General features: G+C 31.4%; 6 protein-coding genes and 1 non-coding gene across 8 annotated transcripts; 5 read left to right on the top strand and 2 right to left on the bottom strand.

The window, feature by feature from the left end:
- The first annotated feature begins 7,588 nt into the window (after nucleotides 1-7,588).
- Nucleotides 7,589-11,975, top strand: LOC101214807 (uncharacterized membrane protein At3g27390). The gene is made up of 10 exons (XM_004142793.3): nucleotides 7,589-7,897; nucleotides 8,711-8,819; nucleotides 8,914-9,109; nucleotides 9,213-9,349; nucleotides 9,643-9,931; nucleotides 10,554-10,660; nucleotides 10,742-10,865; nucleotides 10,956-11,151; nucleotides 11,230-11,473; nucleotides 11,566-11,975. Exons 1-10 carry the CDS (start codon nucleotides 7,741-7,743, stop codon nucleotides 11,822-11,824), a joined length of 1,818 nt encoding a protein of 605 aa, XP_004142841.1. The 5' UTR covers nucleotides 7,589-7,740; the 3' UTR covers nucleotides 11,825-11,975.
- A 534-nt stretch (nucleotides 11,976-12,509) lies between these two features.
- LOC101214562 (early nodulin-like protein 1) lies at nucleotides 12,510-13,427 on the top strand. The gene is made up of 2 exons (XM_004142792.3): nucleotides 12,510-12,941; nucleotides 13,024-13,427. The coding sequence occupies exons 1-2, from the start codon at nucleotides 12,752-12,754 to the stop codon at nucleotides 13,323-13,325; spliced, it is 492 nt and encodes a 163-aa protein (XP_004142840.2). The 5' UTR covers nucleotides 12,510-12,751; the 3' UTR covers nucleotides 13,326-13,427.
- Nucleotides 13,428-14,822: 1,395 nt separating this feature from the next.
- On the top strand, nucleotides 14,823-18,465 carry LOC101217125 (cystinosin homolog). The gene is made up of 9 exons (XM_031886118.1): nucleotides 14,823-14,980; nucleotides 15,088-15,219; nucleotides 15,300-15,432; nucleotides 15,916-16,005; nucleotides 16,109-16,233; nucleotides 17,130-17,172; nucleotides 17,495-17,612; nucleotides 17,700-17,749; nucleotides 17,965-18,465. Exons 2-9 carry the CDS (start codon nucleotides 15,101-15,103, stop codon nucleotides 18,109-18,111), a joined length of 825 nt encoding a protein of 274 aa, XP_031741978.1. The 5' UTR covers nucleotides 14,823-14,980; nucleotides 15,088-15,100; the 3' UTR covers nucleotides 18,112-18,465.
- A 1,946-nt stretch (nucleotides 18,466-20,411) lies between these two features.
- Nucleotides 20,412-23,082, top strand: LOC101216887. 2 transcript variants are annotated; one of them, XM_011657075.2, is made up of 5 exons: nucleotides 20,412-20,886; nucleotides 20,988-21,102; nucleotides 21,184-21,265; nucleotides 21,374-21,425; nucleotides 22,807-23,082. In XM_011657075.2, the coding sequence occupies exons 1-5, from the start codon at nucleotides 20,542-20,544 to the stop codon at nucleotides 22,819-22,821; spliced, it is 609 nt and encodes a 202-aa protein (XP_011655377.1). In that variant the 5' UTR covers nucleotides 20,412-20,541; the 3' UTR covers nucleotides 22,822-23,082. The 2 variants fall into 2 exon arrangements, with proteins under 2 accessions (XP_011655377.1, XP_004142769.1); XM_004142721.3 differs by having other exon boundaries at nucleotides 20,414-20,886; nucleotides 22,803-23,079.
- A 754-nt stretch (nucleotides 23,083-23,836) lies between these two features.
- LOC105435520 lies at nucleotides 23,837-24,919 on the top strand. The gene has a single exon (XM_011657074.2). The coding sequence runs from the start codon at nucleotides 24,090-24,092 to the stop codon at nucleotides 24,657-24,659; it is 570 nt and encodes a 189-aa protein (XP_011655376.1). The 5' UTR covers nucleotides 23,837-24,089; the 3' UTR covers nucleotides 24,660-24,919.
- Nucleotides 24,920-27,938, bottom strand: LOC101216656 (protein WVD2-like 7). The gene is made up of 8 exons (XM_004142720.3): nucleotides 27,603-27,938; nucleotides 26,929-27,495; nucleotides 26,215-26,781; nucleotides 26,066-26,124; nucleotides 25,855-25,930; nucleotides 25,684-25,749; nucleotides 25,495-25,596; nucleotides 24,920-25,378 (listed from the first exon to the last, which is right to left on the bottom strand). The coding sequence occupies exons 1-8, from the start codon at nucleotides 27,672-27,674 to the stop codon at nucleotides 25,169-25,171; spliced, it is 1,719 nt and encodes a 572-aa protein (XP_004142768.1). The 5' UTR covers nucleotides 27,675-27,938; the 3' UTR covers nucleotides 24,920-25,168.
- Nucleotides 27,939-35,863: 7,925 nt separating this feature from the next.
- On the bottom strand, nucleotides 35,864-38,014 carry LOC105435519. The gene is made up of 2 exons (XR_004217059.1): nucleotides 36,347-38,014; nucleotides 35,864-36,257 (listed from the first exon to the last, which is right to left on the bottom strand). It is a non-coding gene; the product is annotated as an uncharacterized LOC105435519 (transcript).
- Between the last annotated feature and the right edge of the window lie 13,447 nt (nucleotides 38,015-51,461).

The raw sequence follows: 51,461 nt of genomic DNA, 5'->3' as shown, positions 1-51,461 counted from the left end.
CCTTCATCATCACTGTACTAATTATATAATTGCTCTTCATATTGCTTCTTCCTCAATTTTTAAGCTTAAAAACAATCAAACAAAATTTGGTGGAAAAGGTAGGAATCTTGTCCCAACTGCCTAACCCTCAACACCCCCTTCTACATCACAAACACCCCAACACACCAATTTAAACAAAAAAAAAAAAAAAAAAAAAAAAAAACTACTGTTTATATATAATAATTATAACTCTAATTAATTTATACTCATACGTTACCCTAGTGTTCATCACGTCATTATATTATATATATATATATATATATTTAACCAATAAACTTAGTAGGCGTTGGTCGTGAGGGTAAAGATCACCAAATGAAAAGACAAACGAAAGTCTCATTAAAGAAAGAGGTGTAACACTTAAAATGCAATTATGGAAAGGATGATTAAATAGCGCGTTTGATGAATAAAAAAACGAGAAAAAATCGAAATGGGTTTTTGTTGGTAAGAGAGGGGGAAAGTAGAGTGGAAGGAGAAGTAAATAATTGATGGAGAAAAATGTTGATGAGATACCTAAGAATATATGGAAGAACAAAATATTTGAGAAGATTATTCAATTGTGTGTGAAGAAAACAATAATAATGAAAGATTCTAAAACATGAACATAATTGAAATTTGGAAAGAGAGAGAGAGAGCACGTGGATGTAATATAAATCCAAAGAAAGTAAATAAAGAAAAGAGAGAAATGAAATAATGAGAAGAAGGATCCCATCCATTTTACGTATCCCATAAGATTTGGTTTACTACAAGATTTTATGCTTTCATGAATCAATGCCTATGCCCTATGCCCTATGCCCCTATTATTATTATTATTTATTATTATTATCATTACTTTTACTATTATTATTGTTCCTCTCAACTCATTTCTGGTTATTGATTTTTATTTTTCAAGTGAAATACTCAAAAATTAAAACACATGTTTTCTAACCTTATTTTTCTTATTAAGTATTTGTTTGGTAATTATATATTTAAATTTTAGCTTGTAACTTGGAGTTTTTTAAAAATAATAACATTAAAAAAAAAACACACACAAAAATCTATTACATTCCGTAATATTTTGTCTCTTGTTTTTGCTATTTTTGACAATTTTATGTGAAATTTAAAAAAAAAAATCTTCCACTTTTAATTTTATTATATTGTTATTTATTTATTTTAAAAAAATTTAAATCAAAATTTGAAAAAGAAAAAAAGAGTGGTTTTTTAAATGGATTTTTTTTTTTTTGAATTTAACTAAAAAGGGAATGTACAAATCATGGTAAAAGATAGATAGAAAATAAGCTATAGATTTACCAAATTGAGTTTAACTTTTCAAAACTTGACTTATTTTTTAAAATAAGTCAAACTTTTTGAAAATAGATGCTTGATGTTTTACATGCAAATTATTCTTATTTAAAAAATAAAAAAATGTTCAAAAAATGGAATTTAATTAACTAATTAATCAATCAATTAATATATTATTATTATTATTATTTGAAATATTTGATTGATGGTGTATCTTTCTTGGAATCTATGGTTGGATGCATTGTTAGTTTTGATGATCACAGATCTTTGATTCATTTTGTACTAAATCTATTTTGAATTTATGCTTTGGAATCTATATTGTGATCATGATGATATATTATGTTAATTTCCCTATAAAAGATTATTATGTGCTCCACATTCTAATATATATATGTTGGGACTATAAAAAAAAAAAAAGAAAGTTTTTGCATTTCCATAGCATTGGGTTAGTGTGCAAACTTATTTACACACTCCACCTTTAATTTTTCTTTTATTCAATGAATGTAAAATTTAACAACGTTCTATTAGATACTATTTAACTTTTTAGTTTTTTTCACTACAATGAGTCAGAGTTTTTTCGATGTCGGCATGCGTTGGCAGAGTTTCGATCTGAAGTCGACACAAGCTCTTGTCCATCATTGAAGACTTAATATATATGTTTGATTAATCGTATATTCATCCTCTCAATCCCTGAAGTTACTCTTTGGATTGGCTATGTCTAATCTTCCAAACTTTTCATTAAAGGTAAGTTTAAACTATAAAGGCTATCATAACTGCAGAATAACCAAAATCAAATTAACCACGAACAACTTAAATATTTATAGTTCTACCTACCACTTCGAACATACTTTACAAGCTACCTAACACTCTTCAAACCTTCAAAACTATTAACAAAATGAAAACTAAGTTTGCACTGAATAGGCTACCATAACTGCACAAGAAATTCAAAACAAATTACTTCAATCTTTACAAGCTAACTAATAGTTCCAACAAACAAAACTAGAGAAAATTTGAACTAAAGACCACCGTAACTACATAATAGCCAAAATAATGATGATAATAATAACATTCCTCACAAAAAATAATATTGAAATCGTTACACCCCTTTTCCTCAAATTCAATACTACTACCCCTTTAATTTTCAATTCAAACCCCTCCCCCAATCAAATTTTCTATACACAATACATTAACCCCTCAAAATTTCAATACACAACTCCCTCAAAACACATAAAATTAAAATTAAATCCTAAAACTAATTCAAACACTAAATCCTTAAACTAATTTGTGTTGGCTTTTTGGCCCTTAATCTCAAATTAATTTATTTTAATTATTCAATTAATTTATGTTTTGATGATAACAAATCTGATTTTTTTTTTATTGACAATTTTATTAATTTGAATAGACCATATCGTAGAGCTTGGAAAAATGATTCTAACGCCCCTTGAATCACCCAAATCAAAGTTCAAATGAAGAAAATATTGCTAAAAGAAGCTTAACGAAAAAATATCCGAGATGGTGACGTGGCGACCAAGCATTCAATTTGAACCAATTAGAGAAAGCCACTTGGAGCAATGAAGAAGTAACAAATGTGGCTTTTTGTTATGTTTTATTGGCTTTTATAAAGAAAATGAATTTAAAAGAAAAATGATTTTAATATTATTATTTTTTCTTGTGTCTAACGGCTAGTTTTTTTTTAAAAGAGGGTGAAGTTGCTTTATTGATTTCTTTTTAAACAAAAAATTTTGAAAAGGCATATTATTATATTATTATTTGTATTGTGTCTAACGGCTAATTAAGTTTATATCTCAACCATTCATTTTTTTTTTACTTATATCTAATGACCCAAATGATTTTGAATTTATCTTTCCTCTCTTTTTAAATACTTCACATTTACACAAGATCACTACATCTTTACAATCCCCAAGCAAAAAGCCAACATTGTTATTCTCTCTAAAGCTTCCAATTTTTATTCTTTTCATCTTATTCTTGAGAGCTTCTTATTGTATTGTGAGGATTAAATTTGTGAGCTTCAAATTGTATATCCACTCTTTTAGAGAGTTTTCTTTTGTGTGATTTAAAAATTTCAACATATTGTAACGGTTGGATCCTAACCCGTGGAAAGGATCGGGTTTGCTCTTGAACCCGAAAAAGGAGCAAGAATCGGTTCGGCTCAAATCCGTGGAAAGAGTTCAAAGAAGATTTTCAATCAAAATCCCAAGGGGTGCTTGGGAAAGTGGATGTAGGTTGAGTTTAACCGAACCACTATAAAATTACGGTGTCTTCTTCTCTAACTCTTTTCTAATTATTTTTTAATTTAATTTTAGTTACATATTCTTATTGGTTGAGTTTGATTGCATACTTCCATTCATATCTTTTTATCAATCTTGTTATTTAACAAAGTTTAAAAAGTTCTTTATTTAAATTTTAGAAAATATCTAATTAGTTGATTTTACTTTTTATTTGTCAAAAAGTTTATTTAAACCCTATTCACCCCCCTCTAGGGTTGCCATACCGATCCAACAATTTGAAACAAAAATTAAACTAATTCTAAAATCAAAACTAAAACAAAACAAAAGCTAAACTAGTTAGCGGAGTTAGGAGCAACGACAGCAGGCGGCAGACGACGAACGACAACAAGAGAACGACAAAGAACAACGGCAACACGACAGACGAACTACACTTTTCTTCTTCTTAATCTCTCTTGTTTTCTTTCTTCCTCTTTCAGTTCTATGATTTACATAAATGAAAGAGTGCTATTTAAAAGAGCACTTTCGACGCATTTCGAAGACGTCGGGAGAAGACGTCTACTTCTGATGCCATTAATTAGTAATGCATTGATATTGTGTGGAATTAACACCAACACATTACTAATGGTGTCAGAAATAATTAGCCACTAATATATCTCGACGTCTTTGAACGCACATCAGGGGAAATGATATTATTTAATTGTTTTCTTTCCCTCGATGTTGTTGCTAAACACGTTGAAAATATCAGCCACATTTCTAACTTTGGATGCATGGCATCGGGGAAGGTGTTTCAATTAAATAATAGATTCCTTTTCCCTGACGCCCTTTCCGACGTTCTTAATACTTCGTTGGGAAAAAGGAAATATATTTTTAATTGTTACGCGTTCTCTAACATTTATATAAATTGTGTCAGAACCGGTCAACCTTTACTTGATGTCGTATTTACAATGTCAAGAGAGATAAATTCCACCAACGAAGAGAAGACTAGGTCTGTGGAACACCTATCTCTCGACGCTCCTTTTTTCGACGTTCTTTTATACATCAAAAGAATTCTGATTTCTTGTAGTGTTTTTTTGTTCTTTTTATATACCTATAGTACAAATATTCTCTAATGAGTGTGAGATTTACCTATCTATAAATTTTATCTTGATTTCTTTCTTGAAATTTTATTGTCAATGACATCCTGCATTTGCGTTTTCATTATATATGAGTCTTTATAAGAATAAGTGAACATATAGGTTCATTGAAAATGTTTTTATAATAAACTTTTTGATAAATATATAATTCTCTAATATTTGAATTACATCACTTCCATACCTTTAATCCTAATATTTCTTAATGATTTTCATAAAGAAACATCCTATTTAAAAAATTTGATGTTTGGAATATATCTTCTTATAACCAATATATAGTGGTTTTCTTTGGAACAATTATGGTAAAACCTATTTCTATTTATATTTAATAAAATTATTCACCTTTAAACTACATGTTTGACATTTTTTTTAATGTTTAGGCTACTAATTAATCATCATGATTTGAAACTCATTCTATTGGATTGTTTATTTCCATGCATTTGAGATTCTAAAGGATATTTTAGAATGATCAAAATGTGAGATGATGTGCAAAGCAACCACTTTGACCATAAATGTATGAACAAATTTTGTGTGTGATATGCTTCCAAACCAAACCCTTAAATTGGCCCATTTTTTCCATTTAAATTGGATGAATAAAAATAAAGTCCAATTTACAAAGTACTCTACACATAAACAAAAGCCCATAAAGAAAGATATTAAACCTCCTTGGCCCATCATCATGAATTTGCACATATAACACATAACCAAAGGCCTTCACTGCCATCGAAAATAGGGTTAAATTTAGTATCAATAAACAACCCTATCATAACTCGAATTTGTTGAATTTAGAAAATACTTGTTAGCAATCAGGGTGAATTGTGAGGGTGCCTAAGTATTCACTAGCATTTTTTTTAAAGTATTCAAAATAATGATAATATATTATAATATATTTAAATTGTAAGTCATTTTAAATGTGTCACTGTATATAAACAAATAGTGTACTTGAAATATACCATACTTGAAGATAACAATTTTCATAAATGTAACTATGCTTACATATAACACAAAATTAATCTTGTTCCTAAATGAGAGCATAAGTCATCAAATTCGGATTATCAAAACATATATGAATTTAATTGTGAATTAAAGAGGGTTAAGTTTTCAATAAACTACAATAGCGTAACTCACAAAATAGTTTTACTTACATAGTTCCTGGATATATAAAATACATTATAATTGAATGACTTCGAGACAAAACAACGTATGGCAAATTTTTTTTTGAAAAGGATGACAAGATCTTCAATTATAAAAGTGAGAAAAAATAAAAACTTTAACAAAAGTTCAAATTTTATTTAAGAAATATGAAGTTTTATTAGCCTTATTTATTTAAAAAAAAAATAAAAATAAACTTATTTGTTGTAGATAAATGAAAGTGAATATATTATAACAACCAAACATTTATTGTTTTATAAAATTTATTAATAAAATATTTTTAAAATAAAAGTAATTTATGTATTTTGAAAAAAAATCAAATAGTCCAAATGTTTCTTCCACTATTGGTTTGCTGCTTCCAAATATAGTATAAATTTATTAAATGTATATTTGTTAGAATTTGAGTAATGTCATAAATATTTAAAAATAAAGAACAAAATTTGTATGTATTTTTGTCAAAAGTAAAACTAATAAATTCTATTCAAATATACATTTAAAAATAATAATAACAAAAAAGAAAGAAACATATTTTCCAAACTTATCAGAAATGCATATTGGAAAATTCATATTTTTAGAATCTAATAAAAACATATACTATTTATTAATTAATTATATAATTATGAAATCTTACTAAAATTATATATTCGGTAGTATTTAACTATATAATCTCATAATGTTAGTAAATGATTTATGATATAATGAGATAACTAACTTAGAATTTGAAATGATAGATATTAGATCAATATAGGGGAAAATTGAGATTTACTTAGGATTTAACCAAATAAGATAAGACTAAGAAGAAGTGGTGGCTGTGAAGGCTCGAGTTTTGGATGAAGAAGTGAGGACGTGGAGGTTGTGTAGGAGAGTAACCTTTATTTTTTATTTTTTTCCACGAAGAAAAAGATGATTATTGTTTATAACCAAAACCATTTATTTAAATGGTTAAAAATTGAAATGAGTATATATATTTTTTGACGTATTTAAAATAATACCAACTTTGATCTGCCCCTTACAATGACATGGATGGTTGGACAACCAAAACTAATTTTAAAAGTTAGTATTTCTCGGGCTTTAAAAATAATTAAAAAACAATTTTCTTTGAAAAGGTGGCTAATCATAATATTAAAAATTAGTAAAATTGAAGACAACAAAACTTAACAAAAATGGGTAGCTATACTTAATTCACAGCTTCCTAGACTTCACAATTTTTCTCTTGGTTCAAACGCTTAAGCTTGTTCGAGAAAACTCGAATGAACATCCAAACTTGAAAGATCTTAATGTGATAACACCTTACTTTGTTAGATATAACTGTAAACATTGATCATAAAAGAAAAATAGAGATTTTACAGTTTAATTCATGTTAGTCTCTCTTTGGTATGTTTAATAAAGAAAAAAGGAAAGCATTCAATGGCTTCCAATATTGTTGTAATACTTGTTGCCTTAGTTGTTTCAACTATTCAAGAAGATGGGTATGCTTCTTCTTATTTATGTTTTGTTTATTTGAATTCAAATCCTTACTTGTTCAATAAACAAACAGCTAGCTCATTGGGTGAGCAACCAAGCATTGAATTGATTGATCAAATCTACTGTAGCTACGTGCTTATGGTAATCGTGATCTTGAATAGTTTCTTTCATGGGGTTTGTCCAATTCGATCCTTCCCATCGTTCTGGGTATTTCTGAAGATCTGTTCTTAAAACCCATGTCTAATCGCCATCGCTAATGAATGAATCTACTTTTTTTTGTAATGGGGGGTTTCACGTGATTTGGTTTCTTAATCAAACCATGCAACTTCTGTTCATTTGTGTGCTGCAGATTTTTCTGTTTAAATGCTTGCAATGGCTGAAGGTTTATTTAGTTTGAGTTTGTGGGAAGGTTTTTGGGTAATTCTTCAATGGAGGGCAGAGATTTGGAGACACCTGAAGGGATTATTAAGGATTTGGCGAAAAGGGTGGAGATGAAAGCTCCAAATGAAGCTTTTCCTTCTATGTGGAGCTTCATTCGTAATCTACCTTCATTCACTCTGCTTTTTCTTCTCGGCATTACCAAAGGTCAAACTTTGCCTTTCTTTTCAACTCTTCCACATTTTATATGTATTTTGGTTTTATTCATTTCGGGTCAAACAAGAACAAGAACAAAAACCAAACCAAACCAATCAATTTTATAAAGAAAAAAAAAACCAATGGGTTGGTTTTATTTGGATCGGTTATTGTTTGGTTCTCGGTTTTTTACATTCTTTTCCAAAATTTTATTTTTGTTTGGTAGTTTTTTGCCACTTTTCTAAATAAATAGCATTCACACTCCATAACAAATGCTTCTTTTTTTTTTTTTCTAAAGAAATTACATAGACCACAATGATTAAAATACTAATCTGTAATGATAATGAGTTAACTTTCAAGGGTTGATAAATATATATACCGTTGGTTTGATTCGGTTTGTTCATAAAAGCCTAACCCGAATCAATATTTTCTTTGGTTTTCTTCAAATACAAACCAATACGTCCAATTTCGATTTGGTTTTCAGTTTTTCGGTTTTTTGTTGTTTGCCTTATTGTATAAGTAAAAGTATCTTAATTGTAATGGTATTGGGTAGTGGGTCTCACGTGATTTTCAAACACAATAGAGTCTAATTGATCACTCTTTTGCTCATCAATCATACTACATTCTTTGATTACAGATTTGGAAGTGAAGTCCACAGTTCATTAGGATTACGAAACACGAGTAAACAACAATAAACATAGTCAAATAGGGTTCAATTGTCATATTACCATTGATTTATTACGTTTCTCCTAGAATAAACATGTTCAAACCCTTTAACCTTGTCGGTTGTCACTCTGATCGGTAATGCCTCAATAATAATTTCAGGAATGATTTTCAGTCCATTGACAAGCCTAATCATGACAATGGCAAATTCTACTTTGATAGCCTTTCTTTGGCCTATCCAAACTTTTTGGACATATTACTGCATTCTAAGGTGTTGTCTATAAACCTTTGCTTTCCATTTCCGTTGTCCAAATGGATTGTGTGAAGTAGTCATCTTTCTTATATTACATGCCCCTTATTTGCAGATCAGAAGTTCTTGGTTGGGGTCTTAAACTCGTTTTATGTCTTTGTGTACTGCCTGTTCTACTGCTTTTATGGCCTGAATTTGCCGCTCTCGGAAGCACTATAGGTGGAGCTATTTATGGCTTTCTTTCTCCAATAATGGCTACGTTTGATGCTGCTCGAGAAGACAAGCCAGATAAAGTATTCCACTGTATGTATGTATGTATTTCCAATTCGAACTCGATTATATTTACGGTATTCCTTCGTGTTTTCTCTGTTACCTTTGGGTATAATTTGATTTCTCATGTATGATGAATTTCAGGATGGAACTTGGGATACCATAAAAGGATCCTTTTTGGTTATTGGGGATTTTCGTGATGTTTGTTTACATTCTTACTTCTCTACTATGGAGGAACTACTACAAAAGGGAAACTTGGATGGAGGATACTATGATATCAGGTTTATTATTGTCATTTTGTAACTGATTAAGCTTATTGATTCATCAGGAACAAAGCAATATAGATTTGATTTGAATATCAAATGAACCGTTTTGGTTACAAAATACTTGTCATAAAGCTAGTATATACTTTTGATTATCTCAGCTAGTTCCAAAAGATTGACGCAAACAGTACTGCTTATTCAGTGTTAAGGCTTTCCAAAAGACAGTTCATTACTTCTTGGATTAAATGCCATATTCTTCTCAAAAAAGTGACAAGCATCCATCACTTAACTTTTTTGTTAGTTTCTTGCAGATTACTTGACTTCCTTGGTGGTTCTATAATTGGAATCCTTGGATCTGTTGTTGATACACCAGTCATCTTACTCATTGCTCTGTATAAATGCCCTTTTATGCTGTTCAAGGGTTGGTGTCGTTTATTCCACGATCTTGTCGGTCGAAAAGGCCCATTCTCCGAGACGATATGTGTTCCATTTGCTGGGCTTGCTATTTTACTCTGGCCATTAGCTGTTGTGGGTGCACTTGTTGGCTCTATTATATCTAGCATTTTTCTTGGTGCTTATGCAGGAGTCATCGTTTATCAGGTTGGCTACATTTTCTCTTATTTTCAAGTCGATCGTTCCTTCTTTCAAATTCAACATATCTCTATCTAATATCCATTTCTAAACACTGTTATTCAATCGGGTAATCTTAGTTTGGTATTAACTGATAAGCTCAAAAGTTTCCTTTTACAGTGAAGTTGGTTCTAAGAATCTTCCCTCTTCAGCTCTTGTGTGATATACTGAACAAACATGATTTGTTCATAATAACATATGATTCAATCAACTTGGCTAGATCTCAAATATACATCTTTGGATGTTACGAAACCAACAAATAAAGAAAAGTGTAAACAGTAAAGAATCAATTCTTCCGTGGCTTACTAATAGTATGTTAACAACCTTCAGATTGAAGTTGAACTGTTTTATTAGAGGGAATCTTCAGCATGTAAAATGGTGGTACCTCTAGGAAGGGTTAATATAACTCACTTCTGTAAACCCTAGGCAAAATCGTAAACAATATATATATTTTAAATACGTGACTAACTTCATTTTCGTCTCTTAATTTTAATATAACCCTTAATCTTAGTTGTTAAAAGACTTGATAACAGATTTAGGACATTCTAACACTAGATATACCAATCATAAAACTTTTGAATGTGGATTGCAGGAATCCTCTTTTTGGTTGGGGCTTTGCTATATTTTGGCATCCATTTCCATTTATGATGACTACAGCAATGATGTCTTAGACATGGCCAATGGCTCCTGTTTTCCTAGGTATTTTCCCTACCCTCAGAAAACCTCTCTTTTAACTGCATAAGTGAGCCTTGACATAACACTTTTTCCCTCATATTTCAGACCCATTTATCGAAAGAAGGATATGCAGTCACAAGCTAAACCAGAAGAATCTCAATCTGTTAGAAGTTGTCCTTCTCTTACAGATTTGGTCAAGACTCTCATTCTTGAGCTAAAACCTCTGGAGGTAATTTGTGTTCATAATGAACAATGTATTCCTTTACTTCAAGTTTCAAAGTTGAATGAAAATTTTGGAATCTGCTCTTTTTCGGTATAGCTTCTCGATCGTCTTTTTAAGGAGTGTAAACGGCAAGGGGAAATTGTTGTGTCCAATGGATTAATAACACTTGAAGATATTGAGCATGCCAAATCCAATAATGATATCACAGTCATTAGCATTGGCTTGCCTGCTTACTGCATTCTTCAAACGATCCTTCGTTCGGCAAAAGCTGATTCAGCTGGATTACTTCTGAGTAAGTTTCATTTCCTTCTGGTTGGTGACTTTGAGCATATAAGAACTTTCAAATTCATTCAGATTTCAATTGATATAGATGACAATGTTACGGAGATTACTACCGCAAACCGACCACAAGATGTATTCTTTGATTGGTTTCTAAGTCCTCTTCTGATCATCAAGGAGCAAATCAAAGCAATAAATCTCTCAGAGGAAGAAGAGGACTACCTCTCTAGGCTAGTCTTGTTGGGTGATGATCCCGTTAGAATGAAGAATTCAAATATAAACTTGCCACCAGAATCTAAATGCAAGTGTGCCGAACTCGAGGCATTGGCTCGAAGGTAAGTACTTAGAAAAACTTAGTTTATCCTTTAACGAATTCTGGTAATTTTCCAACACATCCATAAATGGTTTTCTTGTGTCTACCATGAAGGCTTCGAGGGATCACCAGATCAATATCAAAGTTCCCAACGTTCAAACGACGGTTTGGCAGTCTTGTGGAGGCAGTGTTTGAAGATATCATGAAGAAAAATGATGGAAGCAGAACAAGTAGACATAAAATTTCCAAATCAGAGAGTGCTATTGGGAGGTTTCTAAAGCAGATATCTTTAAAAAATAAAACTGGAAATGATGAAACTGATGAAGAACAAAATGTAGTAGTTGAAAGAGATGTGGAAAGCAAGTTAACATAGCTCTTTCTTTGGTTGTAATCTTTTTAGTTTCTCTTTATCATTTAAGTGTTGTCTGTTGAAAATTCAAACTCTGTTCTAGAAAGATTGATAGGTGGAATCGTATTATATAACTATATTAAGAAAACAGGTAGCCTTAAATGCTTCATAGTGACATGGTTGATTCCCCTAGGAAGTAGCCTTGAATGCTTCATAGTGACATGGTTGATTCCCTTAGGAAGTTGCAAACACTTTAAATTTCACTAATTTTTACGCTCATTCTATTTTCATCGACATATTATTTGGAAAAAAAAAAAGAAACGAAAAATGAAAAAAGTGGTCGTCGGACTGGGAACATCCGACTGTGTAATGATAGGCCACCGAGAACCGGCTTGTAATCCTTACACCGATGAGAGTGGGTGGTTACGCTGCTCTGTGAACCAGCCTAACGCGGTGCCCACCAATCTTTAGGAGCAATGGACTCTCGGCCTACGTCGAGAGCCCAAGGCCCAACTCCCAACTTGTAACGGGCAAGCCGGAGGTCGCCTCGGTCAAACCCTACACGGTGGAACGAAACAACCTTCAACCACTTCAATGCCCCCATTTGGGTTACAAGCTCACACGACCGAGCTCGGCGATCGCAGTACGTACACGTAGAGATTATAAAAAAGACGCTCAATGACAATTTTATCAATGTGGGATAATACTCCAATCAAATACTAATAAATGAAAATTGAGAAGAATTACACTTTTTTCTTCCCACGATCCAAACAGAATAAGAAAACAATAATTCATTCTCCATTCCCTAAATTGTAGGTCTGAACGTGCAACCAAAGCCATGAATGAACAAAAAAAAAATCAACCGCCCATTATTCAAACTCCTTTCAACTTCCATTTACACCACTATAAATTTCTCCCCAAATTTATTAATCATTCACTTTGCCTTCTTCAATGCACTTCACTACAATGGCTTTCAGTTCCTTCCTTACTCTCTTCCTTTTCACCACCTCCCTCTCCACAGTCGTTTCTTTTGAATTCCAAGTGGGTGGCCTTAAAGGCTGGGTAGTTCCTCCAGCTAATGACAGTAAAATCTACAATGATTGGGCCTCCGAAAACAGATTCAAAGCTGATGATGCCGTCCGTAAGTAGCGTTCATCTTAAAAATAAATTGATTTCCGTTTCTTCTCATTGGCATTGTGTCTGTGTTTTGTTTTTGAAACAAGGTTTCCGGTACAAGAAGGATTCTGTGATGGAGGTGACGAAAGACGAGTACAAAAGATGTAACTCCACGCAGCCGAGCTTCTTTTCCAACACTGGAAATACCGTCTTCCAATTCAGCCGATCGGGAACTTTTTACTTCATCAGTGGCGCTAATGGACATTGTGAGAAAGGGCAGAGGATGATCGTGAAGGTGATGGCGGATGATGAATCCTCCGAGAAATCATCAGCTGTGAGGACTCCAACTTCTTGGCTTGGGTTTATGAAATTGGTCTCTGCTTCGTTGGCTCTGTCCATTCTGTTTTAGGATTTCTTTGTTCGTCATCTTCAAGATTTCGTTTGGGTTTATTTTTTTTATAGACAGTTGTTGAAAATTTAAACTTAATTTCCATTTTATTTATTTTTGCTTCTTTTTCTTCTCCCTCTATTTAATTTATTTGGAATTCATATTTTTTTCCCAAATCTTTTTAATTTAAATTACTTTAGAGAAAAATTAGTGAATTGTAGTCTATGAATTATCCAATTATCAAATTTGAAGAATTCCATCCGTAATTGAGTTATGCTTAATTGAAACTATATGACTTTACTGGTTGAATTAGGACTATATTTACATATGCTACTTAATTAGAGATACAAAAAGAGTGTTGTAGAAAACATCAATATTTTTTTTTTATTAATCTAATATTTCCCTTCGCAATTGATATGTGAATGCAAATTAATTATGATGGGTATTTTTAATTAGGAATTAGAAGAAAAATGACATTTGTTCAGTTCCCAAATTTTGATTATCCACAGTTTAGTTTTTAGGTTTTAAAAATTTACTCTTTTTTAGTTCCGTACATTCACCAGAATACGCTAACTTGATCTCTAATTTTTCTAAATGTACTCAAGTTGGTGAGCTTTTAAAAGTAAGTATAAAAGGATCCTCAAGTATTTATTTTATTTGATTTTTAAAACAAAATTAATAGTTTTACGGTCGTTGAAAATAAATTTAAACTCCACGTTTTTAAAACTTAGGAATTAGAAAGATATTTTTTAAACTTAGGAATTAGAAAGATATATTTTGAAAATTCAAGAACCAAATTGGTCTAATCTTAGAGAGCTAAAAGCTGGAAAAAAAAATAGATTGTTAGAACTTAAAGACCAAACACACATATCTTTCTAATTCCTAAGTTTAAATAAGACCAAGTCCACAATTTTCATCTACATGACATCACGTTTCATTCGTTTACTTTAGACTGCCACATATAAAAGAAATTGTGAACTAGTCTTAGGATAGTTTGATAGGTAATAAGAAAAGAACAAGAAGTTAGAAAATAAAAATTGAACTCAAACATAAGAGGTAGGATTCACTATATTGATAACAAAGAAACAACGAGACTAATGACTTCTTTAATACTTATTTGATAACAAGACTTGCAAATCTTAGATGGAAATCACGATTTTTGTATGATGTGGCAGCCTATCCTAGAGTAAACTCGGTAGGACATGGTGTCAATAATGTAGTGAATCGTGGTTCTAGTCCATCATTTTTACGTATATTTTTATCAATATTTTCTAATTTGTAAATTTGTATTGTGTAAGTATTTAGATTGTGGCATTATTTTTCACAATAAATTTGGTAATGATCCTATTTATTTGGTTTGATAATTAAGGCAAAAATATGGATAAGGTGCAGAAACGTATGGAAAAAAGTGAATGAAATAATATAAGACAATGAGGTGTTTTATGAATATGGCCTCTCTTTACGTCTCTATTCCATTTCTATTATACTCCAAATGACTTACCATACCCTTCCTTATTACATTTTCTTTCTATTACTTAAAAATAGCCAAAAGGAAAAAACGAACACCGAAGTTCTAATTTCCCTTTTCTTTTCTTTTAAATGTTTAAATATTAGTTGGAGAGTGGGGCCCTAATTCCGCCGGTGAATCTTCCCTCCATCCGCCGGCATTTCTCGCCGTTCGTCCTCTTTCTCTGCTTCTCAGTTTTTATTTGGCGATTCGAATTTTAGTTTCCGACCATCGTTTTCTCTTTCTTCTTTTTCATTTGCCTTTGCTGGAATTAAGTTAACCAAGAGAAATGGCGTCTTGGAATTCGATTCCGCTCGAGATCACCTACCAAGTTCTCGGATGGTTCGCCTTTGTTTCCTGGTCCATCAGTTTCTATCCTCAAGTCATCTTAAATTTCCGTAGGAAGAGGTACTTTTGTTTCATCTCCTTTTGTTTATTTCTTCTGATTTCTTCTTCTGTTTGATGTTATTTTCTTTTTGTTGATGTAGTGTCGTGGGACTGAACTTCGATTTTGTGCTGTTGAATTTGACGAAGCACTCGACGTATTTGATATATAACGCCTCGCTTTACTTCAGCTCGGCTGTTCAGAAACAGTACTTTGACAAATATGGTTACGATCAGGTTTTTGCCTTCTTGCTTTTTTGTTCAAATTTTAGGCTTGAACTTCTAGTTGTGTGTTCTTGTGCTTTCATGTTTTGATGTTGGAATTAGTTGTTGCATTCCCTGAATGTATCTCGTGTTTAGCCGCTTTAGAATTACTTAATGTGTTGGATTTCAAAACTACAAGCATATTTTTGTCAGTAAAATCTGGATGCGGAAGTTTGAACTCAATGTCCCTGCTATTTAATTTGTATTAGTGTGTATTACTATACTATATATATAATTAAATTTAACTTTGTCCACTAGCTTGATTACTTCATTAGTCGATAAATGTTCATGTATTGAGTTTTCTATCCTTTCACCTTTTGTTTTCTGATTACAACAACCACGAGATGAGGGATTGAACCTCCAACCTCATGAGAGAAAAGTCATCTCAGTTACCGTTTAGCTAAACTCCATTTGACATATTTCTATTGATGTTGTTGATTTTCTTGGATCTCTCAGATGATACCTGTTGCTGCAAGTGATGTTGCTTTCTCAATACATGCTGTTCTGTTAACGGCAATCACCTTATTCCAAGTTGTGATCTATGATGTGAGCAGTTTAGGATTCTTCTCTAATTTTATGTTTGTTCTGTCTCCTGATCTAGTTTGATATTGGTTTTAGTAACACATGTTGATTTCTTTTACTTTTACAGCGCGGAACTCAGATAGTTTCCAAAATATCTCTGACAATTGTGATTGTTGTATGGATATTTGCTGCAATTTGTTTCTTCATTGGTCTGTCTAGCCATTCTTGGCTCTGGCTAATTTCCATATTCAAGTAAGTGGGTTCTCAAGAAGTTTTCTGAATGTGATATTTAGCTAAGACACTGCAATTATAGGCTGTATTGTACATGCTCGACAAGTACCTTAGGGGGTGTTTGGGGCAAGGAGTGAGTTGTTATAGTCCTAGGTTGATTAGAATAGTTTGTGTTTGGGGTGTAGATTAATTTAGTTTGGATTATAATAGTTATAATCGTATGTGTTTGGTGTGTAGACTATTTTAATTCGACAAGGGAGTGGTACTAAATAGTAAATACTGTAGCCAATTGGGAGTTTTGAAATAGTGGTTTACTGTAGTTAATTGGAGACTTTTAAATAGTATTTCGGTAACAAGAGATTGTTTTTATAATCCTAGATAATCTTTGCCCCAAATGGCCCCTTATAGTTTATCTTTGAAGATTTGCATGTTCCCTTGATCTAGAAAGCTAACTATTGAGCTTTTAAACAATTTTTGAAAGGACTCTAGCCTAACCTTCTCGGAGTTAACCAAATTCAGAAAGAACTTTGGGAAGCAAAAACTAATATCCTTAAGGCAACAAACCAAATTTATTAAAAGGAAATTCAGCCAAGGGAACAGTGAATGGAATAATACGATAATGTTTCCCCACCTACTCTAGCTCTACAACACGACCATACTTGATGCTAGATGGTCTTTTGGGAATATCTTTTTGAATTCTGTCTTTTTTGGGGGGTTTCTTTTTATTGGTAGTAGTACTGGCTGTTCTTGCTTTACAACCTCATATCAAACAAAACTCTTCTTCCTTTTTAGTTTTACAGTTTTACTTTTTCTTTTCTTCTTCTTCGTCTTATTATTTTGTCACTCAATTTATGGCTTCATTGTAGAGTATCCCAAGTCTAGTTGCCTTTTAACATTGAGATCTTTAATGTTGGCAGCTCAATTCAAGTATTTATGACGGCTATTAAATACATACCTCAGGTGAGAATTTCTTAATTGTTTACAGTTGTTATCAAAAGAGACCTTGACCCATCTGTATACTACCAGAATCCATATGACAATATTAGGTTGATTAGTTCATAATTTATCTTCGCACCTTGGTGACTGTCCATAAAAATCAAAATCAGTGTTACAGGATAGAAAACCAGCTTTTACTTGTTTTAAAATTTACATGAATAGGATCAACAAAATCATCATGGCTAAAGCTGATATCTTTTGTTTAAGTCATTGCATTATTCCAGTTAAACTTACAAGGTAAAATGTGTATGTTTTGATGATTACTCCTAACGTATTATTTATAAAGGCAATCATGAACTTTTTGCGGAAGAGCACTGATGGATTCAGCATTGGCAACATACTGCTCGACTTTCTGGGAGGCTTGGCAAATTATGCACAGATGGCAGTGCAGTCCATTGATCAAAGTATGTTATCTTTGTCCTTGCCTTTTGGCTGTAGCGTATGAATATTGTTACCTGGGTTACATAAATTCAACTTTCTTTTCCTTTCAGATTCTTGGGTTAACTTTTATGGCAATATTGGGAAAACATTGCTCTCTCTGGTATGGACTCTTCTTTAGTTTTATGATGAAGTTCTCTTTCCTTTACTTGTTTGTGGACTTCGAACTTCAATCTTGTTTACGGCTTTGTTGAGGCCAAAAACTTCTTGTTTAACAATGCATTTGAGACCATTTCTATGCATTGGAACAACAGAAGGGAAAGATTTGTTACTTCTCAACTGCTAACAATGCATTTGCTGTTTTATACAATTTTGCAGATAAGTATATTCTTTGATCTTCTTTTCATGCTTCAACATTATGTACTATATCCTGGCAAGAGGCCGATTGTGTCTCAAAAAGCTGACGACAAGACAAGAGAGGCACTTATCGCACCTCCAGATCGCCCACAATCAGAAGACGTGTAAGGTTAGGTTTGTCAAATCATGGCTTAAAAGGAAACACATAGCTTTGTCAACTTTGACAGATGAAACAAATTTCATTGAAGCTTTAGATGTAAATATAAAACATATTTAGGAGTGTGGAGTGGTATTCTATTGCTTCATATGAGGGAATTGTGTTGTTATCCATATCTTCGCTCGCTCTTGATTGTTTATTTTGGGATGGTTTTGAAAATGAAAATATCTGCAGTAAACTATATAAGGTAGCTAAGCTGCATTCACTAGGTTGAGATTTTATGCTGATCGGGTTTTCTCGAATCTCTAAAAACCTTTAAAATACCTTATTTTATTTTATAATATGGAAATGTTCATTGATGTTGATACCACACATCTTATATAAGATAAACTATGCTCATTTTGACTTATAAATCATGTCTACCGAGAGAAAAGGTTGGTTTTTTCCCATCCCTCACCCTTCTCTCTTTTTTAAGAGTATCTAATTTCTTTTTAATCTTGTTACTCAATTGATTAACAATTTGTAGTTATAATCATATACTCATAGTAGACATATCGATATTTTCACATTTCCGTGGGTTTGATATCGACATGTGGATATTTCCAATAGACCGTATAAAAAAACCAACGAAATACAATAATAAGCATCAAAACACAACAACAAAAATAAGCATCAAAACACGAGAGCTTAGACGTTGGAATGTATTGATAACCACAAAGTTTGTGTTTGATTCTCCTGTTTTATTGTTGTATTAAATAAACCTCTAGAATAAATATAATTAGATATTGGACACGTTTACTTAGATAATAATCAAATGTTTATTTATTGATTTAAATTGATTTTTTTATAATTTTTTTAAAAAAACTATTAAAATGGATGTTTTCATCAAAATTTTCTTAATATTGAGATGGCAAATATTTCTATCATAATCTTTATGTAGCTTTCTATTTCTTTTATTAAAATTTAAGATTTTGTAGACAATTAAAAAGAATTAAGAGTGATATTTTGTTGAAGAAGAAATTTTTTGAGAATGATTAGTTTTAAAACATTGGTTAATTCTGTAAAGTTTTATTATTCCAAAGTTAAAAGTTGGTTGTGATGTCTCAAATTGATTTTTTTAGAGAGAAAATATGAGTTATAATATACCTTGACAAAGAAAATAACATGACATCTTTCCTTTTATTTTTTTGTTTTTTTAAAGAAAAGTACAATCGACTTTAAGTTGGATTCTTCTCCTCAACATACTGTCAAAGACATGAATTGATGATTTACTTCATATAATAATCAAATTGTTAATAGTGAAAATTTAGATTTTAATCTATATGCATCCATATCCACATCCAATCATAATATTAAACTTTTTTTTGTTGTCAACAAGACCCAAAATTTGAGTGAAGAAGTAACATTATCACACAAAAGTTAGTTGCCTAGTTTAGTTCCACGACACCTATGTCTTGGAACAGTGTACCCAAAAAATATAATACACTAATATAATTGAGTCAAACAATTTCAATATTGCATTTATATGTATACACTCAAGATTACAGTAACAATCATAGAGCTAACTTAGTGAACAGCTAGACTCTCTCTAGATGTGAGACTTCTTTCCTTTAGAACTTTGGCTTCTCCTAAATATATGACTATTAATGCTAAAGAACTTATGCTATCCTTAAGCATATGATACTCCCTCTCACTTGAAGTTATATTTCCTTCTTCTCTTTGTTCACTCGAGAAACTTGATCTCCCTCTAAGTGTATGAGAATTTTTTCAAGAACAAACTTTAAACTCCTCTTAAGGATGAGAAATCCTTCTTGATTGAATCGACTTTAGGCTCTCCCAAAGTAGTGTAGTATGTTTGGAATCAATACAATACTCAACAAACTACTCACACGAGTTGTAGCCACAATCACATAATGTTGTGCTGCAAGCACAAAGTTACGTCAAATTCATGATGAAGAATAAGTAATATAATACGTGCCAACCCTAACACCGAATGCTTCTTGAACCTAAATAGCACGTCGAAGTAAGAAAAGGCAAACATTAGATATGTGTTATATTTAAAGTATGAAAAGAAATATTATGCAAGATTCACAACAATTGAGACACATCACTTGAAACATATTAAAAGATAACTACAAAAACAGTTCAAGCATCTACGAAACATGAATAAATATTTTTAATCGATCGGGAAAGTAGTAACAATGATATCAATTAGTATCGAACTAAGATCATTTTTCAATTTTATGAATTTTGTTCCCATCAATAATATTTCTCTTCTTTTACTTTTAGAGCTGAGTGCAGAATTTTTCATTTTTAAAAGGAAGAATAATAATAACAATAATTATTGTGCGGACGGAAGCATCAGCCAATCTCACCATTTTTGTGGAGCAAAATAGAAGTCGACGAGTGGCTACATTTCAGGTTAAGAGACGGCGGCGCCGATGAACTCCATTCTATCATCTTCATCCCCATCCCTTCCCATTTTCAACCACAAAAAATCTCCTTCTCCATTTCCAATTTCCCATTCTTTCACTTCTCCTTCAATTCCCAAACCCGCACCCTATTCCCCTCTTCGCGTCTCATCTTCTTCTTCCGACAATCCGGCCGTCACCGTTCCATCTCCACCCACCGACGCCCCTCTCGACACCCTCCGATCCGCTTCTAATGTCGTAAGGGACTTTTACGACGGAGTCAATCGCCATGACCTCGCCTCCGTTGAACCACTCATTGCTGAGAATTGCGTTTACGAGGACCTCATCTTTTCTCGCCCTTTCGTCGGTCGGAAGGTACGGTATGGACTCGTTTATCAATTCCTCAGCTCGTAATAACATAACCCCTTTTGGATTTATGCGATATTTACGACGATTTTGTGACCCAATTCATGCAGGACATTCTTCTTTTCTTCAAAAAGTTTAACGATTCCATCAGTAAGGATCTTCAGTTTGTTATTGATGATATATCCACCGAAGACTCATCAGCTCTGGGTGTACTTTGGCATTTAGGTAACTTTGATTTCATATATAACATTGAGTTTTAGTGCATTTGTTTCTTGCAGTGATTATTGTTTGAAATTTTCATTGTAGAATGGAAAGGGAAAGAGTTTCCTTTTAGTAAGGGATGCAGCTTTTATCGCTTGGCTGATGTTGATGGCAAGAAACAAATTATGTAAGTAATAGTTCTATTCTTTTCCTTCACCTTGTTGAAATATGCAGTTTTAGTAGCTCGACTTCGGTTGCTAATTAAGTTGTTTACTTGCTTTGTTTCAATTTACAGCTATGCAAGAGACAGCGTTGAGCCTGCATTCAAGCCTGGGGAGATGGCTTTGGTAAGTTAATTTTGCTTTTTCTTTCTATTTGTCTTTCCTTGTCCATAGATGTAGGTGCTCCTTCTACTTCTCTAATCATACTTATACATTGTTTCTATCTCTTAGGAAGGTAAATAATCGAGTAATTTAAGCTTTTGAGGCTGATTTCTTTCATATGTTTGGGACAATTTAGGACCAATTAGTGTTGGTGGAGTTTAGTTCTTATGAACTATTTTTGTGATTGACAGAAATAATCAATTATATCCCCAAAAGTGATGACCTTGAAGTGTCATGTCGTATTCATTAACTCGTTTTCATGTCTAGTTGTTTCGAAGTACAGTCTTTTGATGTTTATAAAATCCACAATATTTGAGATGATGGAGCTGTCTTTGCTTATAGAAGAAGTTGAATTTGATATGAAGGAGTGTTTAGCCTTATGAGTGGTTGAGAGAGGAGTTTGTTTGCGGTTTTAGATTACTAGCAAACAAACTATTACAACGATTACTGCCACAATCTCGTAGGAAATATCCAAAGATACTGAACTATTACAACGATTATCATGTTGTTTTCAATTGATTTTGTTTCTTAGAGATTTTATTCATATATAACAGAAGTTAGGCTTAAAATTATAGCACATTGATAAATCATACAGAACATCGAGAGGCCTAGAGATTTCTAAATGCTGGATAGATGTTCGTTTAAATTGAAATGTGAGACTCCTCTAATTAAAATGAGGATCCTTGGTGATGCAAAAAATGAGTTAGTGCTCTCTATTTATTTTCTTGGGTTTAGGGATATTGATATCAGCCATGAATAATTAATTTATACCCTTCTTGATAGATTCCTGCTTTCTATTTCTATTTCGCTGGAGTCTCTTCTTGTAGAGGGATGTCTTTTTCATTTTTGCTCAACGAAAGTTGCTTAAAGCCTTTTGCCACAACAAATATGGAATAAAATTCGTGGGAGTTGATGTGTATGTAGTAGCAGCACATGTTATGTCTAATAACCGAACAGTTTCTCTTGCAATTTCCAAATCCACTAAAGAATTTTCTTTGAACATGCCATAGTCATTTCCTTTGCATAATTTTTCCACTCATACGACTTTGTGGCTTCTAGATTTTCAAATACAGACGAATCGGAGTTTTGACTTTGACTTGATCAATTCTCTTCTGCTTTATATCATCTTATTTTACACTGCTACGAGTATATAAATCACAAATCTACAATGGATTTTATTTACTTACAGCAATCTATGCCTGAGCTTCACCTACTACAATGTAACAGTAGTATTTATTTACATTCATGGATGAAAATAGTTTTTCTTTTTCCTCCTGTTGAGAAAGATGGTTTCTGAGTTTTTGTATTTGTCATAATTTGATCCATTTTCTTCCATTACAGACAGCCATTAGAGGTGTAACTTGGCTTCTGGAACAATTCCCTCAGCTAGCAGATCGGATATAATCCCACTCTCACTAGGAAGAATTTACTAATGTATAAGATCCAATATTCTTTTAGTATAAATGTATATTTAGCAATAGATCAAATTGTATAAATTCATATAAGTTACATGATCCAAAAAGCTAATCTCCTCTGGGTTCCTTTCTCTTTGTAATTTTGCAATCATCAATGAAATTATTTCTTATTCAATAACTAGTTGAGAGATATTTGGTTATGATCCTTTTAAAGGGTAAAGATGTGAGCATGAATTATGAGAATGGAAGCTACAAATTTTGTTATTGTCAAAAGTTTTATATGACCATATTAGCCCCTCAATTTTGAAATTTTGGGTTTATATGCTTCATATTCTAATTTGTTTCCTCTATTCAACATTTTTTAAATACTACATGACATTTATATATGTGTGTTTTCATTTCTATCTCTTGACCATAATTACACAGGATTAAAGAAGATTGATGTTTTCAACTTTGTGAAATGTTATTATTATAACAAAATTTTAGATCATTATTGATAGATGCTGATCTATCAATGGATATTGGTAGACACTAGTAATTGTTAATTAGTAACTGAATTTAACTTCTTCTTTTTTATATTTTGTATATATTTTCAAGACTCTTGTCATCTAAAATAATTCTTCAATTGTATAGTAAAAAAAAAACTGAAAAGTTATTTAAACCATTGTGAACCTTGCACTGAATTTAATATTGTTTTTAAAAACTTTGAACATTTTGACTTTTGCTTAGGTAATATTTCAATAAATCTTTTATTTAGTCTTTAAATCAATTTGTTTTTGAAATTATCTAGATAATTATAACCATTTTAAGTAAGAAAAGAGACTACGTATTCAATAATATTAATAGGGGCCAGAAGTGTTTTTTGGACAAGAGACTAGTGGTAGTAAATGTTTATAGAAAATATAAAAACTAAAATTGGAGAAATAAAAGTATTGAAAGGAAGATAAAACAAAAAGTGGATGTAAATGGAGTATAAAATAGTATTTAAAGCAAAGTTTAAAGAATAAGATAAAAAGAAATCCAAAGTCAACTAACAACTGCTTGGTGAACGCGCAATTAAATATGTAATGGTAGGACAGAATCAAGTCCTTGCCTCCCAAGCTTCTTTTCTTCCTTCGTTTTCTATTTTAACTCCAAACCTTCCTTCTTCTTCCCTTCAAACCTCTCTCTTATCCTTTCTTCTTCTCCCCTAGCTCAATTTCATCACTCCAGAATGAAGAGGGAAGGTCGCCAACATGGCATGGTAAGAACCTACCGGATCATCCCTTCCCCATGGAACCCCAGACCTGAAACTCGATTTGTTAACGAGCTTGATTTCCCCCCTACTGCTGGCCTTTTCACTAAGGTCTCATCCAAGCCCACCAACCACTCCAAGTTCACCGGAAAGTGCAGCAAGCCTCGATGCTCTGGCTGCAGGCTACACCCGGTTCAAAAGGCCAAGGATAAAACCAAGGGATCTCATAAGTTCAAGTTGCACCAACTCCTCATTGACTTATCAATGGATGACTACGATGAATGCCCGAGCATCATTGATGATGATGGTGACGATCAGTCACTGGAAGAAATTGATGTTAAGTTGAGGGTTGGAGATATTCATCGCCACGTCGATGGTGACTATCAGCTGCAGAAAGTAACAGATTTTGAATCAAGGATTGATGAAGGTAATCATCATCATGTGAATGATGAAGATGAAAGGAGTTACTACAGAGTGGAATTCGTCATGGACGAAGCAGTGGAGGGTGATGACAGTTGGTGTTTGGTAGAAGAAAGACCAGCAATCTAATTGACAATGAGGCAGTTGGAAAGTAACAGGCCAGCTTGCATCCATAGCTGTGTAACTTCTCTGCCTCAAAACTTTTATCAATGTGGATATGAATAATGGTTTCAATCTCTATTCAAACTTTACAAAGTGGGTTCTCACTGTAAATCCAGGATTAGAGGGAAACACTTGGAATAACTAACTCTGTTCTTTGTATATCCTTTTCATTCAATCTTTCACTGTTTTCTATTTCCCCAATTTCAGATTCTACACACTTTGTTGAATTCTGATGAATAATGGTAATTTCATAGCCCATCAAATCAATGTTCTCTACATATACCGATATTTTTATACAGTAGTTCATATCAAACAAGGCTTTGTTACATAAAAATTGACAGATTTTATCAGTAGAACAAAATGGATCCACTGTAATTTAGAGGACGTCGAGATCTGGTTACCTCATGAATAAATGAAAATGGCTTCAAGGCTTCAGGGTAAGTTAAAATTTTGAGAAGCAATCTTCTGCTTGACCTTTACTGCTGAATGTTAGGAGATGTGTTCTCATGAGCAGACATTAAAGTTTGTAAAGACAGAGAACGAGTCTTTCCATGGGCATTCTTATTCGTGCCTCTGGTGCTTTTAACCGGAGCCATATGGCCAGAATGGGGCGCTGTGGCTTCTCCTATTTTGGGGCTCCCCTTTCTTCCTAGTTTTGGCGATGGGGGATGACACTTGAAAACCTCCTAGAAAAGAAAGGGACATAATATTTATACAAATTCCTTGTGTGTTGTATTTAGGCTATCAGCATGTGGGATCTTACTCTAAATTGTGCCGAATAAGTGGAAAATCACTTGTTTACCTCGTTCTTCTGTGTTTTTCGCTCCTTGTAAAAGTTTGGGAGTGGCCTGGCTTTGAAGCAGAAACTTTGGCGCAGCTTAGTTATTTCTGTTTCGGCTTTCTCCTACAGGAATATGTTAGTCCGTTACACCATGACTCGTTGTCAATAAGTCGGTTTACAGATTACCAAGTAATATTTTTTATTTGTTACCTTTAGTTTTGTTTGAAGTTGCACCTTTTTTTGTGACTCGTTTGTGTTGAACTTCTCTTCAAGTTTCTGAAAGTATTGAGAAGAAACAAGCAATCAATAAGCCATTGAACAAACAGAGATTATAGTATTTGAAAAAAAAACACACATGACGAGAATGCAACAAAAGCTTGCCTCCTTTCTTCTTGCTGCTCTTTCATCAGTTCGCAAGCTGAAAGGGGTAAATGAAAACGGCGAGTACAATTTGTTTCTGCAATTAATACACAAATATTTTGGTCACCATCAGCTAGCGAATTGAAAACTAAAATACAAAATTTCGAGGCCACTTTGCAGTTGCAAAACATAGAAGATCAACTCAAATAGCAGACAGGAGAGAAACTACTACCTTTTCTTTTCCGACCAGGGTGTAGCAGAAGGATGCTTTTGGGACTCGGTCTTCATTGCCTGAGATAACCAAAGATTACAGAAAGACTGAAAAAAAAATCCCCATGTTCAAAAGATACAATCGTAGACAAAAATGAAAAGCATGGCAACCGTATTCGGTGTCCTAAGAGGAGTTGAGCAATCTTTAGCTGGTTTTGAAGTACTGGCCCCAGCTCTTGAACGTTCAATCTTTCTCATCACTGTTGAAGTTAACTTGTTGAGTTCTCGAATGGGTGTAAAATTGACTGCCATCCTAAGAGATTTAGGAGTAGATTTCCTTTTATCTGCTGACTCCATTACACACTTGTTAACAACTTGTTTTGGAGTGGCAATATTAGATTTTCTTTTATCTGCAGACTCGATTACATATTTGTTAGCAGCTTGTTTTGGAGTGGCAATGTTAGATTTCCTTTTATCTGCAGACTCCATTACATATTTGTTAGCCACTCGTTTTGGAGTGGCAATGTTAGATTTTCTTTTATCTGCAGACTCCATTGAGTATTTGTTGGCAACTTGTTTTGGAGTGGCATTGTTGAGATAAGAAGCTGGAGAAATTGGTTTGACAGGTGTAGATGGGAGGATCTTAGATGATCTGTCAAACAATAGAAGCTTTGATGATGAAGTAGCTGCTTTCTTTTTGCTAATGGTGCTCGGCTGCTCCCAATTCTGGCGCGAACTCTGCAACAACAACACCAATAGTATCAACATCCATATCCCAGATTCTCAAATACAAAAGGAAAACTTATAGCATAATCCTCCTATCCTTATTTGCCACTCATCTACATATTTCCTAGTTTGACATGAATGAGAAACAGCTAGCATTACCTTAGGAAGAGATCTTTCCATCTGGGGTGTCCGATTGGACTCATTTCCCGTCAGGCCATCATTCAAATCAACACCCACAACCTTCTGGGGAATTTCCTCGATCACTTGGTGGGCAAGGCCAGAATCACCTCCCTCAACCTCCCTGCTATCAACTTTCTCCTCCTTAAGAAAAGAACCGTCGGAACGGCCATCACCACTGGCAATGGCGAGAAAATGTTGCCCAGTTACAACCTGAACCTCATGTTGCTGCAGGCCATTAGAGGTCGAGATTGAGGTGTGCGGAGAAGCAGAGGCATTGTGTTCAGTTTGAGTTTGTTGGAGAGATTTGGAAGAAGAAGCAGCATTTTCTTGCTCGAGCAAGGCCGCAGCTCGCTGAGCAGCAATCTTCTTATAATGAGCTTCAAAGAAAGCTTTCTTCTGAGCAACAGAACCAGGGCGAGAAAACTTCTCAGCTTCTTCAACATATCGATTGTGGGAAAAAGTAGACCATTTCTCCCAAGACAAAGAGTCGGACATGAATCTCCCGAAGGAGACCGACTGAGAGAGAGCATGAATTGGAAGATTACCCTAAAAAGAAACAGAGATGATGGATAAAAGGAATGAAATTGAAAGAAATTATTTTTGAAAAAGAAAATATACAAATAGAAAAGGGGTATGGTGGGGGACTGACTGACCTCCATGGATTCATTGGGAAAACCGGAAGTGTAAGAGAAAGGGTGGTGCATGAGGCATGTTGAATCAGCCATGGAAGCTCCAAGTGAAAGGAAACAAAAAGAAAAGGAAGAAGAAGCCAAGAAAGAGGAGTGGGCGTTGCTGGGAATGTATTATAGGAAATGGGGTTTTGTGATGTGGGAGAATGGAAGGTTTCAAAATTTGAAATTCAAACCACAGAAAAAAGAAGCTCCCCGGTACACTAAAAAGCAAAAGGAGGAAGATGATTCATTCTCCATTCTTAGTTTATTTTTAAAATTTCTCTCATTTCCCTAGTGGGTCCTCATGCTTCATTTTAACCAATCTCTAGAGAGAGAGAGAGAGCATGTGAATTTCAGTATTAATGAGCCCCACCTTAGTTTTGAAAATGGTAATCTAATCTTTTTAATTTTAACATAAGTTTAAAATTCACAAAAATATGGAATTGGGTCTAAAATGTTTATTTGTTTAAATCGGAAAAGGGTCAATACCGGAGTTCCAACGGCCAAATTTTGTAGGTGAAATTTAAATTCGAAATGGCCTCAACGGCTCAACTCAACCTAATAAATAAATATATATAAAAAGAAAAAAAGGTAAATGGGAACTTTTGTCTTTTGAGATCATTTATGAATTATTATTTTGAATGATACTGGGGGTTTGGAGGTTCAAACTGAAATTGGGATCATATGCTATAAAAGCGGCCTTTTTGGAGTGTTTAAAGCCAAACCAACAACGGCTCAAATGTGTAAGACAAAGAATGCCATGTGATTGAAGCATATATGATGATATCAACTCTTTCTTTCTTTCTTTTCAACTATCAAAATTTCAATAATGTACATAGCAAATCAAATGGTCAGACTTTTGATATAAGAATTGATTGTCAACTGTACATTTACTGAACTAAAACTCATCATTAATAAAACATAGATATACTTATAGGGCATAAACGGATAGGTTTCTTCCCTCTCCTCCCCACCCGCCTCTTATGTCAATTTTCATCCTTACTAAATTGTTTATGGAATAGGAGGAGAAAGAGCAAAGGATACACTACAATATCACATTTTCTCAAATTTTTTTAACAACGTTTAAATTTATTCACAACTAAATACAAATGTCTCATTGTATTTATGGATTTTAAATTTATCCCTATTAAATTGGTTGTTTCTTTAGTCATTGACCTAAAACACAGCTTGTGATCTTTGTGGGCTGCTTGGTGTGTGTGTATATATATATATATGGAAGACATAAGTTTGAGGTGGAACTTCTAGTAGATTCTACATTTACAATGAGTCTCTTACGAAAATACTTTATTCTTCTGTTGTGTGGTTGTTGAACACCTTGTTACTGATATTATAGTTCACTTCACTAAGAAGATTTGTGCAAGTTAAAGGGAGTTAAACATATATTGAAGGTTATTTTGAGGAGTCTCTCTCATAGGGAAACTTGGAGATTGAGACGCAATGGTGAAGCATGAAACATTTTATCTAGGATGAGCTTAGATCGAATTCCTTGTATCACACATCAAGTAGTTTAGGGGAAGCCTAAACTTTATCTTGTAAAAGTTGTGTAATTCAAGATAGTTAATTCTTGATCATTTATGTATTTGTGAACCTCTTGAATCTTAGTAAATGGTCTTTTCAATCAGACTTAAGGTTCCTAAATGTAGGTTTGATTACACTAAACTAGGTTATCAACTTGGTTGTGTTTTGCTTTTTCTTACCTTTGTCAATAGCTTAAGAAATATGTTTGATGCAAATATATAATTCTTCCTCAAGGTTAACAATGTGTTTTCAAAAAACACTAAAATTTCCTAATAAAAGATATTGAGTTTTATATGCATGTGATGTTTTTTTAGAACACGTTCTATAGTCTACTTTTCTCTCGGTTTCCTCTTTGATTTTCTGTCCATTTAAAGATTCTCAACCTTATTGAGGATGGGTTTCATATGATAGCTAAACATCTCTAACCAAAATATAAATGATGCACAAGATATAATAACTTTAATTTCTTTGTACCAACTTGTTAGATTGAAAAATCAATAGAAATTTGGAAGCCTCTCAATTTGATTTGATTTATTTATTACACAACATTACACGAACATTACTTAAAAATATAATATAAACCTAAGAAATTGAAAACATGCAAATATCAAATAATTAACGTGAATCAAATGTTATTCTAGAAAAACGTCGATCAAATTGATAAAATGGTAATACGGAAAAACAATTATTGCTTTTGGAGACTCTTAGCCTCTATACCCCTCTATATTTCAAGTGTTATCACATACTGCTTCGAATAAGAACATGATGGATGGTAGATTATTGCACTGCTTGGCCATTGGGTTCTAACTCTATTGGAATTAACTTTCATCCCCAAGGATACCTAGTAGATTTAACACTATAATAAGATCAATGAAGAGTTACTCAATTAAAAGCAGTTATAAATGTGCTTTTTATTAAGCCAAAACAACACAATTGGCTCTGTTTCCTGATATTTGACACTCTAAGATCATGTACAAGATTAGTTTAAATGTCTCGAAGGAACTAGTAAAGGTATTAATAAAAAAAATAACGTAATTTATTGTCTTTTTTACAAAAAAAATTATTGTAAGTTTGATTTTTTCTATAAAAATAAAATAGATATACATGAATAAAGCTTTCTTGTTTTAGAAATTAATATCAAGGAAGAGTAACGTGTAATAAATTTTCAAATTAAACTCCTTCTTATAAGCAAAAAAGTCAAGTTATATTTACACCATCATATTATTGGTAGATGACTCTACAATTTTAGGATTGTAGTCCAAACTTCTATCATTATAAATAACGTTTTACCTAATCTTTCAAATATTTTCCTTAAAGGACAAAATTATTTTCGAATCGTATCTTTTAGAAATAAAGTTCAAATTGGTTACATTAAGTTAGGAGAAAGAATTTTTGAAATGATGTCCTCACTTTTTGGCCTCATTCGATATCTTTTACTCGATTAGGACGGGAACGTAAGGGTAGCTAGTGTAAAATGAAATATTCCCTATCCAAAGAAGAGTGTATGGTGGTTGAAGGTAGAGAGAAAGGGTAGGAATGGATGTATTTGGGTGAACAACTAGTGGTTTGGAATTAAAACAAAACTTTTACAAGGACATTGGAGATTACATTCTTTTTCATAGGGACTGTATTATTTTTCTTTTTTGTTTCGTAATGCTTAATGTTTGGTACCAAACAAATTCAAGAACTTCATCAATTCATTATTATTCTTCAAATCTTCCATACAATTATATTTGTACATGCCCCACATTAATTACCAATTCTCAAATCAAGTTTTTACTCCATCAATTCATTCTCTTTTATTCCCTTTTCATATCATTTCTACATTAATTAAATTCATAGCTTTTAATGTTTCCTATGTTTGAACACTTCATGTCCTTGTACCAACTTCATCCAACTCATCATTTCATCAAATCTCAAATCAATAATGATTATAACCTATCTTCTTGGATCAATTTAGGAAAACTTCATATCTTTTTTCACTTTTGTACTACTTGTATTGTTTTCCTTTTTCTTTAAAAATTTCCGAAACACTTTAAAACTCTAATTTGTTACTGTATTTACTACATTTATTTTTTTTTTATTTTAAACACGTACTATTATAATTCAAAATAGAACCTTTCTCTTCCTAGAAATGCAAAGGATAGAAGTTAAGAATTCTTAAAAGCGTTTTTCACCACAATAATTTCCTTCAATCATTTGCATAATTAGAAGTTTAAAAATTTTACTTTTTAATAAACCACGCATATAATTGTAATGTGATTATGAATTACAAAGGAATAGTTACAAATTTAACCATTAAATTCAAACATAAATTGGACTGACTTATAGCAATTGTGTTTTATTATTGGGCCGTTGATATCTGACTTGAAGGCCCGGTCCATCCATAACGCATTGCCTCATCGACAACCAATTCTTCTTTTTAATTTCTTTATCGTTTTCAAAACAATTTATTCTAAATTGCAAAATCCTCTAACTATTTTCAAGTCGAAAAGGTAAAATGAAAACCTTTTGTCATTTTCCCATATTTGAATTAATATTTTTATGACAATATATATATATAAAATATGATTGATAGCCATTTTAATAAATACTAAAGATCTTAGAACAAAAATAAAGAATAATTGGACCATATTATGATATTTATCTATGTAATTCTTTATTCTTTTAGATTTATCCACTTAAAAAATATTAAATTAAAAGAAAAGACATCTAACTTTATTTTTTCTTAAATAAGGATAATGATAATGATAAATTTGTAATCCAAATTCCAACCCATAGAAAATTGAGATGAAGAAGATTTGTAATCAATGATGGATAGAAGGTATTCCATTGATATTAAACTAAAAGGAAAGGTTTAATATAGTGGGTTTGATAATGATGGCTTAACACAATATGAACACATAAAATGATTGTTAATTTATTCAAGCTCCTTCAACATTTTTTTAATAAAATCAAATTTTATATTATTCTTTTCATTGATTTTATCATCTACTTTGCAATTCATCTCCATACTTTTTTCATCTAAATTTAATATACTTGCTATGTTTCCATTTGTATGTTTTCTTTTCTCTTAGATTATTTTTTTCATTCAACTATGCCTTCAAACGGATTTGGAGTATTATGACTAACTGTGACTTATAAATTTAGATATATTTTTTATCATATATGATTTTTGTTTACAATGTAAGTGATATAATAAATATAAAATTAAATCGATGTGTAATAGAATTTAAACTTCTACGATACAAGTTAAAAGTTTTAAAATAAAAAGCTCGTAAACGAAATAAATATATATTTTAAAATTTAAGACTAAACTTGTAATTTAAAAATAATAATAATAATAAGTGCATGAAAAAGGTATGGAGGAATTAATTGAAGAAGGTTGAATAATTTGAAAGGAATTAGTTTTATACCAAACCAATGGACATATATATATATATATATGTTATTGTGTTGTTGGCATTAATCCAGGTCAGATCCAAGTCAGGTGTGAGTTTGCATTTAGATTGAAGTGTACATGTAATGAATTAATATGATATTGGTGTGGGGTTGAATGAGAAGCTTAATTGTATTAGAGGCTTTATTTAAAAGATATTAGTTGGGTTTGATGGAGCAGCATGAATTATATATGGTTGAAGAAGAGTTGGGTAGTGGAGAGCGTGGGTAGAATAGAATAGAAGAGAAGATATTGAGAAGGAGAGAGCATTAGATAGATATAGATTTTGGAGGGAGGGATGAAACTGAGATGATATATAAGGTAAATAGTAAAGGGAAAAGCATTTATGATATCATTGTTGATGGCGTGCCATTTGATGGTGACCCCTTACCAAATCCCCTCCTCAATGGCCCCATCCGCCGTTCCCTCTTAAAACTTAAGCAAAAAAAAAAAGAAAAAAAACCTAATTACATCATCAAAACAAACAAACAAACAAACAAACTCCTTAATATAATCCTTTTTATTAACTAATTAAGTTGTTAATCACTGCAATTAATTTATTAATCCATTTCCATTGCTCTTTTTCACCATTTTTTGTACTCTTTCTTCTCACAATTAATATTTTATTTTCCCACCGAAAGTCTCCTTCATATGTTGCTAAACCCTTTCTTATATCATCATCATCATCATCATTAATAAGTAATAAGAAGAATAGAAAAGAGAAGTAATTTGGTGAAGAAAAGAGATTGGATGGGAATGGGGATGGGGATGTGATTAATATTGGAAAGGAAGAAAAGATAAGAATTGAGAATGGGATGGGGACCACAGAGAATTGCATGAAAATAATAATTTGGATTTTTGTACCAAACAAAGTGGGACCCTATTTCAGGTCCTCAACAATCTCGTACCTCTTCTCTTTCTCTTTCTCTTTCTCTTTCTCTTTCACCTTTTCACCTTTTCATTTTCTCTTCTCATTTTCATTTTCAATTTTTTATTTACTACAAGTTTTTCCTATATTTGCCCATTCCTTCAACTTTTTTTAAACCACTTCATCTTTAAAACTATATTCAAGTGATAATTACTTTTTTTTTTTTTTTTACAAGAAGATAATGTTATGAATGATTCTGTAAAACTAATTAACTTTAACCTTCCATTTAGTACTAACTTTTTTTTATATAGTTTAGTTGGATGTATACTTTAACCACCTTTTTCTTAAACTAACAAAAAAATCGATCACTACCTAGCTCAATTATCATAAATTAAGATATGACTTATATTAAAAACAAAACAAGATGTTATATAATTTGTCAGTTGTTGAGTATAGTTTGAATGCATTTTCACAAGTTAGGGCTTGAGATGTAATTATGTGGTAGGGTGGGCATATAAATGAATTGTGACAACACGCCATTGAATGCCATGTTCCCTATACTAGTTATGTTTTTATATATTGTTTGATTGATAAAACAAAGTGATTATTTAGCCTTTAATGTGTGGCATGTTGACCATGGTTATTCAAGTGTTTGGCCTCAATATATATATATATAGGGTTTAGGTCAAGGTAGCGTTCTACAACTCTAGCCTTAGGTCTAAGCTAAATCATCGTCTTATATAATCACTTAAATTCACCCAAGCCTCAACAACTTCAATTCCCAACCTCAACCTCAAACTCGTCTTATATTGGGTTCAAGTACCCCATTTGTGGCATACAGCTTTACAAATAGATTTAAGAAAACGAGAAGGCAGACACAAAAAATTTAAAATAAAGTTGAGAAGATTAGGATGATGGTGGGAAAAAAGAATTGGAGGTGTCCAATCATGAAGAAAGAGGATTTGTGCATTATTATTGAATTTCAATCTTTCATTAAGTAAAAGACAAAGAAATTTTTAGGCAAGAAAAGAAAAGATTCTTGAGTTTTGAGTTGCTTTATGGACTTCTTCCAATTCTATCGTCACTAACACTCCAAGTCAAAATCCGGTAATCATTTGCCAAATCTTAATTCCATTAATCACACAAATATTTGCTACGACTGTTTGTTTTATTTGGATCCTAATATTTTTCTTTAGAGATTGTTGGATTTGTTTTTCCACTTTAGGTTTAACCTATGTCTACTTAAGTACAAAGGTGTTAAAGCAAACTGGATTGTATTCTAATTAGTATGTATTCACTAGTTGGACTAGTGATCAAAATCCTAAACTCGGGAGGAGGATAAAATCTAATATTTGCGAAATAGATAGAGCATTAAAGTGTGGTTAGAGAAAGAATGGAAACATAGAAAAGAAAAGAAAAGAAAACGAGAGAAATGTGTGGAGAAAGCCCCAAAATTTGACCGCCAAAAAGCGTAGGTCCAAGTGGTCCACAAAATAGGTCAAAATTATTTAGCCATTTTTTCCAGAGGGTAAAACAGTCATTTCCGTAACATTACCTCTAAAATTACTTTTACCACCTACCTCTCTCTCTCTCCCCTCAATTTTTACTTTACATTTTCTTTTTTTCTTTCTATTTTTCAACTATTTCCATAAATATATATATATATATATATATATATATATATATATATATATTTAATACTACATAATTTTCTAAATAAAAAATTAATCAATTCTTGTTTTTATTTGTTTTTACTCTTAACACTATTAAAAATGTTTATAAATACGAACAACAACAAAAATAAATTACTTTTAAATCATCACCATCCATCACCAAAAATTAATTAATTAATCTAACAACTATAAGATTAAATAGCGCTTTTTTAAAATTCAAAATATAAAATAGTTGAAATACAAAATTTTAATGTTTATTAAATTCTTTCTAATCAATTTATGTACTCTTAGCATATAAAATATCACATCAAATATCTAGTTTTGTCGACAAGATATGCAAATTATTGTTTTAATAAAGTATTATACAATCAAATGATGTAATATATTACTAGTTTTTCGTAATAAACACAAAAGGTTTTATTTTAATCATTTTGGAAGCAGGCTATGTAATGTATGCATACATAAATAGTCAATAGTTTTTTTAAATTATTCAATTGCAATATATTAAATAGGCTCACATATATTAATAGTTTTGTTGATGGATAATTTTGATTGTCTATGTTATGTAACAAATAATGGATGGATGATGAAATCCTGAACTTTTTAACCATTTTTTTCAGTATGACCAATTAAAATTTTGCATTAAGGCGATCAGAATTAATCTCGTTCATAAAACTAAAATTTACAAATATCATAAAAGTTTTGTTATAGAATAGATAAATAATGAAAACATAACACAACATTAGCAAAATGATTTTATTAAAAAGAATACTTTAAATACATGAAAAAAGTGAGACAGGTTGGGAGAGATAGAGAATTTATAGAACAAAAACATAAATAACACAAGAGATGACATATGCGTCGTCAATGATTCAGGTCATTCCAACAATTTCATGAAATATTGAAGGGACATAACCTAATGACATATTCTTGAAGGTTCAAATCTCTAGAGGCTTTGTATTATAATATATATATAGTGGGTGGAAGCAGTTTGGCCTTGGCCCTTGGAGAATTGAATTGAAGGAGGCTCCTCTCATCTCTGTTTCCCACACCCCACGTTCATCCATGTTGTTCAAAGACTTTGTTTTTGATATATATATATATATATATTGTTGTATCTGTAAGTAATTAAACAATTGGAACAAAGTTGATTAATTATTAATTGTTTGTTGTCAGAAGAAGCACACTAGATCCATAAAATACTCACCTCCCCAAATTCTCCATTTTTATTTCATCTCTCTCCACTGTAAAATCTCAAAATTTGTAAATCGAGAGAGATCTGAGAAAGAATCGTCATCATCAATTTCAATCCCTTTTACACCTTCATAAATCAAATTCCGTTCACTTTCTGCTTCCCTTTCAGAATTACAAATAACCCCTCTTTAATCCTTTTCAACTCTCTTTTTCTTTCTCCATATTCTCATACAAACTGTGAAAAAAGTTACACCAAACACCGACTCTAATGGAGATTCAGTGACCAAAAACAAAACAAGAAACAGAAAAAACAGGAAAAAAAAAAACATAAATATTCTCAAACGATGGGGGTTTTCTTCTTCATCGATCTCGCTTAAGATTAACAACTTTTTATGAGAAGAGATCATCTTGTTTTCTCTCACCTGGCTGTATGTATGTATCTATCTATCTTCTTCTTCTTCTTCTTCATCAATACGCCAATCTGGGAGTTTCTCTGTTTTGAAGCGTGTTTCTCGACCTGACCCATGTGATGAAAAGAGAGAAATTTTGAAAATCTCTCTTATGGGTATTTTAGATTCACGAGTTTCATGAGATGGGTAGGTTCAAGAATCGGTGTAATCGTGCCAACAGATGAGCATGGTGACACAACGTCTCATGATGTAGAATCGAGCTCTCTGTTCTTTGACTAATCTAGCGCACTTTCTTGTGAAAGAACAACGTCTGTGAGAGGAATTTTTGATGATGGGGAAAGAGGAAGAACGAGTTGATCTGTTTAAACCTTCTTTCTTGGAGAACTTCCATTTCTCATCGAAGTAAAAAGGGGGATCAGTGGGAGTAGTAGTTGAAGTAGTTGTTGTTGCAGTAGCACCGACTATGGAAGCCATGGATGAAGCAGAAGCAGATTACAGCTTCTTTTTTTTTTTTTTTTTTTTTTTGCTTCTCTTCTGTTTCAAGTTTCTGTGAGGAAAAGATTGGAGGGACTGAAGGAGAGAGAAGAGAAAAAGGAAGATTTTTCTTTTCTTTTTTTCTTTTTTATTTTTTGGTTTGAAGAGTGAAGAGGAAATAAGGGAAAGGGTTTGGGGTTTGTATTTATAAAGTAATGTAAAAGAGAAGAGAAAGAGAGCAAAAAATGGCAGTGCTGATGGGAGTAGCAGTGCCTCTATCACCTGGGCCTTCTATAGGCCCACAAACCACTTTCAAATATAAAGTTAAATCAAACCTATGTTAAACTTTCTAAACCTTTTTCCATCAACATTATTTCAATTCTTAACACTATTAGATCGCATAATAACAAACAAAACTATTAGAATCAAAATAGTATTGTATTATCTTACAAACATCTCCAAACAAAAGAAAACAATTAAGCTTATAATGATGATTGAATTGTTGAAAATTGAGAAATGAGATGGAAATGATATGTATAAGCTTGAGTTATAGGAAAAGAAAAGAAAAGAAAAAAGAAGAATTATTATGAAAGGAGATGTTTTGAATGTTGGTTATAAAAAGAAAAGAAAGTGTGTTAAGAAGGGTAGGTTGGGAAAGGAAAACGTCATGGTTGGAAACAATTAAATGTATGAATATCTCAGTGAGATTGGGATTTGAGTAGCCATAGCCTGCACTCCTCAATCTCTCCTCTCTTTTCTTTTCCTTCACTCTTTCTTCTTTAACAAACTAAAATCAACTTTTCTCTCTTTCTCTTTCTTTTTTACCATTTCTATTTTCTAACCCTTTTTCTATTTTCTCTTTTTCATTCTAATTACAATTAATTAACACTCAACTTTTTCTAACCACACAGTTACCCTTTTCTTTTTCAAAATAAGTTCAATTTTCATATTGATCCTCTTATCTAACCTTATTCCATATAAAACATATTTTATTGGTTGACAAATTGTCTATTAGACACCTCTATTTCGTGAAGTATCTACTCTCTTTATTTGCACTCCACACTACCATTTTTTCATCATTAATCATTACCATATTATTTAAGGTTATAGAAGGTACCTTTCTTTTTCCTCCAACGTATTCATAACACTATTGTCAACTTAGTTGAGAAGTATTAATACATTCATTTAGGGAAACATTCTCCATATTTAATTAACTAAATTTCAATTAGAAGCATTAGTATTGAAAAGGAAAATGGGAAAAGTGAAAAACAATAGTTGGGGTTCAGAAATTACCTCATTACTATAAATATGTATTTACCTAAACTTGGGATTTAATAATTGAAGAGTTTATTTGTCTTTATTTTGATTTTTTTTTTCTCTAGTTGATCAATGTGACGTCTGACAATACATCAATTTGTTTTTATTCGGAATGTAGATTTTTGTAACTACTTCTAGAAAAAATTTCATTTTAATTTTTAAAACATAATTATAGTAATGAAATAATTTACACTTTAGTAAAAGTAAAAGAAAAAAAGAATATGTTTTTAATTTTTCATTTTCACTGTTGTCCAATAGAGAAAAGAAGGGGTGGGTTCTCAACTATTTGTCCTTTGAAGTGAGTAATAAATAGAGTGAGTGTTGATTCTCATCCACACCTTTTTGTTCTCTTCATCCTTTTAGGGAATTAGATAAAAGGAATTTTCATTTCTGCTCTCTTTTCTTTACAATGTTTAGTTAATTTAATTTGCCTATGCTAAAACTTTGAAATTGGATTACAACTAAGAACGTATTAGTTTATATGTTCACTATTGACAAACAAAAATTTATATTAGAGAAAAAATGTCGTATTATAAAGTTGAGTGATGTTAATGGAGTGGAAGAGTTTATATTGTACCTTTTCTAAACCCTAGGGCCAAAATCCTAGATAACATAAATACAAATACAACTTAGGTTTTAAGAATGTTGTCCTTGTTATGAATGAATTTGGACTAGACAAATATGCCAAAAATTAGAAGAAGAAAAAATAAAAGAAATAAGTATAAGATAAATGGTACTTGGTTTCAAATAGAGATGTCCTGGGGCGAGGCAAAGCCAGAGATGTTCTCATTCTCGCTTCCTATTTCATTCCTCAAATTTTCCGAGGAGATTAGTGTGAGAATTTTTCGTGATTAATTTTCGAGGATCCAATGGTTGGAGAATAATTTTTTCATTGTTAGTTTTTTTTTTTTTTTTGTGAAAAAACCAATTAATTTAAATTGCTAATGTAGAAAAATTTTAATTGAATAATTAAATCTATCACCGGAATCGTTTCTTATTTTATTTGACCATTAAGATCATCAAGTAGTCAAATTTTGGCGTCAACAACTAACCAACCTTTTAGTAGAAAGAAATAAAAAGAAATCAAATATTGTATTTAAACATATTCATTACCTTCATCAATATATAATCAAACTTCAAATTAAAATGTAAAATTTATATAATAATAATAGTAATAAATAAAGTCTAATCGAGATGAGGTTGGGAATGCATTTCCTCTTGCGGTCCTATTTATCTCTCACGAGGAATATTTTTCTCACTCGCTCACTTGGGAATCTCCGTCCCGTTTAGGATTGGTAATTCGTGGGGCCTATCTCTTTAAAAAAGTTTGACATCTTTAGTTTCAAATAAGTTTACGTGGCCACTAATTATTTAGTTAATCAACTTAATCCAACTCTTGTTTGAGATTGTCAATCCTAATCCTAACTAGGAAGATTAAATTGAACCTATGACTAATTCCTAATTGATAAAAAATCTGAGTTTAGGATTCTCCACCCTTGACTTTATCATCAAATCTATATTTCTTTATTTTGTAGGTCATTTCTTACAAAAAAAAAAAAAAAAAAGATTATAAATTTATCACACTGTTATCACGTAAAAGTCACACACATTTTTCTTTACCCAAAATTTGACATACAACACCCCAAAACCTCCATCAAGACATGTTGCTCCTAGACCTCGATTCCGTGTCCAAACATTAGCTAGGTTGGTTGCAAAAAAAGTTCATGAAAGGAATAGATGATAAACATGCACATACTAAATTTGAAAGGCAAAAAGTTTATAGGTGGGAGGAAAGAAAATTAATCTTAATTTTCAAGAAAATAAAAAGTAAAAATTAAATAATGATTCAACCCACCCGAATTTTTTTTAAAAAAGAAGTCCAATTAATACAAGAAATATTGTAGAAAAATAAGGGGTGATTTGATGGAGACAAGTTAAAAGAAGTTGGGAAGACATAGAATAGGAGTATAGAATGTGGCATTCAACTAAAACTGCCCCTTCAATGAAAATTTATATATTGCTTATTTGAAATGACATATCTTTTCAATTTTGTTTTTATGTTTTCCTTTTTCTTTTTTTCTTTTTTAATTTGTCCATACTTGTGCAACTATCCAAGGATTGAGGGGCATGTGCCCTTAACTTGATATCCTTTAATATAGTCTTGCCCCCCTTAATTATTTTTTCTTTATTATTCTCTTCACATTTAACTATTCTAAGGGAATCATCATCATTAACTCACACATTTCATTTATTTTATTATCCAATTGGTTCACATTTTGGAGAAGAAATTTTTCAAAATTATACTACTGTTTGAGATTGCAAAGTGCTTTTGCTATATAATTGAGATGGCTCAAAAATTGCAAACTATTTGAAACTCAAATATGAAAGGAGCCATGTGTTTGTCTTTTTGTTGATGTTCTCATCTCTCCTACAGAAGAAAATGTGTCTTTTCACACACAAACACGTATCTAATTTCTAGACACTCTATAGAGAGGGTCACTCTTTTGTATAATTGTTTTTAAGAGACATCTCCATCTCTCTCTACCTTCCAACTTATTCATACTTTTCTTAATCCAGAAAAGATGTGGTGCTTGTTCAAGAATAATGCAATTCTTATGTTTAAGTTAATTAGGGTGTATTACTAAAAATATAAAGATTATTGATTGTTAATTATCACTTTAATAGAGCTTTTTTCAAGCTAAGTATGTACATTTATGTTGAAGACTCCCATCATCCTTACTTCAATCTTGTCCTAATCAACCACTTGATTAAATTTACGATTGGATCTTCCGGACATACTACTCTACTTGCTTTCTTTAGAGTTTAAAGATGGGACATGAGGTCACAAAGACTATTAATCAACCTCTCAACTCGCGTATGTGAAGTTAGACTTTCATGAACTAAGGCTTATCCAACTTCTTAAAAGTTCCTCAACATTATTGGTCGGTTGAAATAGTAATTCATGTCTCTTAGCTTCTATAGGGGTGGCCAACCTCGCACTTATAATATGGTTAGTTGCCATATGGCCGCTAGGGTTAGTGTGTGACAATACTTATAAGTTATCAATGGCATTTAATTTTAAATTTTTTATGCAGTATTTTTAAATGTTATATAGGTTTTATGATCTAAATCAACATTTATAAGCTTAAGAAGACATATATGAGTAATCCCAACAGTTCCATAATTTGAAGAAGCTGATATGGGTATGAATAAATACAAATGAAAGGAGGATATGATGAGGTTTAAGAAAACATATGATCAGGCTTTGGATTTAGATTATAGGGTAAGAAAATGATAGGTATAAGTGAGAAGTGGTGAGAGCTTTATGATAATGTTTTGGGGGCAAAGTCCAAGAAAAAGAGAGATTAATTGATGATCAGTGTGGGGTTTTTGCATTGGAGAATGGTCAAAGGGGTAAGTGAAGATGAAGCTAAGATAGGTGTTGTGTTTATTATTGTGCAATGCAGGAACCCACCGACCCAATACTAAATCAATGTTTCAAATAATGTTATATTATTGTTATCACTAACTATACCCTAATAATATAACTTTTATCCCTTCAATTTAGTCATTCAAATTATTAGCAGCCTTGTGAACACATCCGACGAAAGCAACAAATATTAAAGATCTTAGTAATTTGTATTTAGAATTTTGGTTTGAGTAAAAATAGAATAAATTAATAAACGTACTTTTAAGTGGGTTTGGTTTTCAAAAATAATTCAACCAAATTAAAGTACTAATAAGAGTCAAGATTAAATTTTTAAAGAAACATTTCAAAATAAAATAATAAGAATGATTTGGCGAAATGATAAAAATTAAATAGAAAGTTTTGAATAAAAATAATAAATTGAAAATTAAAGTGAAAGGACATTGTACTAAATTATTATTAGTTTTTTGATTATTTATTCGTAAGATGGAACCATTTTTAACTTTAAAAGGAAGCATTCCTTTCTAAACTATTCTGTTATTTAATCTCTTGGGTTGAAAATGTGGTTATCAAATAAATGGACACATTCTCCTACACATTAAAAAGACTCATTTGTTTTTTCTATTTTTCCAAGTACACAAGTGACGTCAGTTTTCATTTACATTAAAGTTTTTAAACTAAGTAACGTAAAATGATGATTATCCTTATGTTTACGTTGTTGGTTGATTAATGATATAAAGTTAACTAGACTTAATTAAATAATTAAAATATGGTGTGGGCTGAATTAATAATTTATATTATTTTATTAGATTGAGTTTATTATTTAATCAACATTTTCAACTTGGATAGAAGCCTATTTCTAGATTGAATCCTAATTGAACTAGTTGGTTATGGTCTCCAATGTATAGCACTTGGTCTTTTTTAAGAAAGATCCGTCAATTTTTCGAGATGAAATGTAGTATGTAACTATTCTTGACAATTTAGCATGAATGATCTCAGGTTAATCTAATATATAGATTTAAAGTATTAATGCTTATTTGTAAATAAACAACAATTACGGTGACGTATAAAAAAACTCAATTGAGTGAATGATCACTTGGATTCTTTTCAAACATGAGACTCTTTCAATAAAATTTAGGCTCCTCATAAGTTGTAAGATTCACTCTCACCAAAAACTTATATTTTTTTCATTGATGCTATTCATCCCCTAACTTTGAGAATTCATTCTCCAATAATAAAAAATGGTTCAAGACCATTTAGAAAAACACCTTAGAAATATAAGATGCTTCTTATTTCATGATTATATTAAGATTGACACCCTTGCAGTTTATGACAAACATAGGAGAAAAACCTAAAAAAGTACCACATTTATACCCTTAAAAATATGCACAGTGGAGGAGGAGAAAGCAACCTAAAACCAATAAATACAACGTTAAAAAGCAAATAAATCTCCAAAATAAATAAATGAACACATAAATTTTAAAATAAGAAAAATACATTTTGATTTTGTAGTATCAATAACGGATAACTCGTAACACAAATTAAAATATTACGAGGGACAAATGCTTCACTAACCTCTAAAACATTGCTAATACTATATCTCTAACGATTATTCTAATCAACAAAAATAATAAATTATGACCGAGTTAAGAATAACTCATATGGATTAAATTGTTTGTAAAAAAATGACAAAATGCAAACAAAACCATTGATAAGTTGTCATGGGCGTGTGACATTAAAAAATATGAATGGTAGGCACCATAGATACACAAAAAAATGATGGATGTACAACAAAATAGTACCTAAGAAAGAAGGGGGGAAATGGTTATTAATATGCAATTGCATGCACTGAACCCCAAGCCTTTTCTAAGGCTCCACTCTCCATTATGGCATCGCACGAATTCCTCCTCCTAAAATAATCAAATTGCAAACAAAAGCTTTTTTTTTTCTTTCTTTTTTCTATATATATTACAGTGGTAAATCTTCAAAAAATCTAAAGTACTTTTTTTTTTTTACAGTTTTTTTATTTATCTAAGTAGGGTTTGAAAAATGAAATGATTTAGTGGGATGTGATTGTACGAAGTCATGGTGTGTCAAATTCATGGAGGATGGAAGATGCGGGCTCTTGGCAAGACCTCTCATGATGAAGGGTGAAGGTGAACCATTGTAAACTTTATTTTGTACCTAAGAGATAACATATCCTCTCCCATCAATTATCTCCATACCTGCAACAAATAATAATAATAACAGAAACAATATTACTATAATTTTAGGTCGAATGGTGTAATTGATAAGAAGAACCAAGTTAATTAACAAGAGAGTATGACATGAACTAAAAGTAACAACTTATGACCCAAATGAGCTTAGAAGAAAGGGTTAAACGTGGAGACCAAGCTTTACCAAATACTTAACAAGGTCTGTTTTACACACGCTCCAAGCGTAATAGATCATTTTAGGCCAAAATATGGATTATATCGAGGGCCGAGTCTAGCCAAACATGAAAATTGGCACACCCTTTACTTGATACTTTATCTAATTATTCTATGACAAATTCTAAAGTTGTAGCAAACAACAACTAAAATCAAATTTCTATATAAATACATTATTATATATTTTCACAAAATGTAATTGAAGTTATGCTCTCAAACTCTCTAGCTTCCACACTCTCTTTCATACTCTTCTAACTTAAGCACTAACTCAGTTGTGACAAGCACCACACTAACGTGTAGGTTTTCTTTTTTTTTTCTTTTTTTGCAAGAATCACACTCTTCTCTCATTCAAAAATAAATTCACACTAGTGTCAAGGAAAAGTTATATGTTTTTCCTATCTAAAATTCGACATCGACAAACCATAACTTTATATACAAGTAAATGCTTGTACTAATATAGTTCGTATACTTATGGCATGTGTTTCAATGGTCATTAAAGAGTAGACCATTAAGTTGATGTTTGACTCAAGGAATTTGAGAAGTAAGGGTTAAGGTACTTGAGAACTTAGCACTCTATTTTGGCCCAAAAATTTTTTAGGCCTACAACTAAAAAACATTGTTATTTATAAATTTTCTCTCTTATTAACTCTTTCATATTTATAAATTTTATCTCTTATTAACTCTTTTCCACTTTTCGTCTCCAAAAATTCACATCACTTCTTGCTTCAAAAATCCTTTCGAATACAGGGTAGAAACATCATACTTTTTACGATATTTTCTAGATCTCTTTTTTGTTTTGTTTGATTTTCACCCTTTCACTCTTTCAATCTGAATTATATCATCTTGTTTTGTAAAAAAAGGAAAAAAAAATCATTTAATTTAGGTATGATTATAATTCAATTTTGTACTAGTTTATTTATTTGATGTTTTTTTTTTTTTTTTTGTCACTTGTAAATTGCATATGAAAATATACAACCAATTATATTAATGGTCGTGTTAACTAAGATGTTCTATCCTATTGATATCTTTTATTATTGGTCATGTCAACCAAGATGTTGTATACTATAGATAGCTTCTAGAAGTCCTTTAGACTATTGGGATCTTTTGAGATCCTTGAATTTGTGGGTTAGGAACTAGATTGTGGTACAATTGTGATCTTGTGGTACATTTGAAACATGAGGAATGAGATTGGGTTTGGAAAGAGGGTTATAATCTTCATATCCTTAATTGAGCTTCAATTTCAAGGTTTTGTTAGGGATATTCGTTTTAATAAAGGTGGTGTCATTGGTGGTGTGACTCCTCACACCCTTTTCTTAGCGGTCTTCGTTGTATAGGTCTTGGTTGCTAGAAGTTAAATGTTGATGCTCATGGATCATCAAACAAGAGATGAGGGGAGTTGAAGTGGATGTAGGATCATGATATAGTCACATGCATTTGGGTGGTTATGTCTTCACTTGAGAGAGATGAGATGTTAGTTTCCTCGAATCAAAGCTTTATCGTTGGAAGGTTTGAAATTAGGTTGAGCAAGAGCGGTCTAGCTCCAACCCTCTATTAAAGTGGAGTACAATACCCTAGAGATCATCAAACCTCTTAATAGGAAGGAGTTTGTTGTTCAAAATCGAGAATTTTATTGAGGACACTTACCTAGCTGGGAATGTTGTAAATGTTATTTTCTTTTACTTCCTCCGTGAACAGAACACAATTACTTGTGTAATGCCCTAGGCACAGAATATGCCTCATGATTCAGATGTCAAATTCGACAATTGACGACCTTAACATTACCAACACAGTTCTTTCAGCATGAGTCCTCACTCACATATATATTAGAAAAATCTTTAGAAGATCACCTTAACATAGAGTTGTTTTAAGCTAAGTAAATTTAACTGTGAAGTTCTTATGATTAATTGAGCACCCCGTTGTTATAGGTAGTAACATTCAATTGTTTAAGTCTTTCTTATTCGTACTTTCACGATCTCAGAATCTCTCTCATTTATATAGTTTTTTTTTTTCTTCATCATGTTAATTCCTTCGTCTAAAAGATATGGTCATGTCAACCGATGTTATATGGTCATATCAACCGATGTTGGGGCATGAAATTAATACATCTCATTTTTATTTGATTAATAATCACAGTTTAAAATAATTTAATACATTGGTACCAATGTAGAGACAAATGAAAACAAATAAAAGTGGAGCTATTGAATAGTGGCAAATGTAGGATAATTTAATTTAATTTGGTTTAGACCTCTATTATTTATATAATAATTGTTCTAAAGGTATGGTTTTGTGATATTTCTGCCATTATATTTTCATTCTAAAACTTTATTTATCAACAAATATATCAATTACGTATATGAAAGTTGTGACTTTTTTATGCCTAATTTGACTTTATAGCTTTCTGATATTCTAATTATATCCTCATTGAAAACTTTACTTACCAGAGTGAATTATTTATTTGAGCAACTTCATTTTGGATTTTTTTTATTTGGTAAATTACTTTTAGAGTAAATTGTATCCAATACATACTTCTCAAAAAGTAATTACTTTTAGTAGTGGTTCCAGTGCTAATAATTAAGTTTATAACAAAAAAAAAAATTAAAACAGAAATATAACAACCCTTTAGTGCCATAAATAAATAATCAATTTAGTTTGAAAACGTTCAAAAATTCTTTTGCATTTTATTATGTCCACTAATAATTACTATAAGGTTATGTTATATCCTTTCATGCTCTCTCTTCGTTGATCTAGAAAGTGTTTTTTTCTAGATTGTATTATATCTTCATCATTGTTGATGCCAAATTGGGTATAGTTTCTTTCATTTTTTCTCAACAAATAGTAATAACAACAACAATAATTTAGGTATGATTACTCTAGTTTGCAACAATCCATAATTTAATATTAGTTCTAGTCATTTTATGTCGATATTGATTGTCACGTTGTGCCTTACACTATTTTTATGATGATTTTATGTCAAAACAACCTTATATTTATATTTAGTTACATGAAATAATATCGTTGAACTAAAAAAAAAAATTGAATCATTTATTCTTCATCTAACTCAATAGCATTTAATAAATCTAGCAATAATAATATATAAGCATAAGATAAAAGAGATGTGAATAAACATTAAAATCTATATTTTGGCTATGTTCCCCAAAGCTTATGAATAAAATTTGGTATAAGGGATTTTGTTGTCTATTTGTATATATAAACTAATTTGATAAATAATCAGTTTATATTTCTATACAAAACCCCAATTATTAGCACCTTAATATTCCCTAATCATTATCCAAATTTATTGTAGTTGGAGAGTTTTTATTTTTTATGCAATCACTTAATTAATTTATAATTCTAAGATCATACATTATCTAAATAACTAATCAATTTTCATATTTTGATAATTTATTATTATTGTTGTTGTTATTTGTAATATTGTTAAAATGTAGTTATCAATCCTTGTCCTATTTCGGCAGCATCAAATGTCAATATAATATTTTAAATCAAACTGATAACTACAAATTAATACAAAGAAAATTAAAAGGCATCTGGTTGTTTCTTAATTATTTAATAAATATATATTTTGAAATAATATATATATGTATGATATAGAAAAAGTAAGATACTCATAGAACTCTACAATTTCTAAAGGATGACATTAATAATTTAATAAATTTGTGTTGTGTATTCAACAAGATAATTGAATGAGTTAAATAATATAGTTAGAATGGAAAATAGAACTAATTATAAATTAATCCAATTTTTAGTCAAATCTAATGCATGAGATTTGTAAAAACAAATATTTGAAGAAAGCTCTTTTAATTTCTACTGCTAACAAGTGAACCAGGGAGCCCAACATGATGTTGGGCTGGTTGCACAATTTTGAAGCCCAAGACCAAGCCCAAATAAGTAGCCCAATAAGCATTCTAGTCCTACCTGACCAAGTGAGGTTTAAACTCCCTCAATTAACAGAAAACCATGAGAATAGCAAAAGGATGGATAACTAATTGGAATTGCCATTGTAGCCACCTATTTTTTTTTTTCGATTAAGTTAACTTCGGATAACAAGGCAATCGATCTTTTGAAACCTTATAATTGAATCGATCACGGACCGTATTTTTAATAAAATCGACTATCGAATGTCGGTTCGATCGATTTCAAGTGTTTGAATTGATTTTTTTGGATGTCGACTCTTTAAATTCCCTAACCTTCTGCATTGTTTTTCTAATATCTTTTCTAATCCACCAATCACAGTCAATTTTTGTGTATGTTTATAAATTATCACTGTTTTGGCTATTAATTTCCATGAAGTATTATTATTGCTTCTTTTCGCTCTATAAAAAAATTATTTTGACCATCATTTAATTTGCTTGAAGTATGAATATTGAATATATGTAAATTCCTTCTTTTTATGTGGAAGCTTGTAGAATTAATTGTAGTTTTTGAAGTATTATCTAGCTACAAAAGGTGTAATATTTTAGAAGGCATGAGAGCTTATACCTTTAGTTGTCCCTAATAAGTAGTATTAGAGTTGTGTTCCTAGTTTAGTTATGTTAATATAATTTTTAGGTGTGGAATAAAGATGTAGTTGTGCCAGGCAAAAGTAGTTATAGTGTGATTTATGGTTGAACTCTTTTATTAGGCGGTATGCTAGGATAAAATGGAGTTAGCCTAAATAAAAGTTAGATCAATGAATGAATAGTTTAGGGAATGTTTATTAGTCCTTTGTTCAAGGGAATGATTGTTGGGAATGTGATCAAAGTTCCATATTGATTTGATAAAGAGATGTGATCATTACAATCTGATACCTAAGTCCATTAATTGAAAGTATAAATTTTTTTATTTATGTCTAACTAGGATATTGAAAAGAGAAAATAAGACTAATGTTTTATGATTGTTATATGATTTGACAACTTATGCTGAAAGCTAGAAGTTTTTGAGATGTGATCAACTATAGGTTTATGATTTATTTATTTATTTTGTTGAACTTTCTAAAAAGAAATAAACCAATTTAAGTGTGAGTGGTTTTTCAAGAAACAAATTGGGTCAAATTGTTCAGTTGACGATCTTAAGGCTACACTAGTGGTTGTGGGGTATATGCAAAATAAGTCATTGAAAATTTTACTACTTATTCTCCTACGACTAAAATAGCCCCTATAGATCCTTGATAGTATTTGTAGTACGGAGTCTTCTAATACACCAAATGAATTAAAGATGACATTCTTCAACGGAAGCTTGAAAGATGAAATTATATATGACACATTGTTGGTTAAGAAAACAAGCTACGAAATTAAAACACCCAAAATCCCTTTACCGTCTTAAACTAGTTCCTAAAAATTGAAAATAAAAATTTAACAACACTTTAGGAAACAATTGTTTTAAAACTGAATTGTTGATATATGTGTTTACTAAAAGTTGTTTGGTTTTGATTGTGTGATTATCTGTTTTTAATTATGTTGATGATATATTGATCTTTGACACAAACATAGATGTAAATGTAAGTAAGGACACTAAATTATTTATGTCCTTACAATTTGAGGTGTGAGGCTAATGGGATGCTAAGTATTATTGAAAATGAATTTTGTTTATGTTAACCACACAATGGAAAATAAAGGATTTCTAAATACCCAAGTTAGAAAAAGTAGTACTTCAAAAGCATGTAAAATAATTAAAGTGTCTTTAAATCCATGGAACAAAAAGTGCTAAAAGTTTGTGTGTTTGATAGTGTGTGGAATTGTGGTAGCGACGGACATTTAGTGTAGAAAACATAATGGTGTTGTGGCACCTGGCCATGCACGCACATCCTTTCGCTTCAGAAGTTCGGAGCACCTTGGCATCGTGTCATATGCACAAAACTATTGCATTCTGCCTTTCAGTGCCACATCTAGCATTGTGGAGTGCTACAACGTCGAGCCTTCAAATTGTCAACCTTTGAATCCTTGCTCCATTGACGCTCGCCTACTCCCAAAATGATCATTATGGCAAAAAATGACATGAAGTAAGGTCCAATTACCCACAAAACCACGGAACAAAGATATAAAATACCATAATAATTTGGATTTATACAGATAGTTTATTTTCAATGATATCAGAGAGCCCATGCATGTTGGCTTCATGCCTCTTTCTCTAAGCTAGAGAGGGATTTGGAGAGAGTGTGTGACATATGCTCGACAGCAATACTAAACCAAAAACAACGAGTAGCAATGCTATTAACTGTAGTTTAGACGAATACCCATTTTGTGGCAATCTCAATCAAAGGGTAATTAATTGAGTAGAAAAAGCAACTTCGAGTTTCTAATGAGCCCAAAAGGTGGATAAGGGAATAATAATCATGCCCATTGAATAGAAACGTTAAACTAAAAAGCCCATACAAAATGAGGATTTTTGGAAAAACAATCCATATATACGTAGATAATAAACCACTATGAGACTGAATTACTTACCTAAGTATAGCTTAATTAGTTGGCTAATATATATATATATACACTACAAAAATAGTTCTCCTTTCACCCTTTTTAACCGTCAAATATTTGTTTACTTAACGTTTTTAAATGTGTTAAGTAATCTAGTGTAGTATCAAAAATAAAAATATTTAACTTTTGACATATTTTGCATATGAAAGTTTTTCTTTTTCTTTTCAAATGAAAATTTGCAAAATTGGAAATACCCATATAATTATATTGCATCTATTTTGAAGTCTAAAAATGGTATACAACATGATCAATTGAACTGTTTACGTTTTTTGAGTCAACCCAAACTTTCAATTAATCAAATAACTAACAAATTGCATATATATCATTGAACATATATATATATATATATATAGTTGGTCATTACATTCTTACAGCATAGGAACATCGTTCTTATTAATATTACAAAACGAGTTATGATGATCGTTCTTAATCATAAAACATAAAGTATATATAATAATAAGAAACATAGACATTACCCTCCTTCCTAGAGCCAAATATATAAACAATAAAAGGAAAATTGACTAAATGTTTATACCGGTAATGTTTGTGTTTGAGTTTGTATGATAATTAATGTTAGAAAAGTGAATTGAACTAATGTGCT

The sequence above is a fragment of the Cucumis sativus genome, chromosome 5 (assembly GCF_000004075.3).
Source record: "Cucumis sativus cultivar 9930 chromosome 5, Cucumber_9930_V3, whole genome shotgun sequence".
NCBI classification, from domain to species: Eukaryota; Viridiplantae; Streptophyta; class Magnoliopsida; order Cucurbitales; family Cucurbitaceae; genus Cucumis; species Cucumis sativus.
The sequence above is the reverse complement of the archived record's forward strand: the minus strand, read 5'-3'. Positions and strand labels throughout refer to the sequence as shown.

Coding starts and splice junctions, on each gene's coding strand:
- LOC101216887 (XM_004142721.3), top strand. CDS start 20,542: ATGAACTCCATTCTATCATCTTCATCCCCATCCCTTCCCATTTTCAAC. Junction 20,887..20,987: donor GCCCTTTCGTCGGTCGGAAG/GTACGGTATGGA, acceptor CAATTCATGCAG/GACATTCTTCTTTTCTTCAA. Junction 21,266..21,373: donor GATGGCAAGAAACAAATTAT/GTAAGTAATAGT, acceptor TTCAATTTACAG/CTATGCAAGAGACAGCGTTG.
- LOC101216656 (XM_004142720.3), bottom strand. CDS start 27,674: ATGGCTGATTCAACATGCCTCATGCACCACCCTTTCTCTTACACTTCC. Junction 25,597..25,683: donor AACTTCAAACAAAACTAAAG/GTAACAAATAAA, acceptor ATATTCCTGTAG/GAGAAAGCCGAAACAGAAAT. Junction 25,379..25,494: donor GAAAAACACAGAAGAACGAG/GTAAACAAGTGA, acceptor TTTCTTTTCTAG/GAGGTTTTCAAGTGTCATCC.
- LOC101217125 (XM_031886118.1), top strand. CDS start 15,101: ATGGCGTCTTGGAATTCGATTCCGCTCGAGATCACCTACCAAGTTCTC. Junction 16,234..17,129: donor TGGCTAATTTCCATATTCAA/GTAAGTGGGTTC, acceptor TAATGTTGGCAG/CTCAATTCAAGTATTTATGA. Junction 17,613..17,699: donor AGTGCAGTCCATTGATCAAA/GTATGTTATCTT, acceptor TTTTCCTTTCAG/ATTCTTGGGTTAACTTTTAT.
- LOC105435520 (XM_011657074.2), top strand. CDS start 24,090: ATGAAGAGGGAAGGTCGCCAACATGGCATGGTAAGAACCTACCGGATC.
- LOC101214807 (XM_004142793.3), top strand. CDS start 7,741: ATGGAGGGCAGAGATTTGGAGACACCTGAAGGGATTATTAAGGATTTG. Junction 10,661..10,741: donor AATGGCTCCTGTTTTCCTAG/GTATTTTCCCTA, acceptor CTCATATTTCAG/ACCCATTTATCGAAAGAAGG. Junction 11,474..11,565: donor CTCGAGGCATTGGCTCGAAG/GTAAGTACTTAG, acceptor TCTACCATGAAG/GCTTCGAGGGATCACCAGAT.
- LOC101214562 (XM_004142792.3), top strand. CDS start 12,752: ATGCACTTCACTACAATGGCTTTCAGTTCCTTCCTTACTCTCTTCCTT. Junction 12,942..13,023: donor CAAAGCTGATGATGCCGTCC/GTAAGTAGCGTT, acceptor TTTTGAAACAAG/GTTTCCGGTACAAGAAGGAT.